The 72,089-nt window shown below is 38.8% G+C and overlaps 1 pseudogene; it reads right to left on the bottom strand.

Moving 5' to 3' along the window:
- Positions 1–21,909: 21,909 nt before the first annotated feature.
- LOC133051028 (mitochondrial fission factor-like) lies at positions 21,910–69,373 on the bottom strand (annotated as a pseudogene).
- Between the last annotated feature and the right edge of the window lie 2,716 nt (positions 69,374–72,089).

Below are 72,089 nucleotides of genomic sequence, written 5' to 3'. Positions count from 1 at the left end.
ATACAAAAGTAGTGCTGATAGACACAAAATGTGCAGGAAAAAAGTTGTTCAAAATGCTGTTGGGACCTACAGGATGTGTAAAGGCCAAATTCTTTATGTACTTCTTCAATTTCATAGTAGCACCATGAATTATATTCAACTTTATGGTTTGATAAATGATTTACTATCTAGCGGAAACAATTTTGAAAGTAAAAGGGAAATGATTTATATCTATGTGGAGGCAATGAGTTGAAGCAATGTCTGAACAAGCCAAACTGAGATATATTGTTATCCTAATCAGATAGCACAGAATTTGCAATAGGTCCTTCTTGTGAGAAAGTCAACTTGAGTCCCAAACAGCAACACCCCAGCTGCGCTGTAAGACAATATAAAGCTGTCAATACCAGTCTTTGTTTATCACAGAACAGTTGTGCCTGGGAGGAATTTCGTTGCTGTTCTTCAGTTGCTAAGTTGTTTACAACTCTTTGCAACCCCAAGGACCATAGCCCAACAGGTTCCATTGTCCATTGGATTTCCCAGGCAGAATACTGTAGTGGGTTGCCATTTCCTTCTCCAAAGGATCTTTCCAATCCAAGGATCAAACCTGCATCTCCTACTTTGACAGGTGAATTCTTTGCTTTGCTTCAAAACCTTATGGACTCTTCTTTAAATCTTCTATCAGGCTTCCTGTGATCATCAAAGATCGTGTCCATCTGATCCTTGATCAGGTTGGAAAACCTTTTCTTGCTCTGAGCCACATTCAAAACTAGCAGCTTCTTGAGTCTTCCTTTGAAAGATTTACTGTGAAATACATAAATATCATACATGCTGCCTCTAAAGTCCAAAATGAACATCAGGCATTTTAAAGGTAAGATTCATCTTTTTTTTAAAAAAATTTTCTTTAGAGAGAATTTTATGGCATGTTGTATACCAATGAACCTCTAGAAATTCTCCCCTGGAAGTTAGGGAAGGCAAATATTACTTTCAATTTTAGTGCTAGAAAAAATGACAGGGGAAAAGTGAAATGCTTTGTTCTTTGTAAAGAAATTCAGGAAATAAAGATCCATCATCTCACACAGTATATTAGATTCAATTTATTTTTCACCCACTATATACCACATAAAATACTAACATATGCTTTTCTTCTAATAATAATTTTGAAAAGATGCATTTATACCTGTATTTATACTTTAAGTATATTTCACTTGTATGCTTCAAAAAATGAAGAAATGAGGATAAGAGACAGTAAACAATCTTTCATTGTAACTGCTAGTTGTATAATTAGAAACATACCCAGCACTATATAAATCTGACGTTTCTATCCTAGTTTTTCTTTCAGTAGTTGTATAACTTTTAATTTTGCTAATAATATTTAGGCTCCATTTTAAAAACAACTGGGATAGAAGAATTATTTGACTTCTAGCAACAAGCTCTATTTCATTAGATTAGGGAGAAAAGTTCTAATCAAAATAGCAATAAAGACTTTTAAATCAATATACTATATTTCACTTGATATAAAAATAAACACCTATGAGCTTATACTGATATAAAAATAATCATAAAATAAATAAATACATGAAAGAAAAAGGATAACTTTCACTTACAGTAGAATCCAACTAATAAATATAGAAAGAAGACAGAAAATGGAGAATCAACATTAGGTAAACAGCAAAGTAAAAACTGTGAAGACAACAGATCTGTAGCTATCAAATTTGAGAGAAGTTTGTGAAAGCACAGGATTTGTAAAGTCTTTATATACTCCCTCAAGATACTTATTAAACTACAAAGTGTGTTAGCCACTCAATCGTGTCTGGCTCTTCAATCCCATGGACTGTAGCCCACCAGGCTTCTCTGCCCATGGGATTCTCCAGGTCAGAATACTAGAGTGAGTTGCCATTCCCTTCTTCAGGGGATCTCCCCAACCCAAGGATCAAATCCAGGTCTCCTTCATTGCAAGCAGATTCTTTACTGTCTGGGCCACCAAGAAAATCCTATTAACTACAAAGGAAGAGATGATTTTACAATAGGCAAACCTGACATACACCATTTAAACAACTGATTGTTGCAAACTTCCCTAGTACTAATATATATGACATCATTAACCCTTTGATATCATGAACTGATGATATAGCATTCTTGCCAAAAATGCATGGACATATTCAAATCAATACTATTCAAAAGTAAAAAGTCATGGGAAACAAACAAACAAACCTTAAAAATCATTACAGGTTACAAGGTACAATAGAAATAACAACTAAATTCAATGTGGGCTCTAGGATACAATCCAGAATAGAAAAAAAAATATTTGAATAACTATTAGAAATTTTTTTAAAATTCTTTATACTATTATGCTAATGTCAATTTCTTGCTTTTGATAATTGTTCTATGGTTATGTGAGACATTAACAGGAGACAGATACAATTATTTGTACCTAATGCCAACTACTCTGTAGGCTTAAGATTACTTCAAAATATTAGTTAAAAAAAAAAGATTCTCAGGTCTTCAAAACAAATCATGGTAAGTGTATATAGAAATATATTATGTACCCAGTTTCAAGAATCACATTTGCAATATACCTATTTTTCTCCTGGACTGTTGCTGGCCGTCTAGCATTCACCTTTCTCGTTTAATCCTCCAAGAGGCCCCATTAGGTAAGCACCTCTGTTTCCTCATTTTAATGATGACAAAACAGAGACTGACTAACAAATATCAGGGGCTGAGTTTTTTACCTTATGTACTTTTGACTCCAAGAATGAGTTCTTTTCACTGTACCGTTTTGCCTAATAAACACCAGTGCTTATAGGCAAACTGCATCAGGTTCAAATGTTAATGACAAAGGATTCCTTTTTCAGAGAAAACCATTATTCAAAAAGACACAATACTACTTACAGTAGTCAAGCTATGGAAGTAGCCTAAGTGTCCACTGTCAGATGAATGGATAAAGAAGATGTGGTGTGTTTATATCATAGAATATTACTTAACCGTAAAAAGGAATAAAATAATAACATTTGTGGCAACATGGATTGACCTAGAGATTATCATAGTAAGTGAAGCAAGCCAAATAGAAAAATATGGATATCATACAATATTGCTTATATTTGGAATTAAAATCTGACACAAATGAACAGAAATTTAGAAAACAAAGTAGACCGACAGACATGGAAAGCTAACTTGCGGTTACCAAAGGGGAAACAGGGGTCGGTAATTTAGAATTTTGAAATTAACATATACACACTACTAAATGTAAAATAGACAACCAGCAAAGGCCTACTGTATAGAACAATATTACAATATTTTGTAATAACCTATAAGGGAAAAGAATCTGAAAAAATATAGATCTGCATGTGTGTATAAATGAATCACTTTGCTATAGACTTGAAACTAACACAATATTGCAAATCAACTATACTATAATTTAAAAAAGAAAACAAAAGCTAATATTGAAAAATATTTTTAAAGGACATAGTACATTAATACATTCTAAAATAATGATACTCGCCTATCATGAAACTTGGAGCTTCCGTATTGCTCTCCATACAGGTTATATCAGTTTACATTTCCATCAGCATTGCAGGAGGGTTCCCTTTTCTCTACACCCTCTCTAGCATTTATTTCTTGAAGATTTTTTTTCATGATGGCCTTTCTGGGTAGTGTGAGGTGATACCTGATTGCAGTTTTAATTGGCATTTCTCTAATAATTAGTAATGTTGAACCTCTTTTCACATGCTGTTTGGCTATCTGTATATATCTTCTTTGGAGAAATGTCTATTTATATTTTTCACCCATTTTTTGATTGGGTTATCTGTTCCCAGCACGTTTAAGGTGGGTGAGGCTACTCTTTGATGTTCAGTTGGCTATTTGTATTAAATGTGTTTTCAACTAAATGATATTTTTAACTTATGATGGATTTATTAGGACATAAGCCCACCGTAAATCAAGAAATATCTACACACAATGCTAAAAGCCAAGAACTACTGCTCTAACTGTGTGCTGTATGGATATTTTGTCATCTTGAGAAAAAATTGTGCTTCATCTATGAAACCTGGTTCTGTATCTTTACAAGCATTCCTGTACCAAACTCTACCAGGCTTAATAATAAGGGAAGCTTTGCAATGTCACTTTTCTGTCTATTTCCTCACACCTGACCTTGGTCTGCATTTCCAGAACAGTTGATGAAGTTGACTTCAGAAACCAGGCCTTATCTTCCATTTACAGCTAATCCTTATTCCCCTTAACTTTACCCTAAACATTTTGTATGCTGCTTTTGATTTCCCTTGTTTTCCCCAGCCATTTTGAGAAAAAAACTCACTAGATTTAGCCCTTTCAATTCTATCATATAGAGTTCAGAAACACCAAGGCCCCAAAGCGTCTGCCTAACTACACTTAAATGAGAACTACATACTACTTTTACATGTCCTAGGTCATCTTGAACTGACTATAATAGTGCAGATAATAAATTGTAACAGAATATTATAGTTCATACTTTTCCTTGAGGATGCAGAAGATTAACTGAAAGGAAAATATTTTTAACATCCTATACTACTTTCAGAACTATGCTAGGAAAAAATACAGATGATAATGTTGACAAATTATTGATAATTCTATCCCTCATAATGATCACTTCACTCTTCACATATGAAACCTGTAAGTCTAAGTCAATATTTTGCACCTGCTATTGTTTTAATGGCAGCTCAAGAGTTATATTTAATTCTGCAAATTAAATAAATGCGAGATAATCTAGCAAAACAGTCTAAATTTATTTTAAGTAGTGACAACATAAAGCCAATGAACTACATTTCTTTCCTTAGCTATTTAAAAATACTGACCAAAAGAACAAGAAATATTTGTGCACTAATGAGGCACTGAGCAGAAGAATGCTTGGTGTCCTCTTTGTGGATTTTAATCACAAGAAAAAAATTTAAAGTGAGATTAAGTCAAGATTGCATTGGGGGAATTTCTAGGTTAACCAGGGTACCACTTTTTTTGAGGATCTTCCTCTCTTTCCTTCTTATCTTTATTCATTATCTTAGTCCCTTCATATTTTCTTTCTTTCTCTACTAAGCAAAAATAATTATCAGAAAACAATAAATCTGGGAAAAACATATACATTAAATCTTAGATTTCTATCCCTTGTGATGAACATTTGCATGGTGTCCTTATTCCCATTAAAAGCCGAGATCCCTTAGGAATCTAAGGTGATGGGACTAATACCAAGACCTTCCTTCAGGTACAAACTTATCACATGTTCACGTGTTCTTTAATATTTGATAAGAAATCAGTTACACAAAATAACATTTCTATATTTTAAATGTACAGCTCAACAGCTTTGGAAAAATATATATACAGTAGTGTGAACCCCGTCACACTCAAAATAGAACATTTAAAGATTCTTAGACAACAGTATTATGCTTACCACTATTGTGAGAAGTGTAAAACACAAGCCTTTGGCTTAGACCAAAATAATAAATACATTTTTCCTTCAATTGTGATATTTCACAGTCACTTTGATTTGTGGTGCAACTTTTAGAACTAATTTATTATATTCCTGTCCCATGATACATAGTAGGCATCATGCAGGAGATACAGATAGGCCAATGTGGCCTTTGCTCCCCATTTGACCTTAAAGATGCTGTATCTCCCTTTAGTGAATTCTTGGAGTCTAATGATGCGTGGGAAACACCAATTAACACTAAAAGGTTTTCAGTAAAATCTGCAGTAGCTTAAAATGATGAACCCAAGACTTGTATGTGATCCTTTCTAATACCCCATGTCCTTCATACCTCCATGTTTGGAATAAATAACTCAGGCAATACTAAAATTGCACACATTGTTAATGTCAACTAAGAACAACAGGAAAATATCTTTTTATAAAAAAGCCACAAGTTTAAAACCTACTGCATTGTTTACTTAAACACAACAAATGAGATAATATATGAAAAACAAATTAAACAAAAGCAAATCTGTTCAATTCACAACCTGAGGCCAAGGAGAAGCTAGAATAGGGTCCAATGTCCATCATAAGCTTTAGTGTTAGTCCCATTATACTAAGCCACTTCTGCACAGGAGTGAAAATCATGTTCCAGACTTCTTTAATATATTGTGTTGATATGAAACACTTCTTTTGTCATAGGTATCACTATTTCATTCTTTCAGGAACTGTCATAGGTCTGAGATTTTACTTTATTTTCAAACTAACAAGGTAGTCTGCCACAGTTTTGTGGACACTGGCAGCAAATCTGAGTCCTGGGTCAAAGTCAAAGGACAATTGATTATTTACAGAATTAACAGTACCCAGAATATTAGCATTTTTGCTCAGGGTTCCCAAGCCCCAATTTCCAAATCATGAAAAAAGAGGGCCAGTGGACACCTGCATAAAGGGTTATAGAGAGGAACCCTAGGTTTTGGAAACCCAAGAAGGCAGAGTAGAAGGATGTGTGCTCATCTTCTGCAAGAATACCAAAATATTTTATAGTAGACGATAAGTACATCCATACACAATGTGCCATGGAGGAGAATATTACATTTATTAGACTAGAGAGTTAGAAAGACTTTCTTCTGCTCACGAGGAAGATAAAATTAAATCCCTATCTACCAAGCCTATTTGGATCATAAATATCTTTGAAGAGATGGTCTTTTTTAAAAGGCCCCAGTGCTTCTGTTCCTGAGATGTGCAAAGACAGACCCATCGAGAATTAAATCCCAAAAGGGCCTACCAGAAGGCAAACTGTAGTGTCACACAAATAAACCACTTTTCTTCAACAGCATAGCATTTTTGTAATGTAAAACAAGTTTATTTATAAATCTGAAACAAATTGAAAACATATACATATATGTGTGGGGACTTCCCTTGTGGCCCAGTGGTTAAGACTCTGCTTCCAGTGAAGTGTTTGATTCTTGGTCAGGACACAAAGATCCTGCATGCCGCGGGGGCATGGCCAAAAAGTTAGAAAATATGTGTATATGATATATAAATATATATTATGTATATATGATCATGTATATATGATATATAACGAAGTCGCTCAGTCATGTCCAACTCTTTGCGACCCCATGGACTGTAGCCTACAGGCTCCTCCTTCCATGGGATTTTCCAGGCAAGAATACTGCAGTGGGTTGCCATTGCCTTCTCCAGGAGATCTTCCCAACCCAGGGATTGAACACAGGTCTCCTGCATTGTAGGCAGATGCTTTACCATCTGAGACACCAGGGATGTCCTATATGATATACATGTGCATCATATATATACAAGGAATGATCTATCTGGTGTAGACATATACCATTCATATACATGCATATAAAGGAAATGATTAGATTGAAAGATATTCTGGTGAGTTTTCTGAGTCTCTGTTTCCTGAGCCTGCTCTGTGCATCTGTATTATCAAATAAAAACTATGTTAGTTATATCTAATTAAAGTATTTTCAAAAGCCTACAAAACCTAAATTAATAAAATTTTTCTTCTGTGTGCTATGAAAACAAAATCTATTTTTGTAAAATGCCATTTGCCTAGCAGTTCAAAAACACATGAAAATGAAAATGATCACATGAAGTGCCTGTTTTTGTTGACAAGATTGAATTTTTAAATAATGAAATGTATGCCCAATTAGCCCATAAGTATGAGCTAAATGAAGGGAAAACAATATAATTGTTATCTTTCAAACCATGGAAATGAGCAATGTATGCACAAGTGTCATGTTTACTTATATAATTGGACTGAACACCAGTCGTCTTATGGGTAGGACTGTTGAACCTCAAGAATCACAGTATTTGTGTGTACTCACTTAAGAAAATTCTAGCTATAAACTTTCTCATTTGCTCCCACTACTATTTTTTAATTAGAGGAACAGAAATGAAAATCTCATGCTCATAATTATATTGTTTGTTTCTATTAAGAAAACCAAGCTCTGGAATATCTAAAAGCTAAACATCTACTCAGTTCAGTTCAGTTCAGTTCAGTCGCTCAGTTGTGTCCGACTCTTTGCGACCCCATGAAGCGCAGCACGCCAGGCCTCCCTGTCCATCACCAACTCCCGGAGTTTACTCAAACTCATGCCCAAGTCAGTGATGCCATCCAGCCATCTCATCCTCTGTTGTCCCCTTCTCCCCCCGCCCTCAATCCCTCCCAGCATCGGGGTCTTTTCAAATGAGTCAGCTCTCCTCATCAGGTGGCCAAAGTATTGGAGTTTCAACTTCCGCATCAGTCCATCCAATGAACACCAAGGACTTATCTCCTTCAGGATGGACTGGTTGGATCCCCTTGCAGTCCAAGGGACTCTCAAGAATCTTCCCCAACACCACAGTTCAAAAGTATCAATTTTTCGGCACTCAGCTTTCTTCACAGTCCAACTCTCACATCCATACATGACCACTGGAAAAACCATAGCCTTGACCAGATGGACCTTTGTTGGCAAAGTAATGTCTCTGCTTTTTAATATGCTGTCTAGGTTGGCCATAACTTTCCTTCCAAAGAGTAAGCGTGTTTTATTTCATGGCTGCAATCACCATCTGCAGTGATTTTGGAGCCCAAAACAATAAAGTCTGACACTGTTTCCACTGTCTCCCCATCTATTTCCTATGAGGTGATGGGACCAGATGCCATGATCTTAGTTTTTTGAATGTTAAGCTTCAAGCCAACTTTTTCACTCTCCTCTTTCACTTTCATCAAGGGGCTTTTTAGCTCCTCTTCACTTTCTGCCATAAGGATGGTGTCATCTGCATATCTGAGGTTATTGATATTTCTCCCAGCAATCTTGATTCCAGCCTGTGCTTCTTCCAGCCCAGCGTTTCTCATGATGTACTCTGTATATAAGTTAAACAAGCAGGGTGACAATATACAACCTTGACATACTCCTTTTCCTATTTGGAACCAGTCTGTTGTTCCATGTCCAGTTCTAACTGTTGCTTCCTGACCTGCATACAGGTTTCTCAAGAGGCAGGTCAGGTGGTCTTGTATTCCCATCTCCTTCAGAATTTTCCACAGTTTATTGTGATCCACACAGTTGAAGGCTTTGGCATAGTCAATAAAGCAGAAATAGATGTTTTCCTGGAACTCTCTTGCTTTTTTGATGATCCAGCGGATATTGGCAATTTGATCTCTGGTTCCTCTGCCTTTTCTAAAACCAGCTTGAACATCTGGAAGTTCTCGGTTCAAACATCTACTCAGTGACTAACAATTCACAATCTTCTGACTTGCCTCCTTACAAATATTCACTGGGATAGGTATGTTTATTCCCATCTCACAGATGAGAACACTGAAGTTTAGGTGTCATCTTAGGCAACTCTGATTTTGCTTCTGTGGTTATCTAATATCGGTACATTGCCTTTTTCCTCAATCAAACTGGTCTTATTCTTTTGTACTTCTAGCATGCATCTGAGTAGCATACCAAATCTGAAAAATGTTAGGAACAAATAATAATGTAGCTCAGTGTGGGCTGGTAAAGGAGAACCACAGAACACAAACACTAACTCTGTCTCATATACACAAACCCAAATACATGAAACAGAGAACAGGTAAGAATGATAAGGAAGAGGATTTACCACAAAAGAAATTGAAGTACAAGCCAGGTTGATATATAAGCACTACGTATACCAGGGAGACTTAGTTTGGATTTGATCTTGGAATATGAAATGCAAGTTTATTAGTTTTCTATCACTATCATAAGAAATAACCACAAAGTTGGAGAGTTTAGCAATAGAAATGCATCACCTTACGGCTCTATAGGTCAGAAATCTGAGACAAAATCACTGGGCTAAAATCAGTGTTGGAGGGTTGTGCTCTTTACTAGAGGCTTTTGGTAGCATCCATTCTCTTGTGCTTCCCACCTTCTAGAAGCAGCTCACGTTCCTTAGCTCATGAAATCTTTCTTCTACCTTTAAAGCTAGCAATGGAAGATTCGGTCCTTCTCATAGTATATATTCTTACCTACTCAGCTGCCTTCATTTTTCACCATGATTTAGATTGGTTTCACCCTGAAAATCTAGAAAATTTCTTCATCTCAACTTTCATCACTTCAGCAAAGTACCTTTTGCCATGAAAGGCAACACAGTCACAGTTTCCAGATACTAGGTCATAGCTGTATTGGAGGGACATTATTTTGCCAATCACAATGAATAAAGGTCTAAACATTTAGAAGGACTACACCAATTAAAAAGATAGAGATTGTCAGAGTGAGTGAATAAACAAGACCATACTGTATGTTGTCAATAAGAAAGCCACTATAAAAAAAAAAAAAAAAAAAAAAAAAAAAAAAAAAACCTCAGGTAAAATATAGGGAAAGAAAAAAGATATACTATATTTTTTTAAGATTTTGTTTATTTATTTGTTGGCCACACCAGCAGCTTGTGGGATCTTAATTCCCCTACCAGAGATCTAACCTGGGCCCTTGGCAGTGAAATCCCATGTTTTAACCACTGGACCGTCAGGGAATTCCCAAGATATATTGATAAATAGTGCCATCAGCTTCAGAGACAGCAGAGTTCAGAACAAGGAAAATTATCAGGGATTATCAGTTGTCACTTTTCCAAGAACACCTAACAAACTTACACACCCATGAACTTAACAGAGCATCAAAACACGTGAGTCAAAAACTCAGAGAACTACAAGAAGAAATAGACAAGCCCACTATTATAGTCAGAGATTTCAACACAATCTGTCAGTATTTGGTAGTTCAAGTAGGTAAAAAAATCACTAAAGATAGAGTTGACCTAAACACTCTCAGTACACTTGATCTAATTGATATTTATAGACTATCCCTTCAACAACAATAGAGTACATATTCTTCTCAAGCTCACGAGACGTTCACCAAGGCAGATGGCATTCCAGACTGTAAAACACACCTTAGCAGATTTATACAAACATAAATAGAGTATGTTATCCGACCACAATGGAACTGAACTAGAAATCAATTCCGGAAAAAGGTTGGAAAATCGCCAATATTTGATCATTAAACATACATACCTAAATAACACATAGGTCAAAGAGGTCTCAAGAAAAATATTTCCAAATATTTTGAACTAAAGGAAAAGTCTAAATGCAACTTATCAAGATGTGTGGGGTGCAGAAAAAGCAACTAACCCTTTCACTTTTACCCTTTACTCCGGCTTGGACTGTCTCTTGACAGGCTTCTCTCCTGCCCATAGATACCTGAACTCTGATTGTCCTTTAGTCTGGACAAATTCTCTAACCCCTGAAAAACGGAAAATTATTTTTCTGTTTGATTTTGATTGGCTTGTAGATTGTCGCGAGAATGTTCTCCCTATTGGAACAGTTTTTTCAATATAACCTACGCTTGACTAAGTCTGGTTCTTGCTGTATGGCTCCAAGAAAACGGTGGTGAGACGCCACTTTCCGTACAGTACGTGTGTGTGTGTTAGCCGCTCAGTCGTGTCCGACTCTTTATGACCCCATGGACTGTAGCCTGCCAGGCTCCTCTGTCCATGGAATTCTTCAGGCAAGAAAACTGGAGTGCGTAGCCATTTCCTTCTCCAGGGGATCTTCCAAACCCAAGGAACCCTGCATGGGTCTCCTGCATTTCTGGCGCCCACCAGGCCCCTCTGTCCAGGAGATTCTCCAGGCAAGAATACTGGAGTGGGTTGCCATTCCCTTCTCCAGGGGATCTTCCCAGCCCAGGGATCAAACCTGGGTCTCCTGTAGTGCAGATTCATCTGAGCCACAGGGAAGCCCCCATGGGGCATCAAAACTGATCGCGTGCATGTGTCTTTTTGAATTGTGGCTTTCTAAGAGTATATGCTTAGGAATGGGATTGCTGGCTCGTATGGTAACTCTACGTTTAGTCCTTAAGGAGCCACCATACTGTCCTCCACAGTGGTTGGTGTAAATCTGACGTGTAGCACAGGGAGATTAGCCTGGTGTTCTGTGGTGACCTACATGGGTGGTCGGAGGGCCGGGAGGTGCGAAGGGGGGGAATAAACATAAGCGTGTCTGATCTCTTCATTGTACAGAGAGACTAACACAACATGGCAAAGTAAATCTATCCCAATAAAAAATCAGTTAAAAAGCTGATTCTGTGTACACTGAATCAACAAAAAACTAAAAAGTAAAAGAATGCTCAGAACTATGAACAACTAATAACCACAAATCAGATACTAGTTGAAATGCACCGATTCCTTATAAGACGCAAACTATCAGAACTCACACAAAGAAAATAGATCATTCAAATAGGCTTGTATCTATTCCATAAATTGAATCAAGAATTTATTAATATAACCCTCTAAGTAAGTAGAAAGGCAGGAGATTTTCAGGTAAGGGATAAACACATGGGAAAATCCTGAAATGGAAAGTAACAGAGCGTGAACAGGAAAAATGTCAAGTGCTGTCTGATTAGAGCAGAGGGGACATATGAGGAAGTCCTCTATCTGCTAACAGATGCCAGTAAGCTGTTTCCTCCCCACTGAGCTCCCGAATTATAGACCAGGGGTCTCTCTCACAGGCACTTGGCACTTGCCAGCATGAGGAGTTACCCAGCAGAACCAGTCTTGGTTGATGGCCAGCTTCTTGGCAGTCTGACAAAAGAAAGAGAGAAGGAAGCCGTTTGCTCACAAACTGTGACATCTGAGCTGCAGTCAGATACTATGAATTAGTAAAAATACAACGCTGTCAACTTTTACAGAGGAGAGCCCACTGAATGGCTTTGGCACTTTGATATAGAGTTCAAAAGAAAGGGTCCTGGTGAGGCTGACATGATGTAGAGCTGATTCTGAATTCAAACTGGGGGTGCCTACGCATGTTTGCCAGCATGCGTGTCTGCACTCACCTTACAAATTAGTTATAATCCCAAATTAGCGCCACGCCATTTTTCAACTTTTTAATTTTGTTTTTCTTGATGTTTTAGGTTAACGGATTCTGTGGCATTTTTTTTTCTCACTAGTAAAGCAAAAGTCAATATTTGAGTTATCTTAGCACTAAAAGTGTGTGTACATGTTGTGTATGTGCATATGTATGGGGGGATAATGTATTTAAGGGTTATGGGGGTGTATTTTTGTTTTTGTTTTTTTACACTTATTGACAACTCTGTGCCAATTTGGCTTTTTAAGTTTTATTTGTTTATTTTGGGATGTGCTGGGGCTTGGTTGCTGCACCGAGCTTTCTCCAGTTGCAGTGAGTGAGGGAGAACTTCTGCGTGCAGTGTGCAAGCTTCTTATTGTGGTGACGTCTCTTGTTGCAGAGCACAGGCTCTAGAATGTACGGGCTCAGTAGCTGTGGCATGAGGGCCTAGTTGCCCAGTGGCACGTGAGATCTTTCTGGACCAGGGAGCAAGCCCACACTCTGTGCTGGCGTTGGCAGGCACGCTGTTAGCCATTGGACCAATAGGGAAGCTCCAAGGGGGTGTTTGTTTTGTTTTTTTTAAAGCTCTCTTTGCCAGGTGGCTTCTCAGAGTGATGTGAGTGAAGTTGACACAGAGAGATGAAAACAATTATCAGAGTAGGAATTTTTATTTGTTAGCATGACCTCAACATGCTCAATTTTGAGAAATTCCAGAACTTTATGTGGTACGCAGAATTCCAAGGATTGTTCTCTCGCCCCCAAAGATTTCCATTCCCTAGAGATCAAACATAAGTTTAGGTATTGCGGTAAAAGGACTTAGTAATTTAAGGTGCAAATCAGTTGATGTTAAATTTTGAAGATCATCCAGGTGAGTTTAATCAAATTAAATGCTTCTTTTAAAAGGCAAAACAAGGGATTGGGAGGAAGGTTGATGAGGGAAAGTATATATATATATATATATATACACACACACACACACTTATGACTTATTTGCATTGCTGTAAGGCAGCACCCAACACAACATCGTAATGTAATTATCTTCCAATTAAAGTGTTTTTAAAAGTTGGAAGAAGGCGGCCGCAGAAGGGGGTGTGTGGCGTCACAGAGGTTTGCGGCACAAGAAGTCCTCAAGGTGCTGTTGCTGGTCTACAGATGGAGGCAGCAGCGCAGGGGCCTCTAGGAGCAGAGACAGACCTCCTGCAGCCAGCAAAGACATGGGATCTCAGTTTCACAGTCACATAGAAAGGCATTCTGTCAGTCACCTGCCTGAGTTTGGAAATAGGTTCTCCAGTTCTCCAGGTAAGCTCTTAACCTGGTTAACATATTGATTCCAGCTTTGTGGTACCTGAGCAGAGCCCAGTTGAGCTCACTTGGACCTCTGACCCACAGATGACAGGGATGCTTTCAAGTTGCTCAATTTATGGTAATTTAATATGCAGTGATAGAAAATGAATATAATTTCATGTTCATGCATAATTCTGGATGATTTGTATATGTAGCTATCCTGTAGAAGGTGCCCAACAGATAGAAGCTATAATTACTATTGTTATACTCTGAAGATAATCAGAATTCCACTTTCATGTCTCTTTTATTTGATGGAATTCTAATAAACTCTTTTTCTAATTGAAGTATAGTTGATTTACAGTGTTGTGTTAGCTTCAGGTGTAAAATAAAGTGATTCCGTTATACCTGCATAAACCTAGTTTGTTTTTTTCAGATTCTTTTCTCTTGAAGGTTATCACAAAATATTAAGCATAGGTCCCTGTACTATAGAGTAGGTTCTTATTGGTTAGCTATCATATATCTATAGCTATATCTAGTAGTGTGTATACGTTAATCTCAAACTCCTCATCTGTACCTCTACCCTCCTTCCCCTTTGGACACCACAAGTTTGTTCTCTATGCCTGTGAATCTCTTTCTGTTTGGTAAATAAGTTCATTTCTATCATTTTTTAAGATTCTACATATAAGTGATAGCATATGGTATTTGACTTTCTCTTTCTGGTTTATTTTCCTTAGTATGAAAATCTCTAGGCCCATCCGTGTTGCTACAAATGACATTGTAATTCTCTGCTCTCATAGGAAGGCGATGAAATTTTGTTGGATGAATGCAATTTCCTACTTAGTATTATTCTTTCCATGCTGAATTCATGGAAACCCAGGTTAATTCCAATACTCATTCATAGATGGGACAGTCTCATCTGGAAGTTCTTTCAAGTCAGCCCCTCATGCTTCCCATTAGCGGCAAATAGCATAAACAGTTTTGTTCAATGCCTAGATAATGTCTATCTTGAAGTAGTTTTCAGTGAATTCCTTGTTCAATAAGAAAACTGACACAAAGTTTGTGTTTGTGAGGACCTGGGCAGTTCCCATGTACCATAAGATAGACAAGGTTATTCTGTGTAAAAAAATAACCACGGAAGCTAATGACATAAAAAGAAAGAGGTGGTTTTAGGCTTCTTTCTCACTGTGGGTCAGCCCTTATGTCTCCTCACTGCAGCCAGGGGACAGAGCAACCACATTCCGGTTGCATGGCCAGCAGAAGGAAAGAGAGTTTTGGAAAGACTGTGCATTCAGGCTACCAATTAAGTGCTCAGGCTGGGAAGTAACACCCCTCAATTCTGCTCACAGATCCTTGCCATAACTGGTCCCATGGATACATTCAACTACAAGAAGCCATAAAATTTAGTTAGACCCATGTACTGGACATATTTGGTGGCCATCATTCTTGATGATTGTACCCTTTACAAGGAGCATGAAGTCAGACACAATTTGCTTGATATAGGAATGAAGTCTAAGTACAGGATGAATGAATTTGATGACAGCATATTTTCTGACTCTCAGATTGCTATCTCAGCTCTATCCTTGTTGGGCTCACATCTAAATCTATGCCTGTGATGATACAACAGGAAATGTAAATAAAATTTAATGATCCTTTTACAAAAAGCAAAACTTATATCTGCCCTAGCCAGGGGTATCCTTCCCCACCAAAGAGGTGTACAGTTATGGTGTGGTGACTTAGTCATTCCCAGTGGCAAGGAATTCTCCTGCCAAATTTATCTCATTAACCAAATCCAGCAAGTCTGCAGGAGCAACAGACTTTAGAATCAATTTTCCTTTCCTTTCGGAGCACATACAGATAGAGTAATGCCTAATGAGACATTTCCAGCTGGATATTTTATTCCAAACATGCTGTGCTGGTGAACACGTGTGAACTAGTGCCTGCAGTGTGACTTTTCACCATTAGAAAGTCGGGACACATCAACTGTGAGTTTTCATTCAGTCAATATTTATGCATCTCTGTGAAATTTGTAACAATTTAATTAATTAAATCTAGCAAAAAAAAAAAAAGGATTGTGTTTGTTATTCGCTAAGCACTGTGACTATAGGTATCATATATAAAACCTAGAAAATAATTTTCAAACAAAGAGGTCAGAAATGATGTTGTCTAAAAGCTACTCACACACTGCTTTGTTCATCAAAGAAGGGAAAAGTGATATCTGACTGGGGACATCATCTGGAAACATTTTCTGCACAAACCAATTTCAGAGACTTCTGGAGTGTAGGAGGGAAGATCAGACCTTCTACGTGCAGGTTGGGATTGCAAAAAGTTGGAGACGACTTAGCATGCACACAGCAGTAACATGGATGGACCTAGAGATTTTCATACTAAATGAAGTCAGTCAGAAAGAGACATATAAATACCATATGACATCACTTACTTGTGGATCTTAAATATGACCCAAGTGAAGTTATCTATGAAACAGAAACAGACTCACAGACATAGAAAAAAGACTTGTGATTGTCAAGGGGAAGACGGGGATAGGGGAAGGATGAGTTTGGAGTTTGGGGTTAGCCAATGCAAACTAATATATATATAGAATGGGTAACAAGATCCTACTGTATAGCACTGGGAACTATAGTCAATACCCTCTGATATGAAAAAGAATGTGTGTGTGTGTGTATGTGTGTGTATATACATATATGTAGAGTTGAATCACTTTACTGTATAGCAGAATTTAAGATATAATAAATCAACTATACTTCAGTAAAATATTTTTAATTAAAAAAGCTTAGAAAGATGACATTTTGTTCAAGACATTGGTAGGTTATAAGAGATTTCTATCTACCTACAAACTTTGAAGAGATGGGTAATCTACTTAGCGTCTATGTCAACTCCATCAACCTGAATATTACATTTATAAGAAATTGTAGACCTTCCCCCAAACTACTTCTCCCCGTGTGTTTGCTTCTAATTTAACTCATATAATTTACACTTACAGCCAACATCACCCACAATACTTATTTGACATCTCCTTTGTATGATAATGCTCTGTGGACATAGACATACATTAGTTATGGTTCTCATGCTGCGTCATTTCATTTAATTTTTTAAAATATCCTTCACACTTGTTTACTTACTTGATTTCTATGTCTCCCCAGTGAGTTTCATATTAGTGGAAATATACTTTTTATCCTCTAACAAATGAGGAAATAGCAATCTCCCTGAACACTGGCTACAGGTAGATAGGAAACAGGGCAGCCAGACTGCTTCTCAGCTCACACTGTAACCTTAGGCAATTCATTTAATTTTCTCAGGCCCAGTGAGTTTCATCTCTTTAAAAAATGTGTGTATCATAAGCTCATTGGGCATATTCAATGAAATAATGTATGTCAAGCACTTAGCACAATTCCTGGCACATATCAGTTCAATTCAGACGCTCAGTCCTGTTCGACTCTATGCAACCTCATGAGCTGCAGCACGCCAGGCCTCCCTGTCCATCACCAACTCCCGGAGTCCACCCAAACCCATGTCCATCGAGTCGGTGATGCCATCCAGCCATCTCATCCTCTGTCGTCCCCTTCTCCTCCTGTCCTCAATCTTTCCCAGCATCAGGGTCTTGTCCAATAAGTCAGCTCTTCTCATCAGGTGGCCAAAGTACTGGAGTTTCAGCTTCAGCATCAGTCCTTCCAATGAACACCCAGGACTGATCTCCTTCAGGATGGACTGGTTGGATCTCCTTGCAGTCCAAGGGACTCTCAAGAGTCTTCTCCAACACCACAGTTCAAAAGCGTCAATTCTTCTATGCTCAGCTTTCTTTATAGTCCAACTCACATCCATATATGACCGCTGGAAAAACCATAGCCTTGACCAGACAGACCTTTGTTGGCAAAGTGATGGCTCTGCTTTTTAATATGCTGTCTAGGTTGGTCATAACTTTCCTTCCAAGGAGTAAGCATCTTATAATTTCATGGCTGCAGTCACCATCTGCAGTGATTTTGGAGCCCCCCAAAATAAACTCAGCCACTGTTTCCACTGTTTCCCCATCTATCTGCCATGAAGTGATGGGACCGGATGCCATGATCTTAGTTTTCTGAAAGTTGAGTTTTAAGCCAACTTTTTCACTCTCCTCTTTCGCTTTCATCAAGGGGCTTTTTAGTTCCTCTTCACTTTCTGCCATAAGGGTGGTGTCATCTGCATATCTGAGGTTATTGATATTTCTCCTAGCAATCTTGACTCCAGCTTGTGCTTCCTCCAGCCCAGCGTTTCTCATGATGTACTCTGCATATAAGTTAAATAAGTTGGGTGACAATATATAACCTTGACGTACTCCTTTTCCTATTTGGAACCAGTCTGTTGTTCCATGTCCAGTTCTAACTGTTGCTTCCTGACCTACATAAAGGTTTCTCAAGAAGCTTTAAAAAATGGAAGATCAACAGCATTGCCCTGACCTGCATAAAATATTTCTGAGGGATAGAATTTACTTTTTACTTCATCCCATTCCAGAGTCCTTGTCATCATCTGATCTTTTAATCACATTGGTATAAATGGCTGATGTAAAGGGAAATTAACTATCTTAAACATAAGATCTTCATAAACTAATTATTTGTTCTCCAGGTTGGTCTGAGGATGTGACTGGAGACATCATGGTTCAGCAGAAGCTTCTGGATTCTTCTACGATGAGTTCAACACACATACAGACTTTTGTCTGTATTTGTACAGACCACACCAGTGGCAAAGAACCCACCTGCCAATGAAGGAGATATAAAAAACACAGGTTCAATCCCGGGCTTGGGAAGATTCCCCTGGAGGATAGTATCACAACCCACTCCAGTATTCTTACCTGGAGAATCCCACGGACAGAGGAGTCTGATGGGCTACAGTCCACAAGGTTGCACAGAGTCGGACGAGACTGAAGTGACTTAGCATGTGTGTGCACACGCGCGCGCACACACACACACACACACACACACACAACAGTTGTGTCACCTGGGAAGCTCCAATAGGCTTTCTGACTAATAAGCTAAAGGTCTATTAACTGGAGTAATTACAGTCAGTGTCAGCGGTGATGAGGAACCAATGACGTGCTTGGCCCGGGCTCTCTTTCATCACTTCATCACAACTAAAGCATAGAAGAGTCTACAATAACCAAACACAGTTAAAGTCCAAACACCAAATTATTTAACACTGCCGTCAAAACAAAACCCTGAAGTCCATGTCGTTTCCTTAATTGCATTTCCAATCCACCAGAGCATGTGCTAGTCAATCCTTCCCAGTCACCATCATTGTTAAGCATCCTTCACATGCTTACTATTGTGTAGTAAATGAAATTGAAAAAACTAACAACACTCAACAGTGTGTGTACACCCCAGGGCAAGGTATCTTCATGCTTAATATGTACTGATTTTCAAAACTGCTTCTTAAGGGGACTTTCATTAATCCCATTTTAGAGATGAGAAAATTAAGCCTTTGAAAAGGAAGATACTTACCTATAATCACACATAAGGGCACAAAGACATGATTTTGCCTTGGAAAAAATCTTGTCTGGAGACTGTAAGAAATATTCTAAGAGTATTTAAAAGTGATCAGCTCAGGGGAAGAACAGATTCAATGTCAAGAAGGCCAGCTTTCAAGGTATGCTGTCCACAATCACAGAATAATTGGGAGCCTACTCATCTTCACTACTTCAACCTTCACCCCAACTCTCTATTCTTGGAATAAGCTTGCCTGGACCAGGAGGGAAGGCCATTCAGTCTTTATCCTTTTTAAGCAGTGAGGATCTGCTCTCTCAGTGGTCCTCTCCAAAGCCTCTACAGGTTACCATTTACAGAGCTTTCTTTCCATCTCCCTCCCGCCTTTGTGTTCCTTGTTCACTAAGTGGTATTTACTCGCTAGACTGCAACTGTAACATTCTTTTAAAAACCTCCTGCTGAAAAGTGTAAAATCCATCCTCTCAGCCCGTTACTCGCAAAATGAAGTGTAAGCTGCCTGCCTAGCCTTCAACCCCAACTGCCTCTCATCATTCCTTGATCCCACTGTTCACTGTGGCAACAGAAATGCTACTCATCCCATGCCTTTTCTAGAGTCTAAAATATTGTTACTGTCCTTCTGCTCAGGAGCCACTTTGTCTTCTAGCCATGGCCTCTGCATGCCCCTTACCAAACACTTGGATCTGACATCACCTGTCCCAGCAAATTTTTCTCTGACATGTTTGTGGTGTTAAATGCTCTTCTTTTGTGCCTATAAAATATTCTAGGATTATCTTCATCCCAGAAATACTGACATAAGTTTTCAATGGCCTATTTATATGTATCTCTCTCTCCCTATGTTCTGAATTCCTTGACAAGAGAAATTATATTTATTATGGTACCAAATACTACTAGTCATGTTTAGCTCAGTGTTTGTGAAATGATTTAGAGTTTTACATAGATGAGTAGGATTCATGTAAATTGTTATGCTTTCTTTATATTTATTTGGAAAAAAAATATCTTTCACTTGTGTCCTATTATATTATTTATTATTTGGTAGTGATGAGAAATTTTATTTTTGATAATGTATTAAGTTAATTTGAAAAAAGAAAAAGAGGAGAAATAAGTAAAATTTAGTGCAAATGTCAAAAACTGTGAGAATGGTACAGTCAGTCAGTTCAGTTGCTCAGTCATGTGTTACCCTTTGCGACCCCATGGACTGCAGCATGCCAGGCTTCCCTGTCAATCACAAACTCCCAGAGCTTACTCAAACTCATGTCCATCAAGTCAGTGATGCCATCCAACCATCTCATCCTCTGTCGTCCCCTTCTCCTCCTGCCCTCAATCTTTCCCAGCATCAGGGTCTTTTCAAATGAAAAGATCAGTTCTTCACATCAGGTGCCCAAAGCATTGGAGTTTCAGCTTCAGCATCAGTCCTTTCAGTGAATGTTTAGGACTGATTTCCTTTAGGATGGACTGGTTGGATCTCCTTGCAGTCCAAGGGACTCTCAAAAGTCTTCAACTCCACAGTTCGAAAGCATCAATTCTTCAGTGCTCAGCTTTCTTTATAGTCCAACTCTCACAGCCAAACATGACTACTGGAAAAACCATAGCTTTGACTAGATGGACCATTATAGGCAAAATGATGTCTCTGCTTTTTAATATGCTATCTAGATTGGTCATAGCTTTTCTTCCAAGGAGCAAGCATCTTTTAATTTCATGACTGCAGTCACCATCTGCAGTGATTTGAGAACCCCAAAAAACAAAGTCTCTCACTGTTTCCATTGTTTCCCCATCTATTTGTCATGAAGTGATGGGACTGGATGCCATGATCTTAGTTTTCTGAATGTTGAGTTTTAAGCCAACTTGTTCACTCTTCTCTTTCACTTTCATTAAGAGGATCTTTAGTTCTTCTTCACTTTCTGCCATAAGGGTGGTGTCATCTGCATATCTGATGTTATTGTTATTTCTCCCAGCAACCTTGATTCCAGCTTGTGATTTATCCAGCCCAGCATTTGGCATGATGTACTCTGAGTATAAGTTAAATAAGCAGGGTGACAATATACAACCTTGACGTACTCCTTTCCCGATTTGGAATCAGTCTGTTTTTCCACATTCAGTTCTAACTGTTGCTTCTTAGCCTGTATACAGATTTGTCAGAAGGCAAATCAGGTGGTCTGGTATTCCCATCTCTTTAAGAATTTTCCACACTTTGTTGTGATCCACACAGTCAAAGACTTTAACATAGTCAATAAAACAGAAGCAGAAGAGAATGGTACAGTAATGGCCAAAATGTGGGAGGCCCTGGCTTACCTTGACTTTTTTTTTTTTTTTGGAAGTTTGCAAATTCTTTATATTTCCAGATGTTGAGAAAACATTTTTGAGAGTTGAGGTTACCTCTAGTGGCAAAACCAGAGCCAGCTATTAGGCAGCCAGAATGCTACAGTAATTAAATACATGACCATTTCTTTTTTAGCACAATTTTTGTTCTCCTCTTCAAGAAGTTGTAGACATCTATTTAGTTTGATTATCTGTCATCTTAATGAAGCTCCATCTACAATTGTCAAGTCTTCTGAAGTTCCTTCAGTCGCCGCCTCTACATTTGAAATGTCATACATGGAGTCAGTTCTGACCAGCTAACAATTTTTGCAAACAGCATTTTCACTCATAGAGTGCTCCTTTTTAGCCTGTCAACTGCATGGATTTCTTGCTTTTGAGGGGCTGGAGGAGGTGTTTCTAAATCCAGAAAATTTAGTGTTCTTACATTTAACGTAAGCACATGAGACAGTATTTTTAGTGCCAGAGGTTTAAAGGGATTTGATTGTATAAGGTCAAGATCTACCAGTCTTGATATTGAATGTTTTCATTATTTCCTGCTACCACAATTCCCTCTGGAACCTGTATAATCACACTAGCATTTGAAACTCCGTCTTGGAATCCTTGTTACAGGTCAGCATTTGGTCAAGCTACCTTTAATTTTTTCAGACCCTCATTCGCTAACACTTTCGGTGTATTCCATTTTGTACTGAATTTGACTAATTTCAGCCAGCTCAGCAGCAGTGGGAGAAGTAAAGGCTGCCTTAATCACTAAATGTGTACCAACTACTGCTTGCTTTTTGGCATTATCTGCTTCTGTGCCTCATATTAAATCCTTTAACTTACTTCAGTATGCATGTCTGGATTTAGAGTCACTTTTGTCCCCCTGGGCTCTGGAGGGTCCTGGGGAAGGGCCACCACCCACCAGCTCCTGGGGAGCTTGGGTGTGTGGTCTCAGAGGCTGTTGGCCAAGTACACGGAGGCACCTGGGCAAACCTTACCCTGGCTTCTTAACACAGACCTTTTGTAGGGTCAAAAAGAACTATCTTGGAGCAAAGAGCCCTTTGGAGTCTATAACGTCCTGTTTTAAGAGATTAGCTTTGCTCTGAAACTATCTGCTTCCAGGACAGGTATCTGGAGGGTTACAACCAAATAAATTTTAAATTAGATTTGAGCCCTGGTTCTACTGCTGGGTTTCCTGGGTAACTCAACTGATAAAGAATATGGTTGCATTGAGGGAGACCTGGGTTTGATCCCTGAGTTGAGAAGATCCCTTAGAGAAGGGAAAGGCTACCCAACCCAGTAATTCTGGCCTGGAGAATTTCATGGACTGTATAGTCTTGCAAAGAGTTGAACATGACTGAGTGACTTTCACTTTCTGGTGCTGAAAGAGGAAATTATAGCTGCTAATCTGGGGCCTGTTCACCTCGTTATCTGAGTCACAAATCAGAATACCACTTGCATTCCCTTTCACTTGCTCTGTGGCCTAGATTTCAGAAGTACATGAGTACAAGGCAACTGTTCTCCTCTCAAGTCAGACGAGCATATCATTATTTATGGACTTGTAAAATCTCAGAACAAAATTTAGCTGATGTTCTTCAGTTTCTTGTGAAGAAAATCTAAGGTATGGGAAGTCACTCAAAGACATCAAAGCCTTTGGGAGAAAAATCAAAGTCTAATCTGAGACTCGCAGAACTTCAAATCACATGTCCTTTGACCTACGGGCACTGAAGCCTGTGTCCATCCTATGACCACCAAACCAAAGGTCAAGGCACAAGAGCAATGTGCCCTCCCCTTGCATCCAGGAGCAAAGCCCTGGAGGCAGGTTCAAGTATAATCAGCCGTCCTCCCTTTGTGGAACTCCAGAAGAGGGCACACTGCAGACCACTAAAGAGGAAGTGGTGTGGGGCAGAGAGTTGTGGACACACAGGGTGACAAGTGGGCAGGACAAGACAATTTGCTCCTGCAGAAAAATACATCTCTATAAAAGGGCAAGATGTGGTTTGTAAACCCTGTAACTCCACTGTAAGTCTTTTGAGAATTTCACTTGTCGACTTTTACTCACAAATGTGAAAAGCATTCCAAACAAGTGAGCCCCTGGTCCTAGAGATTTCCTTCCAGATCCTTCAAGTCCATCTCCCAGAGGCTTCCTCACCAGCCCACAAAATTCAGATGAGAATTCTTCATGAAGCATTCACCACCAGGCTTACTTGCACTGATGTAAGAGCTACAGCTACCCTTTGGAACGACTAATGTCACAGAAATTGATACAATTAAATCATCTGTGTCATAATTAACTTAGGTTTTCTTTATGGCCAGTTCTAAAGAACTTCCCAGCTTTTTCATACATTCCAATTTTAAAACCAGATATAGAAGTGGCAATTAAGGAAAGAACCCATCGCATAATCAGTCATAGGTTCATTGCTTCAAATAGGTCCCCAGCAGGTTGCTGAGGGGCAACCCTGCCCTGATGACACATGTTACCTTTTTGTCCCCCTCCAACCGGCAACTTTCTTGCTGAGAGCTTTAAGTGGTTCAGCACACATCTCTAGACTGCAGAGCTGTCTGTAACCCAACCAAAATGCCATAGATGATCTTGAGAGAGAAAATGAACATCCTGGTTCACTGGATTCTGTCTTTAAAAAACAAAATTATTTAGCTGTGCTAGTTTTATTTGCAGCATGCAGGATATTTGATCTTCACTGTGGCCTGTGAGACCTTTAGCTGCAGCATGTGGGATCTACTTCCTGGACCAGGGATTGAACCTGGGCCACCAGAGTTGGGAGCATGGAGTCTTAGCCACTGGACCACCGTGAAATTCCCTCACTGGACTCCATTCTTGCCTTTAGTATAGTTTCCATAGCAAAATTTTTTCATGTTATTATTACTCCTACTCTTTTGGTGTCATTTTATGCAGTTGTTGGACAAGACAATTATTTTCCACACCTTTTAGGTGAAATCTGCTGAGGCATCTGATCATCCTCATCTTTCTCCTCTCATTTAGAATTTCCTATTTCCCCTCCACCTCTTTCCATTTTCACCGGATAACATACATGTGTTCTTGGAGGTTCAGTTCTGAGCTTATTCTCTGAGAAGGCCACTACCAGGACCCACCTGGAGACAAAATTGCCCAGAAAATTAACAATTTGTGATAGCACATTGTCATTATCTGTGGATGTCCGTTTCTCTTCCACTAGCAAGTGAACAGTTTGAAGGAAGCAGTGATATGATCTTAACAAGTAGGGATTTGCAGTACCTGCCTTGTGGTAGATTCTTGGTAAATGATTGGTCAATGGAGAAAAACATGTCCTAAACATTTATAACCTGTGATGGTGGCCCAGAGACTTCTCCTAGATATGATTGAAATGTACTTAAACTGCTACTTTAGATTTGTGAAAATAACCCCTAGGTGTCAAATGAACTGTAGGGAGGTGGTTATTTATTATACAGTGTGTGTACGTGCTCAGTCCTGTTTGACTCTTTGCGACCCCATGGACTACAGCCCACCAGACTCCTCTGTCTTTGGAATTTTCTAGGCAAGAACACTAGAGTGGGGTGCCATTTCCTCCTCCAGGGATATCTGTCTCGATCACTCACTCTTATTTTCTCTGGCCTAGAATTCATGGTCTGATTTTCCAACTCTAGGATAAATATACTAATATATTCCTAGGCACACGGAGAATAAACCTTAATGAAAGGCAAACATTCAGAAGCATCTCTGGCTGGCAGACCAGCCCAGAGGAGCAAATGGACAAGGGACAGAAGTCACAGGGTCATTACACTGCTTCCCTTCCATGACAATTATGCAAATAAAGTTTTGATTTGCCTTCTCCTCCTTAAAATATACATAACTGCGCCATCTTACCTTACACCTGAAACTGACACAACACTGTAAACCAACTAGACTTCCATAAAAAAAAAAAAAAAGTGGTTCTTTTTCTCCCTCGTAATTAGAGGTAGGTTATTATTTTCTTTGCAGAGGGGCTGAAGTCATCTATCCTTCTTACTTTTGCAAATAACTCTATTCTGGCCAATATTTGCCCATAATCCATGGGGCCTTTCTTTTTATGACTTTTCAGTCTGACAAAAAAGATCCTAATTACACACCTGTGAGGCTTCCATGCTGGCTGTGTTGGTCTGGCTGTGTTGGTCTGGCTGTGTTTTCGGCTTCCCAGGGTGTCAGCTTTTGAGGAGCTTCCTGCTTTGATGCTCAGGGCTGCTGGCCAATGAGAAGGTCTCTCCCATGCCATAGAATACAGCCATTCTCAGAGACCGGACAATTCAAGAGCTTTTCTTGGTATGTTTTTTTTTTTTTTTTTCTGTCAGTTTCAAATTTAAAATATCAGATTTGCCAGATATGCGATGCAGTTCAAATGAATCACTGGTCAAAAGGAGACATTTTAATAGGGTTATTACTAAAATACTCAAAGTGATCTTTGAAGTTACAGCCTAGACCAGCCAAGTGGTTTAATTCTGTCTTAGCAAATCAATACCTTTGTATGAAATTTCTAAAAGTCGTCAGGACATAAAATGTTTGTTTATTCTAACTTGTTCCCTCTGTCAGTAACTGTCAAGCTTGGCAAGGATTATATGCATAAATAAAAAACCAAGTTATTTGAATTCTGACAGATATGAAAAAATGGCAATATCTTCATTTTTATTAATAAAAAACTATACATTTTAATTCACTACTGTAATATTAGCCCTAGAAACATGTCTGGAATGCATGTTATACCCTGAACAAATATTGGTTGAATTAATTGTTTAACTTAACAGGTAAGAAAAACAAAGCTTGCTATCTCATTTCCATCAAGAAGACTGAAGGTTTTTCACCAGATCTCGATGGCTCCCAATACACAAATGCAAACAAGCAGGCACATACACATATACAGGAAAGTCAAGGGCCAGGCTCACTTTTATGTTTAGGTCAAAGCAGAGGAACTGACCTAACACCTCCATTGGTATCAATTCTATTCTGTACGTCCATTAATATAACTTGAGATGGACATATATTTATGGCTACATCATTGATCATGTTCCAATCTGACCAGCAAAAACAGATTTATGTTCCCAAAACTAGCTTTAAAATCAAAAATTTTTACCCTCTACTTTTTTAATTTTGTAAATGTAAAGGACATAGACAAGTACCTAGAAAAACACTCTTTATGTCTCACTCTCACAAAATGTTGGCAACACACTATTTTATACAAGTATCTTTTTCTGAATTAAAATGCATATGCTTACTTTGATCCTTGCTGAATTTCAAGAGTTTGCTTGTTCCCTTATTTCTAGCCTGGCATGATATTTTGAATATTCTATCCACAGATAAACCATTTATCTGCCTCTGTAATACATGTGAATTTGATAAACTTGCATGATATGCCTTCGCTTGAGTTGTGTCTTAGATCATAGAACAACACAGAACCCTGTGGAAGACCACTAGATCACTCTGTCCCAAATACTCCTTGGGCACTGTTCTTTTAGTATCTATAACTCCATGTATTTGCATTATCAACCAGCCAGTGTTTCTCAATCATGTCCCCAAGACTATTTAGAATTATTGTAAAAAAACTGAGAAAATTGTTAAACTGTAAGCAGGATTTTGTTTAATGCTTTCTTATGCATTTCCTCATTTTCATGACTCTCCCTGAATGATAGTCCTGGGTTGGTGTTGTGTATTCTGTATACAGAAGATGTGTATCCTCAGAAAATGTTCTCTTTCCTCTGGACAAGTCTAGGTTTCACTATCCATCAAATGAGTATAGTAATAATCATCAATACGAAGAGAAATCACGCACGTTAACAGCCTAGAAATGAGCTCACAATATACTGCACTCAATCCGTATCACTCTCATTTTCTCACCCTTTCCTTTGCTCTCATCACTTCCATCTTTCCCATAAATCCTCAATAGCATTTTTGTCTGCAGTACCATTACTTGATCCAGACATCATAATGATTAGTGTTAAACCAAACTAAAAGAGACATTGCCTTTTGCCAAACCAATCCGTTCTATGTTTCATAATTGTTTTACCGTTAAATCTGTTGTTATTCAGTGGCTAAGTCATGCCCGACCCTTATTTTTTAAATTTAAGAAGAGTAAAATTAACTCTCCCTGGTGGACAGCTCTATGGCTTTTGATGTGTTCACAGCTGTATGGAATGCTTTTGTGACATCATGCACTATAGCCCACCAGGCTCCTCTGTCCATGATATTCTCCAGGCCAGAATACTGGAGTCGGTTGCCATTCAGTTCTCCAGGGAATCTTCCTGACCCAGGGATTGAACCCATGTCTCCTTGACTCTTGCTGTGGCAGGTAATTCTCTACCAATGACCCACCTGGGAAGCCCTTTGGTAAATACATAGAGTCATGTATCTACCACCCCACACAAGATACAGATGCATTCCTCATCCCCAGACATTTTCCTCATGCTGTCCCTGTGGTCAGAGACTCTCTGGACTTAAATTCTGGCAACCACTGATCTGTTTTCTCTTCCCATAATTGTGCCTTATGGTAAATCCAAGTAAATCATGGTATATCAGAGTAATACAAGTCTATGCCCCGACAAGTAACACTGAAGAAGCTGAAGTTGAATGGTTCTATGAAGACCTACAAGACCTTCTAGAACTAACACCCAAAAAAGATGTCCTTTTCATTGTAGGGGACTGGAATGCAAAAGTAGGAAGTCAAGAAACACCTGGAGTAACAGGCAAATTTGGCCTTGGAGTACAGAATGAAACAGGACAAAGGCTAACAGAGGTCTGCCAAGAGAACGCACTGGTCATAGCAAACACCCTCTTCCAACAACACTAGAGAAGACTCTATACATGGACACCACCAGATGGTCAACACCAAAATCAGATTGATTATATTCTTTGCAGCCAAAGACGGAGAAGGTCTATACAGTCAGCAAAAACAAGACCAGGAGCTGACTGTGGCTCAGATCATGAACTCCTTATTGCAGGATGCAGACTTAAAATTGAAGAAAGTAGGGAAAACCACTAGACTGTTCAGGTATGACCAAAATCAAATACCTAACGATTATACAGTGGAAGTGAAAATTAGATTTAAGGGAATAGATGTGATAAAGTGCAAGAAGAACTATGGATGGAGGTTCAGGACATTGTACAGGAGACAGGGAGCAAGACCATTCCCAAGAAAAAGAAATGCAATAAAGCAAAATGGCTGTCTGATGAGGCCTTAAAAATAGCTGTGAAAAGAAGGGAAGTGGAAAGCAAAGGAGAAAAGGAACGATCAATCCATTTGAATGCAGAGTTCCAAAGAATAGCAAGGAGAAATAAGAAAGCCTTCTAGAGTTATCAGTGCAAAGAAATAGAGGAAAACAACAGAATAGGAAAGACTAGAGATCTCTTCAAGAAAATTAGAGATACCAAGGGAACATATCATGCAAAGATGGGCACAAAAAAGGACAGTAATGATATAGACCTAACAAAAGCAGAAGATATTAAGAGTGGTGGCAAGAATACACAGAAGAACTGTACAAAAAAAAATCTTCATGACGCAGATAATCACAATGGTGTGATCACTCACCTAGAGCCAGACATCCTGGAATGTGAAGTCAAGTGGGCCTTAGGAAGCATCACTATGAACAAAGCTAGTGGAGTAGTTGGAATTCCAGTTGTGTTATTTCAAATCCTAAAAGATGATGCTGTGAAAGTGCTGCACTCACTATGCCAGCAAATTTGGAAAACTCAGCAGTGGCCACAGGACTGGAAAAGGTCAGTTTTCATTCCAATCCAAAAAAAAAGGCAATGCTAAAGAATGCTTAAACTACTGCACAATTGCACTCATCTCACACGCTAACAAAGTAATGCTCAAAATTCTCCAAGCCAGGCTTCAACAATATGTGAACCATGAACTTCCAGATGTTCAAGCTGGTTTTAGAAAAGGCAGAGGAACCAGAAATCAAATTGTCAACATCTGCTGAATCACCTATAAACCAAGAGAGTTCCAGAAAAACATCTATTTCTGCTTTATTGACTATACCAAAGCCTTTGACTATGTAGATCACCACAAACTGTAGAAAATTGTTCACGAGATGGGAATACCAGACCACCTGACCTGCCTCTTGAGAAATCTGTATGCAGGTCAGGAAGCAATAGTTAGAACTAGACATGGAATAACAGACTGGTTCCAAATAGGGAGAGGAGTATGTCAAGGCTGTATATTGTCACCCTGCTTATTTAACTTATTTGCAGAGTACATCATGAGAAACGCTGGGCTGGAGGAAGCACAAGCTGGAATCAAAATTGCCAGGAGAAATATCAATAACCTCAGATATGCAGATAACACCACCTTTATGGCAGAAAGTGAAGAAGAATTAAAGAGCCTCTTGATGAAAGTGAAAGAGGAGAGTGAAAAAGTTGGCTGAAAGCTCAACATTCAGAAAACTAAGATCATGCCATCTGGTCCCATCACTTCATGGGAAATAGATGGGGAAAGAGTGGAAGCAGTGGCTGACATTATTCAGGGGGGGCTCCAAAATCACTGCAGATGATGACTGCAGCCTTGAAATTAAAAGCTTATTCCTTGGGAGAAAAGTTATGACCAACCTAGACAGCATATTAAAAAGCAGAGATGTTGCTCTTCCAACAAAGGTCTGTCTAGTCAAGGCTATAGTTTTTCCAGTAGTTATGTATGGATGTGAGAATTTGACTATAAAGACAGTTGAGCACCGAAAAATTGATGCTTTTGAACTGTGGTTTTGGAGAAGACTCTTTGAGAGTCCCTTGGACTGCAAGGAGATCCAACCAGTCCATCCTAAAGGAAATCAGTCCTGAATAGTCACTGGAAGGACTGATGTTGAAGCTGAAACTCTAATACCTGGGCCACCTAATGTGAATAACTGACTCATTTGAAAAGACCCGGATGCTGGGAAAGATTGAAGGTGAGGGGAGAAGGGGCGACAGAAGACGAGATGGCTGGATGGCGTCACCAACACGATGGACATGAGTTTCAGAAAATTCTGGAAGCTGGTGATGGACAGGGAGGCCTGGTGTACTGCGGTTCATGGGGTCGCAAAGAGTCAGACACGACTGAGTGACTGAAGTGAACTGAACTGATCTTCTTTGGCACGATGTCTTGAAAATTTTGCCTGTTTTCTAATTGAACTTGTTCTTACTGCTGAACTTTTAGAAGTTCCCTATATATTCTGCATACAAGTACTTTGTCAATTATCATCTGAAAGTAGTTTTTCCAGTCTGCAGCTTGCCTTTTTTTTTCTCTGACTACAATTATTTGCATAGCAAAAGATTAAGAATTTGGTAATGTCCAATTTATTATTTTTTAAAAAGTTCAAAAGACCATATTTTGAAGTTATATAGAAGAACTCTCTGCTTAGTTCAAATCACATATTTTTATCTTTTCTTTTTCTAGAAGTTTCATAGTTTAACAGTTTATCTACATGTGTATGATCCATTTTGAGTTAATTTTATATAAGATGTGAGGAATAGGTTGAAGTTCTATTTTACTCAAATAGATTTCTAATTTTTCCAACACTATTGTTAAAAACACATTTTTTCTTGGATTATTTTTGTACCTTTGTCAATAATAAGTAGACTATATTCACGTGGACATATATATCTGTACTCTATTCTGTTCCATTGATCTTTGTCTCTATTCTTTCACTAATTCCATGCCATCTTGGTTCTTACATCATTACAATAAGATTTTAAATGAGGCCTTGTGAGTTCTGCAACTTTCTAACTTTTCAATGTAAATTGCTCCTTGCCACATAAATTTTAAAATCAGATTTTTGGTACCTACAAAAGAGTCTGTCAGGATTTTAATTAGGGTCGCACTGAATCTACAGACCCCCAGCTACACCGAGCTGTGATGTTTTTTACATAGCGGTAGTATCCCTGATCCTGGTCTTGCATGTGTGATCACATGCTTTTCTTCTGTGCCTACAGCACACCCACAATAAGCCCCTTCTCTCAACCCCGTCCCCTCCCTGTCTTCTATTTGTATTTTCCCATATTACTTACAATTAGAACAGAGTAAGCGAAAGATTCATGGGCTCATACATAGTTCAGGACAGAAAGGCTCTGTCTAACACAAAGGTGAAGTGATTCTATGGACAGTTCAGTTCTGATCCAGCCAAAATATTCCCTAACATGCCAGCCTAAGCCTACATAAACCCTAATGGACTCAAGCACATATTCAGTAGTGATTTCCTCAAGCTCTGTTTAAGACTTCGCTTAATGCATCCAGTGATGTTCTCTGCCATCTGACATATCAACATACCACTCTAGACCATGGTAGCTTTGACAGCTGGATTTGCCAGTGCTTGGAAGTACTCCCAAGTACTTCTCTTCAGGGCCAATTACTTGATCCCCATCTCAGATGATATAAAACATCAAAGGCAGTAAAAATATGTCTTGACCCAGCACTGAAATGGAACAAACTTTTTAGAGGAGAATGATGCAAAACAAACAAACAAACAACTATCTTAAATATGATAAATCATAAGATGCAAACCAAGACAATTATAACAGAAGAAGAATATCTCAGTTACTTTTAACCCAAACTGCTTAGGTCCCTTTTGCTAACAGAGTCCTGGTAAAGTGCAAGGAAGGATTGTTTTCTTTTCATTGCTCCTTACTCACCCTTGAAAGAAGCCTTTTCAAAAAAAAGAAAATTTAACTTTTTATTTTATATTGGAGTATGGTTTTTTAACCTATACACTGAGCACATCATGAGAAATGCCTGGCTGGATGAGTTACAAGCTGGAATCAAGACAGATGTGTGAAACACCAACAACCTCAGATATATGGGTGATACCACTCTAATGGCAGAAAGTTAGAGGAAAGAGACTCTTGATGAGGGTGAAGAAGGAGAGTGAAAGAGCCAGCTTAAAGCTAAATATTAACAAAACTAAGAATGTGGGACCCAGCCCCATTACTTCATGGCAAATAGAAGGGGGGAAAGTGGAAGCAATGACGGATTTCCTCTTCTTGGTCTCCAAAATCACTGCGAATGGTGACTGCAGTCTCATGAAATGAGAATGCAATTGCTTCTTGTCAGGAAAGCTATCACAAACCTAGACAGTGTGTGGAAAACCAGAGACATTACTTGGCCAACAAAGTCCATATTGTCAATGCTGTGGTCTTCCCAGTAGTCACATACAATTGTGAGAACTGGACTCTAAAGAAGGCAAAATGCCAAAGAATTGATGCCTTCAAACTGTGGTGCTGGAGAAGACTTCTGAAAGTCCCTTGGACAGCAAGGATATCAAGCCAGGCAATCTTAAGGGAAATCAACCTTGAATACTCATTGGAAGGACTGACGCTGAAGCTGAAGCTCCAGTATTTTGGTCATCTGATACAAACAGCCAACTGTCCCTAATGCTGGGAAAGATTGAGGGCAGAAGGAGAAGAGGGTATCAGGGGATGAGATGGATGTAAGGCATCTCTGATGCAATAGACATGAACTTGGGCAAACTTCAGGAGTTGGTGAGGGACAGGGAGACCTGGTGGGCTGCAGTCCATGGTCGTAAAGTCAGACATGACTAGGTGACTGAACAACAGCAATAAATAGTTGATTAACAAGGTTGTGTTAGTTTCAGGTGTAGAGCAAAGTGATTCAGTTATACATGTATGTAAATAATTCTTTTTCAAATTATTTTCCCATTTAGGTTTTCACATAATACTGAGCAGAGCTCCCTATACTATATAGTAGGTCCTTGCAGTAGGCACTGGCATGAATATTGCATGAAACAAAGAGATGATGGAGAATAGAGATTTACCCTGAGAGCTGCAGTATAAGCCATGAGATGGAGGGAGGCCCAGGGAAAGACTAGGCACATGAGGCTGTCAAGAGATTTCAGTGAATTCCATGACCATGTGACAAGCCATGATGCATCCTGTGTCTTCAAATCAAACTTACAGACCCAAAATTAAACACAGAAAAAGGAAACAGAAATTTTATGAGTAGACCCAGATAAATAAAACTGTTTCTAATAGACTGCATATGTTCTATGCATAATGGCGGAGACCATTGTTTTTTCAATCAAGATATTTTGCAAATGTGCCTTTTTTGCAGAACATTGTCTTTCTGTAGCAATTTTCTCATTGCATTTTAGTCCTGAGACATTTGTTTGTTGAGCCTGAAATCTAAGCAGAAAGAGGTCATCTTAAAATATATGTGAATAAGACGGAGATCATTGACTTAGCAAATCATTTCGTTTCTCTGTGCTGCCTGGAGCTGGACCCACAAAAGAAAAGGTTGCTTATTAAGGGCCCCTATTAAATTTCCATTATATTTTATGTTTTATTGAAGTATAGTTGTTATACAGTCTTTGTTAATATCTGCTGTGCAGCTAAGCAATTCAGTCATTTATAAACATTTTAGTCATATTCTTTTCCATTATGGTTATCACAACAAACTATGGAAAATTCTTAAAGAGATTGGAATCCCAGACCACCTGACCTGCCTCCTGAGAAACCAGAATGCAGGTCAAGAAGCAACAGTTAGAACTGGACATGGAACAACAGACTGGTTCCAAATCAGGAAAGGAGTACATCAAGCCTGTATATTGTCACCCTGCTTATTTAACTTATATGCAGAGTACATCATGCAAAATTCCAGGCTGAATAAAGCACAAGCTGGAATCAAGATTGCCAGGAGAAATATCAATAACCTCAGATATGCAGATGACACCACCCTTATGGCAGAAAGCAAAGAAGAACTAAAGAGCCTCTTGATGAATTTGAAAGAGAGGAGTGAAAAAGTTGACTTAAAACTCAACATCCAGAACAATAAGATCATGGCATCCAGTCCCATCACTTCATGGCAAATAGATGGGGAAATAATGGAAACAGTGAGAGACTTCATGTTTTTTGGCCTCCAAAATCACTGCAGATGGTGATTGCAGACATGAAATTAAAAGATGCTTGCTCCTTGGAAGAAAAGCTATGACCAACCTAGACAGCATATTAAAACACAGAGACATTACTTTGCCAACAAAGGTCCATCTAGTCAAAGCTATGGTTTTTCCAGTAGTCATGTATGGATGTGGGAGTTGGACTACAAATAAAGCTGAGCACCGAAGAATTGATGCTTTTGAAGTGTGGTGTTGGAGAACACTCTTGAGGGTCCCTTGGACTGCAAGGAGATCCAACCAGTCCATCCTAAAGGAGATCAGTCCTGAATATTCACTGGATGGACTCATGCTGAAGCTGAAACTCCAATACTTGGGCCATCTGATGGGAAGAATTGACTCATTTGAAAAGACCCTGATGGTGGGAAAGATGGAAGGCAGCAGGAGAAGGGAACGACAGAGGATGAGATGGTTGGATGGCATCACTGACTCGACGGACGTGAGTTTGAGTAAGCTCTGGGAGTTGGTGACAGACAGGGAAGCCTAGCGTGCTGCAGTCCATGGGGTCACAAAGAATTGTACACAACTGAGTGACTAAACTGAACTGAACTGATGGTTATCACAGGGTATTGAATATAGTTCCCTGTACTATACAGCAGGGCCTTGTTTGTTATTTATTCTTTCCATTATAGTTTGCATCTGCAAATCCCAAACTCCCACTCCATCCCTCCCCCTCTTATCTCCCCTTTGGAAAGCACAAATCTGTTCTCTATATATTTCTATTTTATTCATAGCCCTTCCTCTTTCTAGTGACTTATATTTGCTTTTAGATTACATTAAAAACATAGGATTATCTAACTTTCAGGCATTGCTTGATAGGCCTGAGGCAGTAATATCTCCTGACTATACTGCCCAGAGTTACCAAATTTAGGATTATTTCCTAAATAATCATTAACTTTTGGCTCCCGGATATCTTGAATGCCCAAGAAAACCCAACCTAATGCTTCAGGCAGTTGTAAAGAGCATGCACATTATCATATACTAAGTCATTCATTCAATCTATACTTAATGAGTATTATGTACCAGAAGGACTTCCCAGGCAGCTTAATGGTAAAGAATCCCCCTGCCAATGCAGGAGTCACCAGAGGTGCCGGTTTGATCCCTGCATTGGGAAAACACCCTAGAAGAGGAAATGGCAACCCACTCTGGTATTCTTGCCTGGGAAATCCCATGGACAGAAGGGCCTGGTGGGCTACAGTCCATGGGGTCTCAAAGAGTCAGACATGAGTGAGTGACTGAGCACACACAGGTATCAAAAACTGGATGATGGAAGAATGAGTCAACAGTGGGTCTAACTTGACGATGACCATCCATCCCAAACCTCAAGGATCTGAATTTCCTGTGGCTCTGCCTTCCTCTAGATGTGACTTGGCTCAAAGGCTTTTCTCATATCCATTCACAGCAGGAGTCTGGGAGCTAAATTCCTAACATCCACTTTGGGGTATAGCTTTCTTCAGCCCTTAATGGAGTCATTACGCATATAAATTAATTTGTGTTTCTGAGGATTTGGCTTTTGTATGTTAGACACTCCGTTTGAAGTTAGATCATACTTTTTCTATGTATTTCTTCTGTACAGATCACCTTGTAGCTAACCATGCAATTTCAAATGTTATTTTGTAGCTTGAAAGTATACTAACCCATTTTGGAGAAATATCTTGCCAAAGGAAAGTATTTGGAAACAAGGTGAAAAAGGTAAGTTTGGCTTTGTAGAGGACTCAATGATACACTATTGACCCCCAATTTATTTGATAGACAGTAGAGAAATAACCAAAGTTGTGGGGCTTTATGCTTGTTTGTTTATTTGTTTTAAGAAAACAGATAATCTTCACGAAGTCTTTAGCAAGATAATTTGATGAAAGAATGTAGTCTGGATTTTTGTATAGGAGAGACTATAATTCAGGGAAATTGAAAGTTAAAGGACAATTCCAGTAGTAAATGGATGGTCAGTTATAATAGGATAATCTCCACAATCATGAAAATTTTAAAAATGAGTATAAAAACATTGGGTTAAAAAGTATTTCCTGACTGAATAAATCATAAATTAATTAATTCAATGCTTTAACCATCCCTCCTACATTTCATTTCCTGATGGGTTTAAAGTTTAATGATTGTGGAGGACAAAGAACCCTGGAGTTCAGGCTGATTCTCTTTTTTAACTTTAATTTTTAATTAATTTTTATTGTTTTAACTTTTTCATTGAATTACAGTTGATTTATGACGTGTTAGTTTCAAATGTGCAGCAAAGTGATTCAGTTTTACATATATATTCTTTTTCATTTCCCTTCTGGTTTATTACAGGATATTGAGTAGAGTTGCCTGTGCTATACAGGAGGTCCTTGTTGTTTATCTATTTTATATATGTGTGTGCCCTAAAGCACTTCAGTGGTGTCTGACTCTTTGTGACCCCATGGGCTGTAACTTACCAGGCTCCTCTATCCATGCTATTCTCCAGGCAAGAATACTAGAGTGAGTTGCCATGCCCCCCTCCAGGGGATCTTCCTGACCCAGGGATGAACCCACATCTCTTATGTCTCCTGCATTGACAGGTGGGCTCTTTACCACTAGCACCACCTAGGATGCCCACTTTATATACAGCGGTGTGTATGTCTGATCCTCAACAGTGAGTGACTGAGACAATGATCGCTCAACAAATGTGATGTGATGTTCTCATCTTTGTCTTCACTAGCCAAATGGTGATGCTGAGGCTCAGTAAAAGAACAAGTATCTTCTATCTGTATGCACTGACACTATAGCAGTGGTCCCCAACCTTTGTGGAACCGGGGTCCAGTTTCATGGAATGGGGAGGGCAGACAGTTTTTTCCATGGACTGGGGAGGGGAGATGGTTTTGGTCACCCCTGCTGCTCACCTCCTGCTGTGTGGCCTGGTTCTTAACAGGCCACAGGCTGGCACTGGTCCATGATTGGGGGTTTGGGACCCCCACACTACAGAGTGCAGATAATTAAACTTTACTTGAAATGCAAAGTTCATTTCTATTTCAGCTGACTGCCAGAACAAATATACAAGAACCAGAGAGAGGAAGGACATTTTTTTTAGCTATTTTTTTCCTTAAAGAGGCACACTCTAGCTTTTTGATAGTGAGAAGAATAAAGATGAAATTTAAGAACATGGGGGGAAAAGTAAATGATTAAAACAGTTAACATTCAGCTCTGGAATTGGCCCATTCTGACTAATCATATAAAATCCACTTGCAACGAAGTATCGTTAATGCCTAACTTCTCACACCACAGTTAGCGTGAGTGTTTGAAATCGCAATTAACTGACTAATTTAATTTCTAAAATTGTGATGATATTTTCTTTTTGCGTGGCCCGAGTTTAAATTATTAATACACTTGCAATTTGTTTCGCATACTTTTCTTTTTATGAACAAATGTTCTTTGGCCTTGGAAAGGACTAATGAACTTAGTGTATTAGATGTTTTATAAGTTTATTTCATAGTGTTTTGAACCCTTGATATTCCATGTCCCATTTTGCTAGGCATATTTTCTCCTTCTCTGTAGATTTACAGAGACAATCAAAGTATATATTGCATCTTAATCGCCAATGTGTGAAGGATCATTGGGTGTCCAGGAAGCCTTTTATTTCTTTTCTATCCTTGCAATTACTTTTTCTCTCCAAATACTATTTTCTAAAATGCTAATGTAGCCATGTGTGACCTGATGGGGTCATAATATCTCGAGAACAGTGGGTCAGCTCACTTTTCAGGGACTGAGGGAAGGGACAGGAGGCAGTTTTTGATCCCCTTTCAGATAATGAGAGGAAGTTGTAAAACCAAGGCTGTGGGGAGAAGGAATTATCAACCGGGGGCTGGGATCTATGTACGTCGCTATGAGAAGTGAAAAAAAACAGACAAAACTAAAACCATAACCCAGAAGAACCTCTCCCATATTATGTCAGAATTTAGTGCAGAAAAGAAATTACTATACCCACAGAGTCCAACTGAAAATTAATGTTGGCAGAAGCTGTCTCCACCTGGCATTGCATATCTGTTTAAAAATTAATCTTTTAAATTGATATTTCCAAATAAGTGTATAGTTAACAAGATGCAGACAGAATTCTTTTTCTATGTGTCTGCTTTTTTTAAAGACACACAGACACACACACAGCACTCACACAGTCTTCTTATGTTCTACATTTTTCTAGCTTTTCAGTTCCCATAAACAAACACTCCGGTGCTTGTATATCAATCACACACATTGATCACTTAATACTTGAAGTATTTAATTAAACATATATGTAGGCACACACACATGTACATACACATATACAGGCTAGCAAAGGATTGGCCCTTTTGCTTGATTTTTAGGAATTGTCAGAAAGATACCTTTCTAGATAGTAATGACAAATGGGATTGAAGCAGAGGTGGTTTATTTTAACTAACCTGTGAAATGTAAATTTTAAACTCCTTTTCAATGGACCTCTGGAGAAGCAAGGTGGTGTAACTAATACATTATCAGTGGGAATTTTGAGAAAATGACCTGTAGCAGTCAAAATTATGAGGAGGCCTCAAAGGCCACCCCTTAGAAATCTTGTAAGTAAATGTCATGTTTGACAAAGTAGTTCACGTTGAGAAACACCATCTGTGAGGAATATCAAAAACTAGGAGGAGATGTCACGCTTGATAAAGCTGGTAATGCCAATGCCCATCAGAAGAGCAGGCTAAGATTTCAAAAGCTCAGGGGAAAGAGAGCTGAGGAAAAAACAAAAAAAAAACATGAGCTGGAAGAAAACACCTGAGACCATCGCTAATGAAAACAGGCACTTGAGAAGCAGAAGAGACCAAGCATGCTTTCCATGCAAATAAACCATTTTCATCTCTGGTAGGGGGCCATACGTCCTCATGTTTAATATTTACTCCCTGCTTCCAGCTAACATCTTTATTTGCCCTCTGACACTCATTAAACATTGTTTCTATGTACATACTAATGTACAACAGCCTCAGAGATTAGAAAAATAGGAAGTTAACAAGTCTGACACCTCTGTTGTGGATACACTGTTACCATGCAATTCAATACATATGTTTTAAGGGTGTTTTCTCTGGCAGCCTCTGTGTTGGGCAACCCAGGCACCCCGTGTCCTCAGGGAGCTTGTAATCTAGCACAAATGCACATGGAAAATGATATTTCATGATAACCTAGAGCTGTCATTTAGCACAATAAGCATATGTAATCAGAAGTGTCTGTGCAGGAGAGCGTGGTGAAAGGTATTTCCATATCTATATTTCCCTGAAACTCCAGACAAATTCCACTTATAATCTTCATCAAAACAAACATGTTACTATTTAGCTGTCTCCACTTAACTACAAATTCCACACTGGTGGTGATAACTGTCCTGTTTACCATTTTATCTGCAGCAACTATGACAAATTCACTTAGCTCAAAATTGGTTCACTAACAAACTGTTCTAGAAGACACTTGGTTATTCTTCCCTGTACAAGTCTCCCGACACTCACTCTATAAGCAATGCTCTTTTTTTTACTCAAAAAAAAAAAAAAAAAAAAAAGCTGAAAAAGGTAAACTATGCCTGTTAAAAAGTTGTACTGAGATATGTCTCTATTTCTCTCTTTGGAAAACAAAATTCTTCATGAAACATTATAAATTTCTTTAATACATGAAGCATGCAATACTTGCAGAGTTCCTGCTTAAAAAAAAAAAAAAAAAAGAAAGAAAGAAAGAAAAAGAAAAACTTGCTTCAATATTTGCTCAGTGTTTCCTGAAGCTATGAGGATGAATGAGAACCTTGTCTCTCAATGTATCACAAATGACTTATTGTAGTTTTGAGTAGAATTCAACAAACTATTTCTGCCTAAAGATAGGTTATATAAAGGATTGAAATAACATTTTCCCCTTGAAGCATTTTCTCCAGTATGAAAGAAAAAGCTTCTGCCTTTGTTTCTCTCCATAACTGGGAGTTGAGAACTGCTCAGACTTTGGGGAAACAAAACAAAAGCCCTCACAAAGCAAAAGGCTAGAACATGTCAAGAGAAGGCTGAATTTAGTGTTAAGTATTTTCTGATTGCTCTTGAGTATCATTTTGTAAAGGACAAAGGCCAGTAGCTATGCACCTATCCTCTGCTGAAATCCCTTCTGTCATAAAATTACTCTTGATTTCTTATTTTAAAAGAATCCAAAAAAAAAAAAAGAAAAAAAGAATCCAAGTTAAATTTGACAAGGATTTTGCCCAAAACTTAACAATTGGAGTAACACAAGAAATAGTAAATAAAGAAAATATAATTAAAGTAATAAATACTATTTTCTAAATACTTTCTGTGTAGCAGACAATATATTGCCTTGGGAGGCCAGAATTTGCCCTCATCAAGCTGCATTTAGTGATGTAAAAAAAATTTAAGTACTCTACTGGGTTGAGAAACATTTGCTATGTCAAACAAAAAAATAGGTAGAATATTGATAATCTCTAAAAAATGTAGTGAAATACATGGATAGTGGGACAAATATAATTGCAAAATCCCAGCCTTGGGATACATATGTGTCTTGAAAATAGTTTTCTGGATTAGGAAGAAATAAAATCATGATCTAACTATTGTGTAATGATGGATGACCTAAAACTAAAAGATGAGCACCTACTGTAATTCAACATAAGACCAATTTTACCTTTTTGAAGGCAAACATGCTGACACCAGTATTAGGCTTCATCTTTTAATAAATATTTCTAAACATCATGCTAATGTATATGTGTCTCTTAGAAATAAAGTAAAATGAAGTTACTCAGTCATGTCTGACTCTTTGCGACCCCTACCAGGCTCCTCCGTCCATAGGGTTTTCCAGGCAAGAGTACTGGAGTGGGTTGCCATTTCCTTCTCCAGGGGACCTTCCTGAACCCAAGATCAAACCTGGGTCTTCCGTATCACAGGCAGACACCTTACCATCTGAACCACCAGGGAAGCCCTCTTAGAAATAGGATGCTGAGATATGTTCAGGAGCCTGGAGAGAAAGAAAATTGGGAATTTTGGATCACAGTCATTTTGATTTTAAAGCAAAATCTTTTATGTTCAAATAATCCTGTCTTTGGATTCCAGCAAATCCACTTGCCAATTTGGTAAGACAATGAGAAATCAAATGTAAATTCCTACTTTACAAATATCTCGCATATATTAGAGGAGGACCTAGAGATGACCATACTAAGTGAAGTAAGCCAGACAGAATGACAAGTACATCACTTATAGGTAGAATCTGAAAAAAAAAAAAAAGAAGGAAATGAATTTATCTACAAACTAGAAACAGATTCTTATTTACAAAACAAAAACAAACATAGAAAATAAACTAATAGTTAACAAAGGTGAAGGGGGGAAGGGATGAATTAGGAGGTTGGGATTAAAATATGCACACTACTAATTTATCCCTTCTCCCCCTTCCCCTTTGGTAACCAAAATTTGTTGGGGGAGATTGCGATTGGGACTGACACGTATACACTGCTGATAGCTCATATAAAATAGATAAATAATGAAGTAGAACTGATTGTACAGCTCAGGGAGCCCTACTCAGTGCTCTGTGTGACTAAATGGGGAGGAAATCCAAAAAAGAGAGGCTGTTTGCACCATGTAGATGATACACATTTCCGTACAGTAGAAACTCAACGGCTCGATGAGAGAAAATATACCTTCCAACGTGGGAGACACAGGGAGGTGAGTTCAGTGGGTCAGGAAGATCCCCTGGAGGAGGAAACAGCAACTGTCTCCACTATTCTTGCCTGAAAAAAAAAATCCATGAACTGAGGAGCCTGGTGGGCTACCATCTACAGGGCCACAAAGAGTCAAACCTGACTGAGCAACTGAGCACACACACAGTAGAAAGTAACACACACCGTAAAGCAAATAAGCGTCAATACTTTTCTTCTAAGAAACACATACACACTGCTATGTGTGAAGCAAACAGCAAGGTCCTACTGTAGGGCACAGGGAAGTACACTCAATATCTTCAAACACCTGTGATGGAAAAGAATCTGAAAAAGAATCTATAGATAGATAGATAGATATGCGTGTGTGTGTGAGTATGTATATAAATATACACACTGTTGAAGCCTCACTTGCAGAATTTTGAGCATTACTTTGCTAGCGTGTGAGATTAGTGCAATTGTGCAATAGTTTGAACATTCTTTGGCATTGCCTTTCTTTGGGATTGGAATGAAAACTGACCTTTTCCAGTCCTGTGGCCACTGCTGAGTTTTCCAAATTTGCTGGCATATTGAGTGCAGCACTTTCACAGCATCATCTTTCAGGATTTAATATAGCTCAGTTGGAATTTCATCATCTCCACTAGCTTTATTTGTAGTGATGCTTTCTAAGGCCCACTTGACTTCACATTCCAGGATATCTGACTCTCACTGAGTGATCACACCATCGTGATTATCTGGGTCATAAAGATCTTTTTTGTGTAGTTCTGTGTATTCTTGCCACCTCTTCTTAATACCTTCTGCTTCTGTCAGGTTCCTACCATTTTTGTCCTTTATTGAGCCCATCTGTGCATGAAATGTTCCCTTGGTATCTCTAATTTTCTTGAAGAGATCTCTAGTCTTTCCCATTCTATTGTTTACCTCTATTTCTTTGCATTGATCACTGAGGAAGGCTTTCTTATCTCTCCTTGATATTCTTTGGAACGCTGCATTCAAACGGGAATATCTTTCCTTTTCTCCTTGGCCTTTCACTTCTCTTCTTTTCTCAGCTATTTGTAAGACCTCCTCAGACAGCTATTTTGCCTTTTTGCATTTCTTTTTCTTGGGGATGGTCTTGATCCCTGTCTCTGTACAATATCACAAACCTTCATTCACAGTTCTTCAGAAATTCTATCAGACCTAATCCCTTGAATCTGTCACTTCCACTGTATAATCATAAGGGATTTAATTTAGATCATACCTGAATAATCTAGGTAGTTTTCCCTATTTTCTGCAATTTAAGTCTACATCTTGCAATAAGGAGTTCATGATCTGAGCCACAGTCAACTCCTGGTCTTGTTTTTGCTGACTGTAGAGAGCTTCACCACCTTTGGCTGAAGAGAATATAATCAATCTGATTTCAGTATTGACCATCTGGTGATGTCCTTGTGTAGAAAGTTGTATTTTGAAAAGGCAGAGGAACCAGAGATCAAACTGCCAACATCTGTTGGATCACAGAAAAAGAAAGAGAGTTCCAGAAAACATCTACTTCTGCTTCATTGACTATGCCAAAGCCTTAACTGTGTGAATCACAAAAAACTGTGGAAAATTCTTAAAGAGGAGATATCAGACCACCTGACCTGCCTGCTGAGAAAGCTGTATGCAGGTAAAGAAACAACAGTTAGAACTGGACATGGAACAACAGACTGGTTCTAAATTGGGAAAGGAGTGTGTCAAGGCTGTATACAGTCACCTTGTTTATTTAACTTATATCCAGAGTACATCATGCAAAATGATGGGGTAGATGATGCACAAGCTAGAATCAAGATTGCCAGGAGAAAAATCAATAACCTCAGATATGCAGATGACACCACCCTTATGGCAGAAAGAGAAGAGGAACTGAAGAGCCTCTTGATGAAAGTGAAAGAGGAGAGTGAAAAAGTTGGCTTAAAACTCAACATTCAGAAAACTAAGATCATGGCATCCAGTCTCATCACTTCATGGGAAATAGTTGGGAAAACAGTGGAAACAGACTTTATTGTTTTGGGCTCCAAAATCACTGCAGATGGTGATTGCAGCCATGAAATTAAAAGATGCTTGCCCCTTGGAAGAAAAGTTATGACCAACCTAGACAACATATTAAAAAGCAGAGACATTATTTTGCTGACAAATATCCATCTTGTCAAAGCTGTAGTCCAGTAGTCATGTATGGATCTGAGAGCTGGACCACAAAGAAAGCTGAGCACCAAAGAATTTATTCTTTTGAACTGTGGTGTTGGAGAAGACTCTTGAGAGTCCCTTGGACTGCAAGGAGATCCAACCAGTCCATCCTAAAGGAGATCAGTCCTGAACATTCACTGGAAGGACTGATGCTGAAGCTGAAACTCCAATACTTTGGCCACCTGGTGTGAAGAACTGACTCACTGAAAGAGCCCCCTTTGCTGGGAAAGATTTAAGGCGGGAGGAGAAAGGGACGACAGAGGATGAAATGGTTGGATGGCATCACCGACTCAATGGACATGAGTTTGAGCATGCTGCAGGTATTAATGATGGACAGTGAAGCCTTGCATGCTGAGGTCAGAGAGTCAGAAATGACTGAGCAACTGAACTGAACTAAGCTGATATATCACATATGCACACACATATAGATTCATATAACTGAATCACTTTACTGTACAGTAGAAATTAACCAAACTTACACTATACTATACATGAAAATAAAAATATATTAAAAAGAACAGTATCCTATAGACCAGTGGCCTCCAATCTCTGAGTCACTGACAATTATCAGTTCATACCCTATTAGGAACCGGGCTGCACAGGAAGATATGAGCTGCATGCAGACAATTAAGTGAAGCTTCATTTGCATTTACAATCACTCCCCATTACTTGCTTTACCACCTAAGCTCTGCCTTCTGTAAGTGCAGCGATGGCATTAGGTTCTCACAGAAGTGTGGGCCCTACTGTTACCTGTGCATGTGAGACATCTAGGCTGCATGCTCCTCATGAGAATCTCACACATGATGATCTGATGGAGCTGATGTGGTGATGCTTCACTGGGGAGCAGCTACAAATACAGATTATCATCATCAGAGAGGTTTGATTGCACAGAGATCACAATAAATTACTTGTTTGCAGGCTCATATAAAAACCCTATCAGTGAGTGGCACGTGACAATTAAGATGCATCTGGTGGCAGGTTTTGAGTCAGAATCTGACACTTATTTTATCCCACATGTGACCTGCCCATCATTTTATTTACCACTTCCATCTGTGCCTCTTTCTGTCACTGTGCACTTCTGTCCATCACAGTTTTGGTAAAGCCACAAGTTAACCCCATCTAAAATGAGTTAAAAAAAAAAAAGTTGCTGGAGTTCTTTCAAAAGAGGGGAAAGAGCCAACGATGAAACACCAGAATACTCCAAGACTGCCAACACAAAGAAAGCTGCATTTCAAAGAAAATGCCAAGCGTTCTATTTAAGTGTTCATTGCAACACGTAATTCTCATTCTCTAAGCCCTCTTCGTACATATGTGATGACTGGCTATCCAATGAACCCATGAAACCTTGAAAACTGCTTTGCCTCATGGAGACCAAGCACCCTGCAGTAAAAGACAAGCCTTTGGAGTGTTTCAAGAGAAAAAGCATGAACTTGAAGAACAGGAGCAATTAATGAAGGCCACCCCTTCATCAAATCTGTCTGCACTGAGGACATCAATCTTAGTGCTGAATTGCATGGCTAAAGCTAAGAAGCCCTTTACTGTTTTTGAAAAGTTGAAGCTGCCTGCTGCTAAGGACATTTGTCATGAACTTTCAGGAGAGGCTGAAATTCAAAGGGTAGCACATGTTCATCATTTGACTAGCACCATATCTATACAGATTGATGAAATAACAGAGGATACTGAAGCACAATTGTTAGATAGGATTACGGAGTCACTGTGGTACTCAATCCAGTCTGACAAGTCTACCAATGTTGACAACAAGTCAACCAAGCTTGTCTTTATGGCATATATATTTTCAGGAGGATGTGCATGAAGATATGTTATGTGTACTTCTGTTGCCAACACCAAGGCTTCAGAACTATTCAAGTCCTTGAATGATTACATATCAGGAAAATTGAATTAGTCATTTTGTGTTGGTGTTTGCAGGGTCAGAGTGGCTGCTATGACTAGAGAGCTTTCTGGTTTCACTACTCAGGTCAAAAAAGGTCAGTTCTGAACGTGAGTCTACATACTATGTCATCCATAGAGAAATGCTGGCTAGCCAAAAAATGTCACCTGATCTTAACATTTTGATAGATATGATTAAAATCTTCAACCACATTGAAGTATATGTCGTTAACTTGTCTATTCACACAGCTCTGTAAGGAAATGGATGCAGAGCACTTATCTTCTCTTATACACAGAAGTAAGATGGATTTCTAAAGGTAGATCACTGGCCAGAGATTTTGCTTTACAAGAGCTGCTCCTGAGATTTCTTTTAGAAAAACAGTCACCATTGGAAGCTCATTTCAGGGAAACAGAATGGGTTGCAAAACTTGCTTATTTACGTGACATGTTCAACTTGCTCAGCAAACTCAAGCTGTCACTTCAGTGGAGAATGACAACTGACAACTGTGTTCAAGTTCACAGATGAAGTGGCTGCATTCCTAGCTGAGCTGGAATTATGGGGGTGATGAGAGAACATGTGGATTTTTGAGATGCTTCGAACATTAGCAGAGATTTTCAGAGACCAGGCCAAGGCCTTCTTTCTCCCAGCGGCTGCATGCATCACCTATCTCAGCTTTAAAAGAGTTTGAACATTACTTTCCAAGCACAGAATACCCCAGAGCTGGGAAGGACTGGATCTGCAACACATTTGTGGATAAGCCAAGTGAATCCACTCTGGCCCTGGTAGAAGAGGATCAACTGCTTGAGATCACAAATGAAGGTGGCCTTGTTAAAGTCAAAGCAGAATACCCTGAGATTGCCATAAACAGCACTGAAAAGCCTACTTCTGTTTCCAACATCCAATCTTCGTGAAGCAGGGTTTTCTACAGTGAGAACCAGAATGAGATTACAGAGTAGACAGGAAATAAGCAGCATGCTTTGTTCATCACTGCCTTCCATCACCCCCAGGAGGGACCATCTACGTGAAAAAAAAACAAACCCAGGGCTCCTACTGATTCTGCATTTTGGTGAACTGTATACTTATTTCATGGTTTATCATGAAGTAATAATAATATAAATAAAGTACACAATAACTGTAATGTACCTGAATGTATATTACATTTGGAATGGAATGGAATAGAATGTGCCATCCCTCCCCTCTGGTCCATGGAAAACTTGTCTTCCATGAAATCAGTCCCTGGTGCCAAAAAGGTTGGGGATGGCTGTCATAGAGAGTCAATAAAATCCATAATGGACTGTGCTCCCTGAGATAGGGTTGTAATCCCCTGCTCTTCACTTGTCATTATGACCTCACCACCCATCCCACATTTTCATTTCCTTCCTTTCTTCATCGCTCCTTCCCACCTTGAAGTCTGGAACAGTAGAGAGTGGTTAGATAGCAATGATCTTAAGAATCACTGCCAGGGCAGTGTTTGATGTCTGACCCAGGAAGTAGCCAGAGGAGGGGAGATCTATTCTTGGTTCAGAATTGGACACACAAGGGACTCACCCAGCGCGAGAGGTTAAAGTGCCTCCTGCTCACCGCATCCCACAGGGTTCATCGACCCACTTAGAGCTCAGCTCACAAAGAGAACAAAGACACAGGCATGTGATGGAAGAGAGAATGAGGAGGAGAGTTACTACCATTGACCAAAGAACAGGAAATTCACGTTTTGCAGAGCACAAGTGAGAAAAACCAGTACACCTTAAAAAGTCTAATAGGGCTCATTGTTCAGACACTGCACGTGACGAAAACTAAGACCTTTTAGTTATAAATAAAAAAGGCTGATAAAAAAAGAAATGAATATATAAAATAGCCAGAGCATGTAAACAGCGCACTTTTAAAATGCTGAAAAGGTGTGGAAAAGGGAACACTCATGCACTGTGGGTGGGAATGTAAATTGGTGTAGCCACTATGGAGAACAGCATTGTGGTTCTTTTAAGCTATAAAACTATCTAAAATAGAACTATCATAAGTAGAAGTAATCCCATTACTGGACATACACCCTGAGAAAACCATAATTCAAAAAGACGCATGCACCCCAATGTTCATTGCAACACTGTTTACAGTGGACAGGACATGGAAGCAAGCTAAATGTCTACCAACAGATGAATGGATAAAGAAGATGTGACACATATATACAATGAAGTATCACTCAGCTGAACGAGGAATGAAGCTGGGTCATTTGTAGAGACTTGGATGGACACTGAGTCTACCATACAGAGTGAAGACAGTCAGGAAGAGAAAAGAAAATATATATTAATGTATATATGTAGAACCTAGAAAAATGATACAGAGGAGCCTCCTTACAGGGCAGGAACAGAGACGAACACAGAGAGCAGAATGAACACGTGGACACGGGGTGGGTGACGCGGGGGTGATGAGTTGGAAGACCAGGATTGAGATATGCACACTGCCGTGTGTCCAGTCGATAGTGGGTGGGAACCTGCAGTTGGGCACAGGGAGATCAGCTTGGTGCTCTATGATGACCTGGATGAGTGCAATCCAGGGTGGGCGGTGGATGGGAGACCTAACAGGGAAGGGATATACTCATGCATACAGTGGATGCCATTTGTTGTACTGTAGAAACCAATACAATATTTTTAAGTAGCTACACACCATTTTTTAAAAGGTATGTTAATATTTAGCTAGTAAAGTAATGCTCAAAATTCTCCAAGCCAGTCTTCAGCAATATGTGAACCGTGAACTTCCAGATGCTCAAGCTGGTTTTAGAAAAGGCAGAGGAACCATAGATCAAATTGCCAACATCCCCTGGATCATCAAAAAAGCAAGAGAGTTCCAGGAAAACATCTATTTTTGCTTTATTGACTATGCCAAAGCCGTTGACTGTGTGGATCACAATAAACTGGAAAATTCTGAAAGAGATGGGAATACCAGACCACCTGACCTGCCTCTTGAGAAACCTGTATACAGGTCAGGAAGCAACAGTTAGAATTGGACATGGAACAACAGACTGGTTCCAAACAGGAAAAGGAGTACGTCAAGGCTATATATTGCCACCCTGCTTATTTAACTTATATGCAGAGTACATCATGAGAAACGCTGGGCTGGAAGAAGCACAAGGTGGAATCAAGGTTGCTGGGAGAAATATCAATAACCTCAGATATGCAGATAACACCACCCTTATGGCAGAGAGTGAAGAGGAACTACAAAACCTCTTGATGAAAGTGAAAGAGGAGAGTGAAAAAGTTGACTTAAAGCTCAACATTCAGAAAACTAAGATCATGGCATCTGGTCCCAGCACTTCATGGCAAATAGATGGGGAGACACTGGAAACAATGGCTGACTATTTTCCTGGGCTCCAAAATCACTGCAGATTGCAGTGATTGCAGTCATGAAATTAAAAAGACACTTACTCCTTGGAAGGAAAGTTATGACCAGCCTAGACAGCATATTAAAAAGCAGAGACGTTACTTTGCCAACAAAGGTCCGTCTAGTCAAGGCTACGGTTTTTACCGTAGTCATGTATGGATGTGAGAGTTGAACTGTGAAGAAAGCTGAGCGCAGAAGAATTGATTCGCACATACCTCCTTCCTATTTTCTACCTCATCTTCACGGCAATGAAGGAATGAGAAGCAAGTTCAGGTTTTGTGTGAGTCTGAAATGAGCCAGGTACAACATATTTCAAATTACTGCCGCGTGATTTACTTCAGTTGGTTAACAGCTTGACGATGTTGTCATGTCAATACCTGGGTCTCGCTTTTATCCAGAGGCCATTATAAGAGGCAGAATCTAGAAAAACATGCACACAAGACACTGGCCACATTCCAAGACATACAGATGGTAACGAGTGTACACCTTGGGGTGGGACTTCACAGATTTTACTGAAAGGGTCAACTGATGGAACAACCATGCTGAGTCATCTCAGTTGTGTCTGACTCTGTGCGACCCCATAGACAGCAGCCCACCAGGCTCCCCCGTCTCTGGGATTCTCCAGGCAAGAGTACTTGAGTGGGGTGCCATCGCCTTCTCTGAGAACAACCATAGCAAGGTGCTATTTTCACGAAACTAGAAAGATTTTCTCCATCTTTCCTCCATGCGACCCTTTTACTTGATCACTGATTTTTTTTTCAAAATAAATTGAAGAATCATATATAAAATCAGTTTCCCATATAATTTGTCTTTTTAAAAAAATGATTTATTTATTTTTTAACTGAAGGATAATTGCTTTATGGAATTTTGGTTTTGTCAAACCTCAATGTCATAGGTACACATATGTCTTTTAAATGAACTCTCTCCCACTCCATATACTAACATAATAAACAAAATAAAATATAATAAACATAATAAACAAAAAAATAATAAACATAAAACAAAGTAAACATAATAAAAAAAATAAAACAAAAATAAAACTAGTTTTCTTAGTCTTTTCTCTGTTAATTCCAGCTTTCAGAATAATGCTAAATACTTTTGAAATAATCACATTCTTGACATATCCTAAATGTGATGGGAAATTCTTTGGGGTTTTGCTTTAAATTATGAGGTGAACTGTTGGTTCAAGAAAAAAATCTTTATTATGCAAAAAACATATCTTTATGGTACCAGTTTTCAGGTTTTACCAGACATAGTTGCTATACTTTTTAAAGTGCCTACTTATTATCTAAATTATGACATATATTTTTTCTTTCTACATAATGAAACAATTATAGAAACAGATTTCTTAATACTAAATTAACCCAAAAGTCTGTTTCAGCAAAGTAAATTATAAGTTTTACATACTGTTTGATTGTACATATGGCAATTTATGTAAGATTATTACATCTATACTTATATATGTTCATTCTTTTTTTCAGAAAAATAATTGACATTGAAAAATATGAAACTTTCCAAGATTTATTCTTTTCAAGAAACACTTTTGTAGCATTAAAATGTGTCAACACTAAAAATCTGAAAGAATTCACCATAGTATAATAAGGAATTGATTTTTAATTTTTTTAACATTTTTAAAACTTATAGTATATGCTTCTTATGTATTTAGCTTGTCTACTTCGTATGATCATTTTCTTTACTTATTTTGTAACCCTAACATACTTTAGGTCCTGTTCTATGTAATAAAATTAGTGTATGTCTGTGTAGGTTCAAATTCTGTCTCTATCATGCATTTAGCTTTGGCATCTGATATATTGAAAAAGTGAAAGCATTAGTCACTCAGTCGTGTTCACCTCTTTGTGACCCACAGACTGGAATGTTCCAGGCTCCTCTGTTCATGGAATTCTCCAGGCAAGAATACTGCAGTGGGTAGCCATTTCCTTCTCCAGGGGATTAATTAGACCCTGTAAGCCTCAGTTACTTTATCTTTAAAGTGAATAGAAATGATAAAATTATATTGAGTGGATGTTTAGGGATTAAATGATATAAGGAACGTAAAGCATTAGGCCATACCTAGTACCTGGTAAGCACTGACAAACCACTACCAAGTCATTGTTCCATAAATGGTTCTCTGAGCCATCATGATCAGCAGCGTGTGTGTTTGCTCAGTCGCTCAGTCATGTCCAGGTCTTTGCAAGTCTATGGACTGTAGGGCTCCAGGCTTCTCTGTCCATGGAATTCTCCAGGAAATAATACTGGAGTGGGCTGCCATTTCCTCCTCTATGGTATCTTCCCCATTCAGGGATCAAACCCACATTTCTTGTGTCTCCTACATTGGCAGGCAGATTCTTTACCACCACACCACCTGGGAAGCCCTCCTGACCCTTACTCAAATAGGAAGGCAACTTCCAAACAATAATCTATATCAACATCTGTTTCCCTGCCTTGGACATTCATTAAATCCTGAGGACATACTATCCATACTGTGAATATGAAAGTGACAAAATATTCTCAAAGGAACAAAAAACAAAACATACACACAACTCGTGTTCATCCTGTTAATCTTTCTTGTTTCACCTACTTTGCTTTTGTCCATTATCCGCTGATGCCACCCTCCTCCTCTCTAATGCATGCATTCTCTACTTCTAAAAATAAGGATTCTATTAATTTTTAGAAGCAAATCACATTTCTCACTGATTTTTCAGTGCCAGCCCCCCTTGAATGCCAGGCCAAGTTTGTATTCTTGGAAGTCTGAAGAAAAGAGTTTGAAGAACTTGATCTGAGATATGATATGATCAAAGCTGTGTGTTAGGATCTTCTATTTGACAGCAATAAACATAGAGAACAGGGAAATGAGGGGAAATAAAGGTTGCCTGACTCATTAACCAGCACGATGTCTAAAAATGCAGGAGAGGAAAGAGAAAGGGGAGACCTGACCTGACCAGGAAGTATGGACAGAATGTTTATTTCATGATGGGGGAAAGGAAAAGGAAATTAGAAGAGATGGCTGTATGAATGTGCATCCAAATAATTGAAAATGTTAGAAGAGTGAGTAATAGGAATCAGAGATATAGGAGAAGTGACTACTTTTGGAGAAATGACTTCCCTGGTGGCTCAGATAGTAACGCGTCTGCCTACAATGTGGGAGACCCCAGTTCGATCCCTGGATCGGGAAGATCCGCTGGAGAAGGAAATGGCAACCCACTCCAGTATTCTTGGTTGGAGAATCCCATGGACAGAAGAGCCTGGTGGGCTACAGTCAACAGGGACGCAAAGAGTCAGACACGACTGAGCGACCTCACTTTCACAACTTTTGGATTTTGAGATTATTTTTTATATACCATGACCTTTAAGTGTTAAAATATCACCCACAGAAAAGAATAAGCTGTCAATTTGTTGTTCATAGCTATATCGTCAATGACAGAAATATGGTAAACATCTGTGAACTGGCTGAATGACAGTTTGGGAATAGCTTAAGAAAGCAAGTATAATTTGAAATGTTTGCCTCCCAAAATTCATGTAATTATAATCAAAGAAACTTGACAAACAAAACTTGAATTTAGTTAATAAGTAAATGCTCCAAATATGTGTGATTTGATTTTTATTGTGAGTGATTTGAATACATAAAAATGGGACAGTCTATCAGAGAAGAAAATATTAACAAAGTGTTTAAAAGAAAGGCTAGGAAAATATGCGTAATATTTAAATTAAAATTAGAATTTGTAATACATGAATGCTCTTATAAGTCACAAATTTAAATATATAACAATCAATAGAAAAAGAGCAAAATATCTGAATAAACAATTCATGGTAGAAGAAGTGCAAACAACCAATAAGTATTTTAAATAGATCACCAACATTACAAGTGATACCATTTTTGCTTTATATAATAAAACAAGTGATATATTTATAATAGTATTAAGAAAATTCAAAAAGTAATATAAGTGGTATTTATAAAATGTTACAATAAATTCAAGGAGAGCAACTTCTCATTATCTTTATAATTTAAAGTGTCTTAGCTGTTAAACTCCAAAATTCCACTTCTAAAAATCTGTCCTTTTAAATATTGCAAGATAAGCATCTAAGAAAGTTGATTACAGTGTTATGGTTTGTCATAGGATATAAATCAGAAGAAATTTAAAATCTGTAAATATAAACAGTTAAAAATTGGAGTATACCCATATGATGCAATACAATGAAAATAATAAATAAAAAATGGGTGTGTCTTGACACCCTGATACAAATCATCTCGAGGATCCATTACATCAATAGTGCAGGTTCTTGCGTCTATGGGTAATGCAATCTCATTTATGCAAACATGTAAACATGCACATTCACATGTGCCTGCCGAGATTATGTGGTTTTGCAGGTGTGTCACAGCCTTTGTATGTAAACACCTGCAGAAAAATACCAAGAAAGATATTCAAGGAACTGGAAACAGTTGCTTCAAGAAAAAAGGAAGCCAAAGTTTAGAGCGAAAAAAGTATGCACTTTATGCTTATATTTCTGTTCTTAAATATTCTTTGTAAAGCCTACGTATTACTGTTGGGGAAAATGAGAGCCTTATGAGCAAACAAATAAAAAAGGTAGTTATTGGAAAAACGATGGCTGTAAACCTCTGAGGTCAGGAGACGTAAGTCAGTGGAGCAGGATTTTATTTCCGCCATTGTTGCCCTTACTGGTGGATACACCATGGACTGTCGTAATGAATGCATTTATAAACACTAATGAACAAAATTTCCTGTTCCAACAATCTCTGAATAATTTCTTATAATACATAATTCATCACAATTATGGGTACTTTAGTTGTCTCTTTTCTGTCCTGTTGGGAGTAATGGTGGCTTCTTTAGATATTTGGTAGTTGCCTTAGAGGCCTCAGTGAATTAAAAATGAGAGTTACATGGACAAGTTAATGCAACTAACTAAAAATTAGAAGAAAATTTTAGGATTAGCCAGTAACTTATGTGGACTCTAACTTGTTTTACCTATATATTGTGAAAGGCAGATTGATTATATTGCATATAGAATATGCAATAGAAAATGCATATATTGCATTTAGAATTGCATATTTAAAGAGTTCTAGAATCTCATCAACTATAACCTTCTGAAATTATTTACCTCTTAAGTGCAATAGTTCCCTCAAAATGCAAGCCTAAACTCAGCTTCTCGAGTCTCAACAGATCATTGTCTTAGTGTGAGTTTCTCCAGGAACAGACTCTGAAAAGGGAGAAAGTCAGACGATTTGAGGGTATAACATTGAAACATATACATTACCATATGTAAAATAGATAAGCAGTGCAAGTTTGAGGTATGACGCAGGTGATCTGTGAAACCTGGAGAGACAGGGTGGGGAGGGTGGTGGGAGGGGATTCAGGATGGAGGGGACACATGTTTATCTATGGCTGATTCACATAGATGTATGGCAAAAGCTTTCAGAATACTGTAAGTAATTTACCTGAAATTTAAATAAGCCATTAAATTTTTTTAAAAAGGGATTTTAATTGCAGCAGTTTATTTGGGAAATAATCTCAGGAAATACCAGTAAAGAAGTGCTGTCTTGAGACACAGAACAGAAGCAAGCCAGGGGGAGTTTGGTTTGTGATCAAGTCAGTCACCACTGCGGGCACTGGAGCTGAGTCCATGAGGCTGACTTGAAGCTCTGGGGGTTATACATAAACTCCCTGCTCTTCAGTGATCCAGGACTGTGACTGGCATAGTTAGTGCTCTGGCATACCTGCCCTGTGCAAAGACCCAGCATGTCCCCACAGCCAGACAAAATGCCCCAAGGAGCAGGCTCAGATGTTTCTACTTAGGCAGCCTTCAGCTTGTAGAGTTACATGCTCAGGGGAAAAGAGCAAGGCACTGAAGTATCACCTGTATTTCACCACTTGCAAGTTCATTCTGTCAGGTCACTTATTTTTGAAGAGTAGTCAATCACAAATGCTTAACAAAAAAAGTTCTATGAGTTTCAGTGGGACTAGCTATAGCATATGCTTCCAAATCTGTACAATTCTCCTTGGCATCCACAGGTCACTGTCTGATTCCAGAACTCACTGTGGGTACCAAAATCCAGGGATGCTCAAGTCCTTTACAGCCAGTCCTTAATAGTTGCTGGTTCTGCTTTCCCATGTTTCACTAATCACTGGTTCAACCAACAGTGGACTGAACCAGGGAATACAAAAGTTGGGCAAAAAGATTTTCTTTCTGTCCATCCTCCACCTCTCATTCTATATTCCTAACATCCTGGACTACTATTTCTCCTGGCAAGGTTTCTGGTGGAAGTGGAGTAACTCAGACCTTTGTTCCTGAGTGTTTGATCTAAACCCTGTCTCTAAATTCTCTCTCTCCATGGTAAGAGAGATCACAAGGTAAGGATCACAGCATTTACAATGTAGTAACTCCTTCCTTTGCCCACAAGTTCCACAGTATGAAGATCCCAAGCTGACCAGGCAATGGTCATGGCATTAGGTATTCAAAGGAGAAGGATGTAATTTATTTACCACCAAGTAGCTTGCTGGTCTTTTGAAGATGCAGAAGCATCCTGAGGGCTCAGCATTCATCTCTGCTGCTAAAAGGTTGATTGTTCAGCCTCAGTAGCAGCCGTATTTCCTTTGGTTAATGGGAACTCATACACCTGGACCCACACAACCTCTCTCTTCTGACTAGTACAGCTTTCTTCATAGTCCATTATGAATCACTGGACTTTCTTCTATCCACAAGGTGAGCAGGCTGGAAGATAATTCACCTCCTCTGGACAAAATATATTACTCATCTTGTTGATTTGTGCCTTGAGAGGTGATCTTTCATGGACATTGATACAAGTTTCAAAAATCTACAAACTTAATACCCATTGGCCCAAAGAACTTTGTATCTCTGAAATTCCAATGTTGCTGCCTCCATGCTCCTCTCAATAAGCTGAGACATGTGCCTCTGTGTTCTGCAGGCATTAAGCTAAAAGCTTAAATGTGGGCATGCCAGGGACAGCAACTCTTGCACTACTTAGCCATTGAGGACATCCCTCACCTGCCGTCTCACACATGCTTCTGCTCTGCCATCCTGGGTGTGGGTGTGGATATACCCTTTCCCCAGTGATCAATGATACTAGCATATAACTGTATTTTCTTTGAGTAAATCTGATAGAATTTTATCGGAGAGGTTTGCTGTGGTCTTCAAAAATGCCTCTGGATCTAAGAACTAACTCAGATATGGAAACCCAGCCACATCCCTGCTTTTGCTTTGTAGTAGTAATGTCCACAGTCTCCTCCTCTGCTCTTGATCTCTTGGTTCTTTCAGTAAATCAGTTTCACCAATAGCTGATCTTTGAATTTCTAGCAGTGACCTGGTCCCTGTGAATCAATATCTTTTTGGTGCTTGACACTGTTTAGGTTCACCTGATTGCTAACAGTTTAGGGCCAGATTCTCTGCTGTTCTGTAATAGATGAACTTTAACACAGTTATTTGAGGCATTTTATCCATTCATCAATATTCTTCTACTGCAGTTCTGTCACTTCCACTTCATTTTCAGTATGCCATCATTCCCTTTAAAGATCTGTTCCAGCAGTGTACTGAGGCTTGCTCAGCTATCCTTGTCAGGACATTAAACCTTGAGTTACAGAAATGTACCCCCACATCAATCAAATTTCCATTCTCAATCTGTATCATTTCTCCATCACCAGGGTTCAGCAAACTCCAGAATAATTCCTGAACTGTTATCCTAGTTCTGCTCATCCTCATTAGACAGTTCCTTCAGTACTTCTGTAAATAATGTCTTTCTTCCTCTATCAAGAGCAGGAAGGCATACTGAGACTAGACCTCTGCTAATCTTTAGCAAGGAGAAGCAAGAATCACTACCTTCTAAGTGATTCAGAGGAACCTAGATGCTTCTGGCTCTCAAGCCCAACCACCAGATACGCCCATCCAGACCTCAGGACCCCATTTCTTCCTATCTGCATCCTGACTTTAGCAAGAGAGACTTCTTAAGACTGTGCATTCAGCTATCTTTGTAAGTCTGCAACTAAGTCATCTAGTTTCAGGACGTGAAAACCTTTAAATTTGAACTTTCATGGAGACATTAAATTGAGAGTTGATTAACCTGAACCAGTAATTTTCTTCTGCCAGAGTTTCAATGACATTTCACTATAGTCAACCAAGGCACCTTCTTTTAACTATCATTTCCTTCCTATACCTCAAAGTGCTAGGGTTACCGCATAGACCTCTGCATCCACTTCCACCTCTAGCACAACTCAATCAACCATAGACAGAAGTCTTAAACTTTCTAATGTCATAACATGTCAGGTGTTATCAACCTTGATCTTACACCAACAATAAAGTTATCACTACCATTCGGACGGTAGATGATCCAAAGTTAGAAGGCATTCCTAAGATTTTCTTCTTAGAAATACTTTTAGTGCCAGAAATCTTGGTTTAGGTTTTCACTGGAAGGTAGTGCAATTAGTTTATTTGGAAAGTGATTCCAGGAAATACTAGTCAATGGGTGGGAGTTTGCGACAAGGAAGAGAAGGAAACCAATGCAAAGCGGGGGCCTGGAGTAAAGTGAACAAAGGCATATTAAAAGGCAAGGTCAGGGAAATAATAGGGCCAGTTTACATACGGCCTTGGGCGTGCATGCGTATTTTGTGACCTTATGGACTATAGCCTGCTAGGGTCTGCAGTCCATGGGTTTCTCCAGGTGAGAATACTGGACTGGGTCGCTGTGTCCTTCTGCAGGGGATCCTTCCCTGATCCAGGGAGTGAACCCACATTTCCTGCATTTCAGGCAGATTCTTTACTGACTGAGCCGCCAGGGGAGAACATACAGCCTTGTAGGTCATTATAAAAACTTTGAATGCTGTTTAAGATCGGGAGGTATTATAGAATTTTTATCAGAGAATTAAGTAATTTACATTTTAATGAGGAAACTTTGGCTACTTTGGTGTAAGTTTGGAAACGTTGGTGTAAACTGTGCATTGAATGAATGAGGACAAAGACCATAGCAGGAAGGTGGGTCAGGAGGTTTGAACAGGATGTCAGGTGAGATAGGATGCTGGCGTGGCCATGAGCAGTAGCAGTACCAGTGATGAGAAGCAGTCACAGTCTGGACATATTTGGAAGCAAACTCCAACATGATTTGTTAATGGATTTGATGTCAGGTTTGAGAGAATAATTGTGCAAGAATCTCTTCAGGGATTTGGCCAGAACACCTCAACAATGAACTGAGATAGCAAACAGCAGGTGAAGCTGGGTTTAGTGATGACACAAGTAAAGATATTCAGGATGCCGTTGGGCGTCCAGCCACGAGGGTGAGGGCTGGTCTGGTGTGGGGACAGCAGTTTCAGCCAGAGTGAGAGCGCAGGGTATGGGGAGCACGCGGGTCTACCGTCTGAGCTCCTGACCGGCCCGACCTGACGTGTCAGAGAAGAGAAAGGAGCAGCAGAGAAAGAGAATCAAAAGCCAGGAGAACACGTGGGAAATGAGGGTGCAGAGCCATATTTTACTGATAAATGGTCAGGAAAGGGTATTTACAGTGTCCTCATAAACTTCTTGTGTGTTTTGTTGTTGTCGTTGTTGTCATTGTTGCTATTGAGTTGTATGAATTGCTTGTGTGTTTTGGATATCAATTCTCTATGAGACATGTAATTTTCAATATTGTCTTTTTTGTACATTGCTAGATTCACTATTTTATTTTGTTGAGGATTATTCCATCTATGTTCATCACTAATATGGGGCTCTAATTTTCTTTTCTTATAATGTCTTGCTTCAATTTTGGTGTCAAATGTCCTTTTCTATTTTTTGGAAGAATTTGAAAAATATGAGTATAATTCTCTAGAGGTTTCTTCAAATCAATTTTTCTTTAAATTGGCCACTGATGCATCTGAGCCTGTCCTATTGCTTGTGGGAGTTTCATAATTACTTATTCCATCTATTGACTTATTATAAATCTATTCTTAGTTTTATTTTTTCTTGAGTCACTTTCAGTAGTTTGTGCCTTTCTAGGGATTTGTCCATTTCATCTAGATTATTAGATTGTTGGAAAACAATTTTTTATAGTGTTACCTTTTTTAAAAAAATTAAAAAATTTGCAATATCAGTAATAAGGTCCCCTTTTAATTCTTGATTTTCATAGATCAAATTGTCTTTCTTTTTTTCTGGGGCATTTTAGCTAAATGTTTGTCAATTTTTTTGAACTCTTCAAAGAACCAGCTGTGATTTTGTGACATTTATATTATTTTTCTATTCTCTGTTTTATTTTCACCCTAAAGTTAATTTTTTTTCTGATTTATTTGGGTTTATTTACTCTTATTTTGCTAGATTTTTAAGGCAGAGAAGTTCAGTAATTTATTTGAGATTTTTATTTTTAATGTAGCCATTTACTGATACAAACAATCAGATAATGGCAATTCTTTTTGAACATTGCTTTTAGGAAGATCCAAACCCATTCTGTCTTCACTAGTGCATGGGTTGCTGACTTTCAGTGTGATTTTGAGACTATTGGTTTTCAAGGTGACCGTGGAGGTGAGGGAAGGGTGATGAGAAAAGGACAAGCAAAATGCCATAAAGACTTTCATTATTGCTAAGATTCAGCTATCTTTCTTGAAAAAATGTTCCACGATGTTTCAAGCCTTTGACTAATTTACACACTCCTCTAAAAGGAGCTAATTCTGACAGCTTTTGATAATGTTCTCATTGTTTTTAAGGAGAAATGGATTTTTAGAGGTCCTTGCTCCACCACTCCCATGGATAAAGAAAGGTTCACATACTGAGATATGGAGGAGTTATTCTGGCTTTTACATGAGCTAACGTGGATTTTATACCTGTTTGTGGCTTATCAAGTAAACACTGTACATTTACTTTAATTATTAAAGAAAGGGTGCATTGGCCGAAAGTAGAGAAAGTCCATGCTAAAAACGAAGATTAAATGCTGGGGACCTGTCCTGTTGATCTGACGCCCTTCCCAAGGGCCACAGCCACACTGACTCACTGCGCATGCTGAGCTGCTCCTTTTTAATCTTTAGGGAATGTATCCCTGCTGCGTTTTGATGTTCTTTGCCCTGACAAGGCAGAAAACTGTGTTGACAACCGTGCTTCTTCTCCAGGGCAGCTCCTCAGAGTTATCTCAGAAGCTGTCTTCCGGGGTATAGTCCTCAGTGTGGCTCGTATAAAACTCTCTCCTGTTCATAATGTAGATTCTTTCCTGATTTTTTCCATCAACATCACTGATCTCATTTGATGTTTTTTATTATTAACCAGGATTTGAGTACCGGTATTCCTACATGTTAACATTCAAGAGAAAACCCGAAGGGAAATCAACATGATTATTAGTTAGCAAGCAATTTGGGACTAATCTACTGAAAATTCTTTGTCATTCTGACTTCACATGACTTAAACCACAGAAATACACTTGCAAATAAAATGTTGTGCAGAGTTTAATAGATATGAAGCATTCATATCAAAACTATCTTTTATCGAGGCAGAGGTGACAGGCCCTGTGCATTTCTGCTTGCCCTCTTTCTGCTTGTGGGCACCCTCAAGAAACCCTGGGATTTATTGGAAAATAAATGCAGTCTGAGAAATAAAGTAACAGTTGAATAAAGTAGGTCCATGAAATGATGTGATGGAAGGTGGCTTCTCTAACATCCACAGATGGAGATGTAGGTGCTAGAATTTCTAGTCCAAGCCAATGTTTGGAGGCAGTGTACCTTCAAAGTGGAACTACTCCTTACTCATCTTTTTATTTGAAGAATATTATAGGAGACAATAGTTCTCATTGTTCAGCCTGCCTGAGTAAACATTATAAGACTACAATCATTCTTATATAGATAGTACATTTGTAACTAACACTGAACAAAAGTACCCATAACAAACTGGATGAAAAATACAAAGCATTCCTTTATTTTCAAGGCCACTAAACTGTAAATGAACCACCGTTTCAAATTGATCTTGGGAAAATGGCTTTTATTTAGCTTCCCTGTTACTTTGTTTTCCTGTCAGTATAATAAAGAGTAACTGAAAAAGCAGTGGTGTTTAATAGCATCCCAGCACAGAACAATGGAAAACGTATTTCTCTGCACACAAAGAGATGAGTGAGACGACTTGCCTCAATGCTAAAGAGAAATAAATTAATTGGTCTTATTGAAGTCTTTGTTTTCTGTTGTTGTTTTTATCATATCAGAAATACCAAATGAGTCTGACATATATGTCAGTCTCTCTGTTTTGTATGAGATAGCACTTGGCTTTTTAATCTGCAGAAATAAGCTTTGGTGTGTTCAGTGATGTCAATCAAAGTTGTTTTTATTTATTTTTAAAACATTCAATGGAAAAGTAATCCACAATTCTCTTTCATTTGCCAGATCTTCTAATGTCTGTATTTCTAAATTGGGAGTTTTTAACTTCAAGAAAATAAGTAACTCAAAGGGTGTGCATTTTAAACACCACAGTGGTCAGAGAGAACATGAGGGTTTTGCAATGTGCTTCCTCTATCCCCATATGAGATCGAGTCGTGTGTAAGCACAAGGCTCTAAAGCAGGACTCAGAGATGAAGGTCTGTGGGAAAAATCCATCCCGGGGTCTGATTTTGTAGGGCCCATGAGTTCAAAATAGTTTTTATACATGTTAATGGTTTGAAAAAAAGAAGAAGCTTATTTGGTGACATATGAAAATTATATAAAATTCAAACTTAAGTTTCCATGCAAAGTGTTCATTGGAACACAGTTATGCTCATTTTTTGACATATTATCTGTAACAGTTCTGCTACAATGTCAAAATCAAGTAGTTGCTAAACCTGTGATACTTACTATCCATCCCTTTGCAGAAAGGACTATCCGAAGGTCTCAAATCTAGCAGGGCCACAGGCTGTTTTCACTTCCTTATTCTTTTATATTGCCTTATTTTTCATTCACCCATGCATCCTATTGCTTTGATTTCTGCCTATACTGTTTTATTATATTTGTAATAAATTGCATTTATAAATCATGGAGCAAACCCTCTACATGTCTAGGTTTCTGTTCTTATCATTCATCTTCCCTTCTCCTTATGCCTACTACAGCACCAGAGAGTTAAAAATACACTGTAAAACTCACTTTGGCTTGATCCTCTGGGTGTTGCTAACTACCAGTCTTACTCCTTTTCTTTCTATCTTAAAAGGGTTAAAGTCCATTTCAAGAAATCATCAAACCTGTCAATTCCTTCATCTCTCCAGGTTACCACTATATGTTACCGAATCCTTTCTTCCTGGGGAAAGAGTTGTATCATTTGTACTGTGATTAAAGCTAGAATGAAGCACCAGTCAGAATTAGTCAGTTCAGTTCACTTCAGTTGCTCAGTCGTGTCTGACTCTTTACCAACCCATGAACCAGAGCATGCCAGGCCTCCCTGTCCATCACCAACTCCTGGAGTTTACCCACACTCATGTCCATTAAGTCACTGATGCCATCCAACCATCTCATCCTCTATCGTCCCCTTCTCCTCCTGCCCTCAATCTTTCCCAGCATCAGCGTCTTTTCAAATGAGTCAGCTCTTCACATCAGGTGGCCAGAGTATTAGAGTTTCAGCTTCAGCATCATTCCTTCCAATGAACACCCAGGACTGATCTCCTTAAGATGGACTGGATGGATCTCCTTGCAGTCCAAGGGACTCTCAAGAGTCTTCTCCAACACCACAGTTCAAAAGCATCAATTCTTTGGTGCTCAGCTTTCTTTATAGTCCAACTCTCACATCCATACATGACCACTGGAAAAACCATAGCCTTGACTAGATGGACCTTTATTGCCAAAGTAATGTCTCTGCTTTTTAATATGCTATCTAGGTTGGTCATAACTTTCCTTCCAAGGAGTAAGCGTCTTTTAATTTCATGGCTGCAGTCACCATCTGCAGTGATTTTGGAGCCCCCCAAAATAAAGTCAGCCACTGTTTCCACTGTTTCCCCATCTATTTGCCATGAAGTGATGGGACTGGATGCCATGATCATAGTTTTCTGAATGTTGAGCTTTAAGCCAACTTTACTCTCCTCTTCCACTTTCATCAAGAGGCTCTTTAGCTCTTCTTCACTTTCTGCCATAAATAACTAATACCAGAGAGGGTATGGAGAAAAGAAACTTTTTACACTATTTGTGGGAATGTAAATTGGTACAGCGACTATGAAAAACAGTATAAGACTTTTTGTATTCAAATGTCTATAATATGCATTCTCATAATAAGCAGAGGAAATTTTTAAGAACAGTATGGAGATTGCTTAAAAAACTAAAAACAGAGCTACCATATGATCCTGCAATCACAGTCCTAGGCATTTATCAATAGAAAACCATAATTCAAAAAGATACAGGCACCCTGGTGTTCGTGGCAGCAGCGTTTAAATAGCTAAGACGTGAAAGCAATCTTGGTGTCCACTTACACGATGAACAGATAAAGAAGATGTGGTATATGTACACAATGAAATATTATTCAACCATAAAAAAGGATGAAATAATGCTATATACAGCAACATGGATCGATCTAGAGAATGACAAATACCACGTGATATCACTTACATGTGGAATCTAAGTATATATACAATGTGTCAGTTCCTCAGTCGTGTCCAACTCTTTGCAACCCTATAGACTGTAGCCAGCCCTGCTCCTCTGTCTATGGGATTTTCCAGGCAAGAATACTGGAGTGGTTTGCCATTTATATGTGAGCTTATTTACAGAAAAAAAGTAGATATACAGACATAGAAAACAAGCTTATGGTTACCAAAGAGGAAATGGGGAGGGATAAATCAGGAATTTTGTATTAACATATACACACTACTATAGATGAAATGTAGGGAGACCATGGGGACGGGGAAGACTGGCATGCTGCAGTCCACTAACACGGCATATAAGATTATAAATCACCTAAACTTTGATAAATAAAAGTGAATTCACTAACTAAAATATTCTTTATAAAGAATAGTTAAACTTAAGAGTCACAAATACACGTCTCTTTAACTTATTCTCTTTCTCCTAGGCACAAATGTTCTGAATCCAAGGACTAAGACCTAGAATATAAAATAGAAAGTGGTAGGGGAAAAAAATTTGCGCTTCTAATAGGGAAAGAATAGTTGGATATTTGTCTACCTTAAAGCCTCAGAGATCATAATTCCAATCAAGATTTAATGATTTTTCTTTGTTTTTAGTCTCCCCATCTCAAGCATCTTAAAATTGATATAAAATTGCAATAACCAATTTCCTTGACATATAAATGGATTTCCATTTTATATTGACATGGCAAAGTTTTCAAAAATTGTTTATTATTTATAACACTCGTTTTCTTTTTAAGATATATATATAGATTTTCCAGTTATGTTTTTTTATCTATGTGTGTTTGTGTGGGAGAGGAGTACCTCCAAAATTTTCTGGAAGCCTGACTACTGATTTAATACATTTTCAATTGCAGTCCAGGTTGTATCCTCAAGAACAAAGACCAAAGGCCAATTAGAAATACATCCCTTTGATTATAATCCTGTTTTGCCTTTAAAGAGATGTTAATTTTCCAAGTCCCTGCAGATGGATATGGAGCACAGATGTGCACAGCAGTAAGTGAACAATATGTAGGCATGTACCTTATTTTCCAACGTAGCAGTTGAAAATGGCACTAAACCTAATTAGCTCTCAAAAATGATTTAGAAGGACAGGAATTGGAAGGAGAGTCAGAGCCAGACAATATGTTGCTAAGTTTTGAAATAGAAACATGTCTTTAGTAGAGAGTCTTAAAAAAGATTCATATGTGGGAAAGAGCATGATCAAGCTTCGCTCAGAGTTGACCCCAACTGTGATTTCATCAGCCTCAGTCTTCTCAGGACTCTGCAGTTAGCTGGACAGGGCTTTTCTTTTGAACCTTAGAACCCCATTTTCACAAAGGTGGATTCTGCCAGTTCTCCTGCTTTGGACCTCCACCTGTTCAGTCCCAGTTCTTCAGAGCCTCTAGTTCTTGCGTCTGTGATGTGCTCATTGACCCTGTCTTTGAATACCACTGTCTCCTCTTATTAATCTTGACCTTAACTCTAGAGCTCATCTTCTCAGTTAAACTTCTATACGTGGTTTCCTTGTTTGGGTTTGGACTTCTAAGAAAGTTTCCAGGGACATAACCTTATCTCCTTAGAAATGTCTAAATATATGATGATAACAACAAAGTTAGTGATAATATGCATTCATGAGTCCTGGAAAATGTACCATTTTCTTAAGGACATTTTGGGGGTTTTGTTGTTTATTTTGTTCTAATACCAGAGGTTTCAGTAAGGCTGGTTTGACAGCATAGTTGACCTTGTCTCAAGAGAACAATTTCCTAAAATTTTAAGGTTAAAAAAAAAAAAGAATATTGGGAATTGCTAAAGGAAAAGTCAATGAACTACCATCTCTGTCATACCTATATTTGGTGAAAATATTCTCTTTAGCTATTAATGGGACTTGCCTGGTTGCTCAAAAGTGATGAATCTGCCTGCAATATGCGAGACCTGGGTTCAGTCCCTGCGTTGGGAAGATCCCCTGGAGGACGGCATGGCAACTCACTTCTGCATTACTGTCTGGAGAATCTCCATGGACAGAGGAGCCTGGTGGGCTACAGTCCATGGGGTTGCAAAGAGTCAGACATGACTGAGCAATGAAGCACATAGCTATTACTACATCTTGTGCACACAGAGCCACAAAGACCAATGCTGTTTAGATATATGTGTATGAAAAGTAAATTCTATAATCTAAACTAAGACATGTGGCCATTAATTTCTTCAAGACTTACTTATGTAAAACACTACAGATACTGGTAAACATACCTATTTTCACTCTTTAATATGTAGAGAAAAAACAGAGCATTTTTGTCCTCACAAATAATTTAAAAGGATTGAAGGAGGCTTTCAGACATGATGAAATTTTCTCTATTCAGCACATCATTCCTTCATTCCTTCAATGCTAGCCCTAAGTCTTGCTTCATCTATAAGTTGCTTCCTAGCTCTTCTCAGATATACCCTTCCTGGCTTCTACGCTTTGCTGTTCAAATTACCCATAAATTAGTGTTTCAAGGTGACATGTTTTATAATGAACACAGAGTGATTCCCACTACCAGGAAGTAACCCATTCCTTCCCCCCTTGCCACTTTTCTCCCTTCTGCCAAAAGATTGTCCTCAACTAGGAAGAAATGTGTTCTCTTCATGAAAAAACACAATGTTGAGGTGATTTCTACATTCTGAAGTTTCTCTCAGAGGCATTGACTTGACCAGAATCATATTTTCCAGTTTTGAAAAAAAAATACATGCCCATGTTCCTCTTAAATAAAATTCTACCCTCTATGCAGCTTAAGACAAATATGAAGTTTTATACAAAAGATAATCTTTACATTATTCTCAAATTATCACTGATTATTGAATTACTTTTGTAACTAAGCAGAGATTGAGAGATTTTTCTTTCTCTCCACTCAGATCTGCTTGATCTTATTACTCAGTGATTCACCTATCAACCTGATATACACACAAGCATACACAAATACAAATGCATATTTTGTGTGTGTGTGTGAGAAAAGCAAGGTCTATTTAATACAGCAAAATTTTTGTAATAATTATTTCTTACAATTAAAAAAAATAAAAATCCTCTATCAAATAACCTCTCTGAACTAATCTGGAAATGTTTGAAGATGTAGTTACATATTTTTATATTTCTTAATTCTTTTTTCTGATTGGCACAAAGCAGGTACACATTGAGTGTTTTGCCTATAGGCCAGTGATTTGGGAGTCTCTGCATTGGGATTTCACCCAGAAACCCATGGTGGTATTGGCTGCTTCTCAAAAAGAAAAGCCAAAAAGCAGTTTGCTCCCACCTGGGTAAGTAGAACTTTTAGCCTGTCATTTCTGAAAGTGGAAGCATATTAATTACCAAGAGGAGATCTTCTCTGCAAACTTCTAAACAAAAGAAGTGGGAAAAGTTTAAAAGCAAAGTAGTGATAGTCTGTTAATTTAGCAGCAAAGGTGCTGCTCTACTTTGTCAAACTATCACAGTTCTCCTTTCCCAGTCTACTCAAGCCTGGAAGAAGCAGTGCATCAAGGCTAGGCTGCTTTTCTGTTATTTAAAATAGGTTGCAGCTCTTTGATTTTATAATAGGAAACTGAGGCTCACAAGGTGTATTAACTAGAATCAGAGAGTTTTTCTCAGTTTCATCCTGAATGTAAACAAAGTTGGTTTCCCTGAGGAAGGAATCTGGTCACAAATCAATGACCTTGTAATTATGTTCCCACTTTACTTAACTATTATGAAAGCTAAGAGCAAAGAATCGGACGCTTGTGTCACTCTAAGACGTGTTGAATTCCTAACCCCTAATATGATGATATTAGGGTTGGGCCTTTGAATTGGGGTTCTTATAAGAGACCCCACAATGTCCCCTTACTGTGCTTCCTCAGGCTCTCACAAGAACCTGACCATGCTGGAACCCTGATCTCAGACAAAGCCTCCAGAAATGTGAGAAATAAGTTTGTTTCTTTATAATGTAGCCAGTCTATGGTATTTTGTTATGGCAGCTGAAACTAGGACATTAAGTGTTTATTTTAAATAAAATATTCTGACTTGGCTCGATAAAGCCGGTTGTTTCATTTTTAATCTTTTACCCTGAAATTACAGTGAAGACAACATTCTTCCTTGTATACACAAACTAAGTACATGTGTGTGGTTTCTCTTCACAATATGAGATTCATTCCACTGTCTTGACTTTACCAATTGTGCTTCTCTGCTCAAGATACCTCTTAGCTGTAGCAAATCCTCTCTGTATGCTGTTTGTTTCATGAATCAAATCACAGGCTCTTTGAGTATTAGGACCAAGGGGCTAGATATTCTGTCCCTAGACATTCATGAAAATATGATAATGAAATTAAGTAATTGATTTTTTAAATCTTGCTGGAAATATTTCAAGAATAGAGCAATCTGGGGATTTTCTTGGTGGCCCAGTGGCTAAGTTTCTGTGTTCCCAGTGTTGGGGGGCGGGGGGGGGGGGCGGGGCAGGTTTACATTCTTGTCGGGGAACTAGATCCCACATGCCAGAAATAAGAACCCGCATCCTGCAACTAGAGATCTCTCACGCCACATGAAGATCCTGAGTGGCACAACTAAGACCTGGTGCAGCCAATATAAATAAACAAATATTTCAGAAGAATAGAGCAACCTGGCAACTCCCTGCATCTTCCAGTTTCTCCATCCTGTTTGGTAATATATCTCTTATTGTACCAATCTGTCAAGATTTATACTTCTAATTGGTGGGGCAGGTTTGCTTTCCTGCAATAATTCATTCATGCATGTATTTAATGTCTCATATGCGTTTTCTGTGCCTGTGCCAGACACGGAGGCCACAGTAGCAGACAAGTACGATAGTCACGCTCTCAGACTCCTTGTGTGTGCCGTCTCTGGTGTATCCCATTCCCTTGGTCCACGCTTCCTACCTTGCCCTCCTTTTTATGGTGATGACCTCCTGCCGCGTTGCTCATCGTTGCCTCTATATCTGCATCTTTGTTGTGATGTCGCTCTTCAAAGGTTGACTTGAATTCCACCGTGGATGTCATGGGCCCTTACTGTGAACTGACACAGACAGGCTCAGCTCAACTGCCCCAGGTCCTCCAGTCCTCAGAACTTTTCTTAGCTGAAGCAAAATGCCCCAGGCTCCACACTGGCGTCACAGAGGAGGTCTGTGGAAGAGTTGAGGACCCGGGCTCCTGTCCATGCAAGTGTTCAGGCCTAGGGTCTACCAGCAGGCTCTTCTCATATCTGCTGCAGGACTCAGCCCCTGAAGTCTCTGCGAAACAGAAACATTTGCAGCTTCCTGATGACGTAACTAAAGCCCACTTTCTTCTATGACTGGCATTTTCTTGACACCCTCCTTCCTAAATAAAAACCACTTTGCCTCAGACATTTTTGGGAATGCAAGAAATGAAGCTCTACTTCAAGCAGTGGCACACCCTTGCAGGTTTTAGGAGATATGTCCTTGGGCAAAATGGTCTTCTTTGTGAAACTCTGGTCTCTCACTGAGGCAGTGGGGTACCTGTCTATACGTAAGATGAGCTTAAGTCCTGCCTGCGAACTCAGTGTTAGTGAGGTAATGGGTGCTGGATATGAAGGCAAAGGTGATGAACTCAAAGTCTCCAAGAATAAATTACAAGATTAAAAAAAGGAAGAAATTGACAGACTGTAAGAGACTCTGGGGACAGCAACCAAATGATATTGGCCAACTTTATTTAGGTTCTGATTTTAATCTGTCAAATTAGGCACGATAGTTTCAGGGAGAATGGAAGAGATAGAGAGAGGCTATGAGTAAGATAGCTGTGGACATTTGGACACTTACTTGACACTTGGTTCTATTAACCAGTTTAATTTTTGTGCATGTGGTGTGCCAATGGTCTTGCAAGTGTGATTTTTAAAGAAAAAAAATCCCTTACATTTTTATGACTGTGAGCTATTTACATACAAAATTATATATTGCCTGGAATTAGTCTCAGTATAATCCATTGGAGACAGTGGGGGTGGGGGCATAAAGTTAACAGAAATATTTGTATATTATGAATTTTTGAATATAGATAATAAGTACACTGGGTGTTATAACATAATGTTATTCTACTCTACTTTTGTGTATGTTTGAAATTCCAAGTTTGGAGAACAAAGATTATACAAGGGGCAATTCAGACAAGGAGACACTTAGAACAGTATTGAATAATCTGGCTTATGGAAATGGAACTGTGTAGGTACCAGACTCCAAATAACTTACATTGAAATCTGCCTCAAGCACTGTATGACTAAACAATGCACAATGATGCATTGTATCACGGCCATGACCACACATTTTTTATTTTTGTAGTGTAGAAAAAGTTTCAAATGCTCACTAGAAACAAAGAAACACATTACTCTGTGTGGTGGTTTGTGTGCGTGCTTAGTCATAGCCAACCCTTTGCGACCCCATGGACTGTAGCTTGCTAGGCTCCTCCCTCCGTGGAATTTTTCCAGGCAAGAATACTGCAGAGGATTGCCAGTTACTACTCTCCCAACCCAGAGATCAAACCTCAAGTGGCTCTAGTTATCAAGAATGCACTTACCAATGTTACGCTGAGAGTTGTTCAAAACTTCCCTAAGACCTGAAGAAAAGACTGGAGGATATTCAAGACAGACAAAATGGAGAGAATATGAAGGGGTGAGGAAGGACACAGGTACCGTATGTCACCCACAGAGAATGATGAAGGACACGAGGAACAAGGGAGAGAGGGGATGAAGTAGACTCATCCAGGTAAGTAATCCCAAAAGCTCTGGGCATCCCTGGAGCCTAGAACTTCCTGTTGACTGGGTCGGTTTTCAGCCACCATGCAGTTTGGGCAGATCACTCTCATTAGACTGCTTCAATAAGATGATGTCCTTCCGTAGGAATACAGAATCAACTCTATATCCCAACCTTTGCATCTGTGAAATCAAATGCCATTCTGGAAATATTGGTTATTGTGTTGCTAATCAGATATAATACTTTAGGTAAAGCCTAGACATTCATTAGAAGGTGGATAGCTTCAATCCACAGTTCTATTGAGGGCGATGGAGAATAAAAAAACAATTGATGACAAGCTGTCTTGGGATCCAATTTCTGACAGTTTATTGATTTTATTTGTGGTTCATTAAAAGTCACTATTTTCTTTTAGTTCATCCAGTGATGTAATTAAAGGCAAGATTTTGGAGGTCATTGAGCAGTTTCATTGAGCAGCTGAAATAAAGGGTCCTACTTATATGAAGTATGATATACAGAATCTAAAACTTGTAATAAGAGACAAAAAGAAACTAGTAGCTCTTGAACTGGGTGTGAGCAATCACAGCACCTCTCTTTTTGAAGGCATTTGAGGGAGACTAGATATTATACTAGAGAAGGAAATGGCAACCCACTCCAGTGTTCTTGCCTGGAAAATCCTAGGGACAGGGAAGCCTGGTGGGCTGCCGTCTATGCGGTCGCACAGAGTCGGACACGACTGAAGCGACTTAGCAGCAGCAGCAGCAGATATTATACTATATGCATTCTTTTGAATATATTAACCTAAAATAAATTCTAATATTAAAATTACCTTTGCACTTTTTGCCCATATACAAGGAAGTACCAACTTTCTGTCACTCACATCTTCCTCAAGTAAGTAAGTATATATGAGAATAGTGCTGAGACTGAGGTACTGAAACCTAAAATTTTTTCTGAGAAATGAAAATATGATCAGAAAAGACATCTTTCTCCAGAGAGCAACTTCAGGATGAGTGATACTGACT

This window comes from Dama dama, chromosome 33 (assembly GCF_033118175.1).
Source record: "Dama dama isolate Ldn47 chromosome 33, ASM3311817v1, whole genome shotgun sequence".
NCBI classification, from domain to species: domain Eukaryota; kingdom Metazoa; phylum Chordata; class Mammalia; order Artiodactyla; family Cervidae; genus Dama; species Dama dama.
This window is presented reverse-complemented; position numbering and strand designations above follow the sequence as displayed.